This window comes from Leuciscus leuciscus, assembly GCF_965113295.1.
Source record: "Leuciscus leuciscus genome assembly, chromosome: 4".
NCBI lineage: Eukaryota > Metazoa > Chordata > Actinopteri > Cypriniformes > Leuciscidae > Leuciscus > Leuciscus leuciscus.
Genome location: NC_138728.1, coordinates 24,270,547 through 24,342,168, shown reverse-complemented (window position 1 = coordinate 24,342,168; position 71,622 = coordinate 24,270,547). Strand labels below are relative to the sequence as shown.

Sequence of the window (71,622 nt, the reverse complement as noted above, 5' to 3'; positions counted from 1 at the left end):
GCATCTAAAGTGAGAAAGAAATCAATAACCAAAATGTAAATGTAAAAAAACAATGGTTGTCCAAAATGTGAAGTATACACTTGAGTTTTCCCTCTACATACTTGTGGAAGATTTCAGTCATAGATAAATTGTAAATGTTTGCTTGATTAGACATTACCTGTCTAGAGATGTTATGTTTATGCTGAAATATAATATTGGTTTGTGTTTTAAAATCACCTATCACATGTCATTTTGTAGCGAACTGTCTCGTATGATTAAAGTTTTGTGCTTCAGAACTTCTGATAACATAGTGAGTTTTTAGGGAGCGAATGTTTCAGTGCACTGTAAGGATTTTGTGATAAAGACGGCCCTTAACCACTGACTACTGAGCTAGAGACCTAAGTGATATGCACCCAGAGTTTAGCACCTTGATTAGCTTGTTCAGGTGTGCTGGACTAGGTTGGAGTAAAGCTCTGTATGTAAGTGGACCTTGAGAGACAATGTTGAGATCTCCTGCAGTATATTCTGAACTTACAACACTGGGATACCTGAACACTGAGACCAAAGTTCTGCAGAGTTTCTGGTGATCCTTGATCAGCTGCTCAGGTCTGCTTAATTGGGTTTGGAGCTAAACTCTGTGATCAGGACTAGATGGCAAACAATACTGTAAAGGGGAGAAGACAAACAATATTATTTTGTTGTAAATAATTTGTTCTGTCTTCATCTGCTTACCTGTACAAAGTATGCATCATGAATAAGCGGTATATATTGGATTTGATCTTTTAATAACACCGTTTTACTACATTAATTCTAAGTACAAACCTGATAAAAATGACTGGGCAGTGGAGGAAAGCCTTATTTTGCCCTCCAGGTGGGCGTAATGGTGTGACGTCACGTGATAACTATGAATTAACCATACAGTGCGTACTTTTGGTTAAATAAATTAGCTTATTTCCATTCATCCATTGACCAATTGTCAGCAAAACCTTTACAAAACTATCAAAATATCTCATCTACACAATAGATGTGATTAAAAGCCAAAACTTACAGCTCAAGTCTATAACGGTTAGTCAACCTAACGTTACTGCTAACTTACCTCTAGATAGACTACTTTTTCGAAGACACTAAACCATTTCTATTAAGTAAATATTCAACGGAAGCAAGTGATTTACATGAAAGAAAGTCTCAGAAACATTTGTATGTACTATTTGTGTAATTTTATGGACTAAACTTACCTTAAAGTTGTTAAAACAACAGTGAGAGACGGAGTTTCGCTGATTGTCAGTTGAGTTGCCGCCTCGTTTCCATGGTAACGCCCTCCGCTCCAGTTCAAATGCGGCTTGAATGTTCAGCGCGCGCGCCCATTAAAATACGTAAAAGTCACGCAGCATTTACATTTAGATTGATGGAATGAATTATTTGATAATCAGCTAAAATATCATGAAACTTGATATATTATTAAGTGGATAGGAGGCCTGTGGCCATCGCAAACTGTAAATTGAATGAAAATATGAAAGCATTGAAAATGTAAAACAATGTTTTAAGTCATTTATATATATAATAGGCTACATTATAACATAATATATAGGTCTACCTTTAGAAATGGTAAACGAGGTGTAGAAATAAAATAGCAAAAACTACATGATATAATTATGAACTTATTTTCATATAAAGTAAAAAATTTCCAAAAGTGTGTATGACATGTTCAGTGATGATTAGCGTAAAAATGTTATCAGGAAATGTATAGGCTATTAAAGGGGTGGTATAATGCCCTTTTCACAAGATGTAAAATATATCTATGATGTCCCCAGAGTGTGTGTGTGAAGTTTTTGCGCAAAATACCCCACAGATATTTTTATATAGCAAGTTAAAGTTGTCACTTTTTGAGGGTTTGCAAAAACGCACCGTTTTGTGCCTGGCCCTTTAAATGCAAATGAGCTGCTGCAGAGGGCGGGGTTTCAAGAGACCTCTCTACCTCTCACAGACACACTAAAATTACAGAAACTGTTCTGCCTTTAATGTTAAACGGAGTCAGATAAGGATGGAGAGACTCAAGAAGAAGTGACAACATGTAGAATGCAACAGGACGTCTCTGAATGGTTAGTTGATGAATTTATGTTGCTGATGTGGAGTTAACTATCTTCAATTAGGATATTCTGTCATGATAAATCTATAAATTGCTCATATATGAACTGTTGTGAGATGCACACAGAGTGACTTTCTATTGCATGTGAAAAGATGGATGCTAAAGTTTGAGCTGACTCACAAATGTACTCTTATACAACAACTTTTCCTCTTCTCAACATGGACTGCGTGTTCCCGGGGGCGGGGTTTATGTAAATTCTAGGGTTAGTGATGTCACTAACCCGAGAGGAATGTCGTGTAGTCCCAACCAGCCGTTTGTTGTAGTCCTTTTCTTTAAAAGCAAATATCTCCCTTTGCTTTGAACTTTGAGCGTTGTAACTTTGCAGATGTTGTTTATGCTCAAACAGCAACATTACACACTAACTAAAGTTAGAAAAGTGAAATCACACTCAACCACCCCTTTAAATGAGAAGAGACAACTGAGAGTAAGCATTCACATATCACCTAAGTCCTTTTAATACTTGATAATCAGGCTGCCTACAGCGGTCTCTGTTTCTGTATGTAATAAGCAGACAGGAACGGAGTCCATGTGCGTCTTTATTTAGCGTACGCCATTACACAACTGCCCGCAAACCGGGACCAACAACGTCACAACAGGATACAAACCCATATAAGGTATTTCCCTGTAACATCTCCCTTCCTTTACAGTGTTGCCACACTTCCCTTAGAACCCCTCCATTTATTAACAAACTCAACCCCGAATATGAACTCAAAGTTTACTAGAACAACTTATGCTGTGTATTTCCAAACTGAACTGCATTAGTGATGCGTTAGGAAAATTCACAAGTCCAGTCTCTGTGGTGGACGTGACTGACGGCCGCTGCGCGTAAAGATCTGGGTTTCACGCTGGGTAGGTCTGTTAGGCACTGACAGCCTCCGTTCTTGAACTTGCTCTGGCACACATTCTGTGCTGTCCGATGTGTCGCCCTCTCTGATTGCTGTTTCATCGTCGCTGGCCACCGAGCCCCGACTGCTCTCCTTCATCCCTGGCTCTTGGTGGTTAAACTGGGCGGAGCGCTCAGCCCTACGCAAATCCACACGGTTGCGCCTGTATAATGTGCCATCCACATCCACTACGTAAGACCGCGGATTCACTTTCCCCAGACACTGGCCTCTCCGCCACCGTCCCGTGCGATCTCCCGGCAGTGGTTTCATTCTGATGTGTTCGCCGACATTAAGCTCGGGGAGGTCTCTCGCTCTCGCATCGTAATGGAATTTTGCCATCCGCCGTTTCCACCTGAGTTTCTCCGGAACTCCTTCAACCACCTTGGGGTAAAGCAAGCTGTTTGTCATGGGAAGTCCCGTCCTAAGTCTGCGGGACATGAGTCGCTGTGCCGGACTGCTGTCCAATCCCTCCGTGGGCGTGTTTCGCCAGTGTAGCACTGCTAACCATGGATCTGTTCCGTCGAGTTTGGCCCTCTTACAGAGTGATTTAACAATCTTCACTGCAGATTCGGCCTTTCCGTTAGATTTTGGGTGCTGGGGTGAAGATGTAACATGTATGAACCCCCACTGGGCAGCAAATATTCTGAACTGTTCACAAGCAAATTGCGGCCCGTTGTCGGTAATCACTTGATCTGGCTGGCCGTAACGCGCAAACTGCACTTTGCAGCGTGTAATGACTGTGTCCGCCGTCAGATCTGGCAACTGATCAATTTCCCAGTAATCTGAGTAGTGGTCCACTATGATCAGAAATTCTCTGCCACCGTACGCATACAAGTCCATACTAACCATTTGCCAGGGACGCACAGGGATTTCGTGGGACATCATCATTTCCTTTTGCTGATTGTGCGCATACTCGTTACACGCAGGACAGTTAGCCACGTAATCATTTATCTCTCCTCTCATGTTGGGCCAGAACAGCGTTTCCCTCGCCTGTCTGTAACAGGCTTCTCCTCCAATATGCGTGGCGTGAATGCGATTGAGCATTGCTGCTCTCAGTGCCTTTGGTATGATGGCACACTGACCTCTATAAAGCACACCATTCTGAATGTTCAGTTCATCTTTGAATGGCCAATACTCGCGCACCGAGAGTGATACGTTTTCTTTACGCTCAGGCCAGCCCGCTAACACGATCTTTGCCAGCTCCTGCAATGCGTTGTCAGCTCTGGTCTCAGTTACGATTTGGCGGAGACTAACGTCTGTCACGTTGAGGTGTAGGGCTTGGTCTATGAATGAGAGCACGCCCTCGGCGCTGTCCATGGTACTCACAGTATGTTGTTGTGGTCCGGGGTCGTTGGACGCATGTTTGTCGAGCGCTGCCCTGCTCAGCGTATCACTTATAAACATCTCTGGACCAGGTTTGTACACGACATTGAGGTTGTAGTTTTGAAGCTGTAACAACATACTTTGGAGGCGTTTGGGAGCACTCAAAAGTGGCTTCTTGAAGATTGTCACGAGGGGTTTATGGTCGGTTTCAGCAGTTATTGTCTCTCTGCCGTACAGGTAGTGATGGAACCTCTGACATGCGAACACGATACTCAAGCATTCCTTCTCAATTTGGGCGTAGTTTTGTTCAGTTCTCGTAAGCGCCCGCGAGGCGAAAGCCACAGGTTGTCCTTGCTGCAGCAGACAGCAGCCCAAACCGTTCTTGCTGGCGTCGCTTTGTATCGTCACCGGCTTGTTTATATCGTAATATTTCAAAACGGGCGTGTTCGTAACCATACGTTTTATTTCTTGAACCGCCTCGTCGTGTTTAGGGAGCCAATGCCACGCTACCTCTTTGTCCAGAAGCCTGCGAAGCGGCTCGCATACCTCTGAGAGCCGTGGGAGAAACCTGGCCAGATATGTTACGAATCCAATGAAACGCTGAACTGCTTTTACGTCCTGTGGTGTCCTCATTGCCAGGACTGCTTTCGTCTTTTCTGGGTCAATTCGTAATCCTTCCGCTGATAGTATGTGCCCATGGAAATGTACCGCTTTGAGTTTGAATTGCACCTTTTTTTCGCTCAGCCGGAGTTTCACTGCTCTGCATCGCTCCATCAGAGCGCGGAGATTTCTGTCGTGATCTAACTCGGCCTCTGCGTCCGAGTCACCGCAGCCGACAACCAGTATGTCATCCGCTATGGGCTCTATGCCTCGGAGTCCCATCAACAGCTCGTGTTGTTTATGCTGATAGATTTCTGGTGCTATGGAGACGCCGAAGGGCAGTTTACACCATCTCATCCGCCCCCACGGTGTCCAGAAAGTTGTCATTAAGCTGCTTTCATTATCCAGTTTGCAGTGTAGGAATGCATCTCGAACGTCCACCAGCGTGAACAGACGTGCTTTGGGTAGCTTGTACAGAACGTCTTCCAGTGTTGGCATATGGTAGTGCGATCTTTGCAGTGCTTGATTAAGGTGTTTTGGGTCTATGCATATTCTTACTTTGTCTGGCTTGGCTATGACTACCATGTTGCTGATCCATGGTGTGGGTTCCGTGACATTTGTGATGTGTCCGTCTCTCATGTATTTATCCAGCTGTTCTTTAACTCTGGCTTTCAAGGCCACTGGCACGTTCCGTGGTGCGCATTGCACAGGCGACACGCTGCTGTTGAGCACAAAGCGGACCTCTCCTGGGACTGACTCGACTGGGCCGTTAAACACGTCTTTGAAAATGTTAGTTAACTGTTGCTTTGTGAGAGGCATGTCGGAGTATGCAATCAGTCTATGAAGCTCTTCTGGGATGGTAAATTTCATGAGACCCAGCCGCTCACATGTATTACCCGAGAGTAACGGCTCTTGATCGGCTTCAACCACTTCAAAAACTAGCTTGTGTTTGGTGCTCTTTATAGCGCATTCTGTGTGAAATCGCCCCAGGGAAAACATTGTGGCACCAGAATACAATTTGAGTCTTGTTGTGCTCGGATGCAGGGGGCTTTCTGGATCCAGTTTCTCTTTGGTTATCCGGCTCATGACGTTACAAGTTGCTCCCGTATCTAGCTGACAGGCCTGCTTTCTTTTATTAAGTGTCAGGTTAACGAACCATCTTGGACCTGGGGACTTTACTGTGTCAATGCATTCCTCAGCCGCAAACAGTCGACTCTCGCTGTAGGGCCCTTGCTCATCCTGACCATCATCCATCAATACATTCACTCTGTCTGACCTGTCGGCTCTCTGACGGGCTCTACAAACCTTAGCGAAATGATTCAATACACCACATGCTCGACAAGTCTTTCCATATGCGGGACACTGATCTCTGCCTTTCTTGTGACCACCCCCACAATACTTGCAGTTCCCGGTTCTGAGCATTTGCTCCTTACTTACTTCACCGTCCCTACGTTTCAGCCTTTGTGCTTGTGCAATATTCACAGTGTCATTGACTGTGTTGTCCATAGCTTTTACGCGTTGTTCCGTCGCTTCTGCCAGTCGGCATATTTCGACAGACTGTGACAAAGTCAGCTGACGTTCACGCAACAAGCGCCGCCTGGTGTTTTCATTGTCAATGCCCAGGACAAGTCTATCACGAATCATTTCGTCTTTGAGCTCCCTGTATTCACAGGTTGATGCTCGTTCTTGCAGCCTCGTGAGAAAACTGTCTATAGGCTCGTCCACCCCCTGCTTGCAACAACCGAACATGTACCTTTCGTAGATCACATTTTTCGCAGGCTTGAAGTAGTCCCCAAACGCATCCAGTATGGCTTTCGGGTCCTTCGTTTGTTCCTCGCTCAACACAATGTTATGACTGTAGATATGCCGACATTCATTACCCATTAATCGCCGCAGTGTGGCCGCTCTCACCTCTTTGGGCTTCTCGATAAGCCCAGTAGCTAGTTCATAGTCCTCGAATTCCGCCCTGAAATTGTCCCAATTTTTGGATATGTCCCCTGACATCCGCATGCCCTCAGGGGCAGGAATACTGTTTAAGGCCATGTTCAGGATCGAGTGTGTACTTCTGACACCATGTTTCTGCATGTAATAAGCAGACAGGAACGGAGTCCATGTGCGTCTTTATTTAGCGTACGCCATTACACAACTGCCCGCAAACCGGGACCAACAACGTCACAACAGGATACAGACCCATATAAGGTATTTCCCTGTAACAGTCTCGTCTGTTAGGCTACTCGGTCAATGAAGAATTGCTTTAATGTTAAAATGTTATACTGTTATATTTTATACACAAACAGAACGTACATTGGAGATTTGGCATGGTTGTATTAATACTGCCGTGACGTTTCTTTTAAAACCTATTTCAACGTGCAGACTACGTTATTTTTAACACCTAAATAAAACGTCTCGCCAAAGTTGCATTTTGGTCTGGTTTTGTTTTCGTAGTAGACACACGTGATATTTACGTTTTTTTGACTACCTAAAGAAAACATACCTGGTTGGTATTTTCACAACGTTTCTAAAACGTTTTATTTTGGTTACATTATTTTTTTTTTATTTTAGGTGTGGTTTCTTAAACGTTTTTAAAACGTTGCACTGCAACATTACCTAATTGCAACCAAAAAACAACGTTGTGAAACGTTGTAAAAACGTTTTGTGTTTGCTGGGAAAGTCTTGTTCTGTATTGAACTGATACGGAACGCACTTTGTTCCGTATTTTTGAGAATCAATTCAGTGCAAATCCATGACAGACACATAGCTTCTAATATATGTCAGAACGAAGACAAGAAGAAAAAAAAAACGACGGTGCGGTAGATACTAATTTCTCCCTCTGTCTATGATCAGCGTAGCGTTTTTAACATCTTGGAACATCATCAGAGAATCCCCTTTTAATTGGTCGTTTCAGTCATTGTGAGTCACGTATCGTAGCAACGATGACGACAAGTGACAACAGCGGGAAATGTAAAAATAGGTGTGTTCGACATCGGCTGCGGCTGGATGTAACCGATCGGCGAGAGTAGCCGCGTGCAGGTGGGGAGGAGCTGCAAACGGAGACGTGAAGTCGGACACTTTCTGGTTCCCGTAGTGACCGCTCACGTGGTGTTTGCATACTTTACCACAGCTGAAGTGAAATAAATGTAATATTGGCCAAATAATACACAGATGTTTCAGAGACATTTTCATTCAATAGGCCTACTTTATGTACTGCTTCATACAGCGTCTGTTTGAACAAGAATAAAGTTCAACATAATTGTTACTATTAATGAAGTGGAGTCTATACGTTTTTTAATCAGTTTTAATTTGATAAACATGACACAATATAACATACGACATGAAAAGAGTGTTTACTGTTATAAAAAACTGATTTGAGAGCTTTAGAGGAACTAAAGGTGATCGAATAAACACGGAAAACACGTGATCGTTGTCATGCGGTGAATCCGGCCAATCGTGGGACAGCTGTGTCGTCATCAGCCCTCCTGCAGCCCAGTGCAGCCGCTCTTGAGAAGCTGCGCTGGCTGAGTTCTCCGGCTACTCTCGAAATGCTCTCGCGGTACTTTGATGGCATATGTCACAGTCACGTGGCGTCGGCGCTGTATCAAGTCGGACAAAATTTCTAACCGGCATGCACTGCTTCAAGTCAGCCGCCGATCGGTCTGCGCAGAGCTGTATGAAGTCGAACAAGCCTAATGACTACCTCATAGCAGCCGGCGAAAAAGAAAAGAGCACAAAAATATAGAATAGGGGTTATGCGGAACGCCCAACGTTCGAACCGGAAAACAGGTATAAGCAGGGGCGGATCTACGGGGTGGCAAGTCTGGGATACAGTCTTGCCACCCCATTTATAAATCAGATAATATTTTAAAGTATATTTTATGTTCATAGCCTACACGTTGAAGGCCAAGGAGACCCGCACCAAACTCCTCTCAAACAGAAATCGCCGATTTAGAATCCCCTCCCCCTCACAATGGTTTCACCCATCACCAGCACGGCACTGCAGTGACCCCCGCGAAATTTCACCAGTGGCAGCAGGTAGCATCTGTCTGCAGTAACGTTACGCAATGTCTTGCAACCCGACTGGAGAGACTGAGCTGCCCCAGAGCCTCTGAAGGTGAAGTGTGAGTTTGCCAGGTGTAGTTTAAATACACGTTTAACTTAAAATTACATTTGTAATGAATGTATTGTATGCTAAAGACGATTCAGCATCAGCAAAAACAGCGAGTCTATAACGTTAGCCAAAATCAGCGGTCAAATCGCTCCCTCGTGATTTGTAAGAGCACTCTTCCCTTTGATTAGCCTAATTTTGATTTTAGTAAAGACAAGAACAGCTTAATAAAAAATAAAAAATATTGTTTGTATCCATAACGTTTACTGATGGTCGCCGTTACGCCGACGTTCGTTACGTTACAACACACAATACAGAGCCAGTTAGGAGATCGATCATTTGATTAGCTAAGCAGTCCTATTAAATCCAATTCCTCTCAGATATCACAGCAATGAAACCAGGTTACAACTGGGGAAATAACAAATACAATAGGATTAAGTATGGGCGTTAATAGTTGGGAGAAAATATGATGCGTAATGATTAGATCTGCATTTGGTCTTAAAGAGGCAGCAGTCTAATAAACCTGCTGACGATTGCTCCATTAATGTGAATCAAATAACAAAAGGCAAAGAGAAAATCAGTCGCAGCTCTTGAATGATATAAGCTTTAATCTATCTATGATAAACTATGCAGTGTTATTTTAAATCTGACTTTATTAGATGTCTTTTTAGCCCATATTACTCCTGAACAGTAATGTCAGTGGACATTACTGAAATTAAAGCACTGGGTATATAATTTGTATATTTGTTTAATTGTATACTTTTTTTTGTTCGACCATGTGTTTGTACTTTGTTTTTGGTCTCCTATGTCTTCTGAATATAAAACACAAAAGCCTGCACCCTTCTGCATAACGTAGCCTATGTTTTATTTATTTTTTGTTAAAGCATTGCTTTTTCTTTTGCTATAGATATTTATTTTACATTTCAAAATATAAAGCAATATTAATTGTGTTCTAAATTAATTTTTTCCCCCTTTTTTAATATAACAAAAAGAACCGATAAGAATACCGTACCGGATCGATAAGGAGTATTGGTAAGAGTAGTAATACCGAATGATATTGGCAGCAACGAATTAAAAGTTATGGCCATCATATTCTTTATTCAGGACATACATAAAAAATGGTCCATAGCACTATACAAACATACACATAATAATAATAAAAAATAAAAACCACAAACACAAAGTGAGTGTTCAAATATTAGCATATAGACTAAAACGCCAATGGTTCCACAATCTCGAAGTGAACCTAACTGCACTCAATGCAGGATTCACTAGTGTTGCAATGATGCTGTTATATGACTCTGCTAATCTACACATACATCTGTACATGAGATTCCTGAGTACAGCAGGACACGTAAATACATTAGCACTTACACACATTTGGCTCGCACTGCCCCATCGTGGCAATTTAAGCAGCAGCCTCAAACCATCATTGTATGCCACATTGAGTTTCTGCATACTGCTTTTTTTATAGCGCCGCCACAAGTGGGCAGTGTACATCGGAGTGCAAAAAGCTTTAAAAAGTGTAGTCTTCACAGATAGTGAACACATACTAAATTTGCGATTCAGCATATTAGCTTGTGCATACAACATACAATACTGTCTATGAATGTCCCTATCATCAGACAGGTCATCAGTTATATAATGTCCCAAATATTTGACCTCATCACACACTTTAAGTAAAATACCCGACAGAAAAAAAGCAGGAAATGAGAGTTTATTGTCCTCCCTGCTTCTAGCAATCATTATATTACTCTTCTTAGAATTGAAAGTAATATCAAAGTCTGAGCCATATTGAGAACATACCCTTAGTAGCTGTTGAAGGCCAGCACTATATGGACAAAAAATGACCAGGTCATCCGCGTACATGAGGTGGTTAATAATGGTGTCCCCAACCATACAGCCTGTTCCACATTTGTTTAACAACTTTGATAGATCATCCATATAAATATTAAAGAGAAAAGGAGATAAGATGCTTCCCTGCCTAACGCCATTACTTACATTGAATGAGGCAGACATAAAGTTACCCCATTTCACATACATTGACTGATGGGCATACCAAAAGGCCAAGATTCTCACTAAATATTTGGGAACCCCTCTATTATGCAATTTGTAAAATAGTTTCTCATGATTTACCCGATCAAAGGCTTTAGAAGCATCAATAAAACACATAAAGATTGTTGAATTATGCCTGTTATATAAATCTAAAACCTCCTTTAGGGCAAAAATACACATATCAGTGCCATGTTTAGGTTTGAAGCCAAACTGATTGTCAGAGGTCAAGACAAAATGTTCTAGCCTATTCAATATAATCCTCTCCAAGACCTTGGATAAAATACTGGCTAAAGCTATAGGCCTGTAATTATCCAAGCTGTTTATCTTACCAGCTTTTTCTTTAATGACAGGCACTAGTGTGACAGATAAAATAGAATCAGGTAAAATACCATGGACTAACAACCCAGTAAAACAAATAGCAATTAGAAGACAGAGTTTTCTACTTGCAAATTTTAAATGCTCCGCAGATATCTCATCCATACCGCATGCCTTATTATCCTTTAGCATCATAATTGCATCATATATTTCTTGAGGTAGAACAATTGCATCTTCAATACTGTCAATGTCACCCATTGTAAAAGACTTACTTTTAACACAATTAAACAGCTCATAATAATGTTTCTGCCACAATTGAGTAATTTCTTCCGAGCCGTTGACACCATCAATATTCTTTGATAACGATGTTTTACAGTTATTCATTCTTTTGATTTCTTTCCAGAACTCAATAGGACTATTATATTGCAGCTTCCTTGCCAAAGAGTCCGACCTCATTGTATTTTCCTTCCTCTTAATGAAACGTAGAGCATATTTAAACTTTGCATTTGCCCGTTTCTTGTATTCGAATGAGGGACCCTGTTTATGTCTACCTGACTCATCCCATGCTTTAAAGGCCCTTCTTGCCTCGGCATGCATCTCTTCCACATAGCCATTCCAACCTGGCCTGACTTTATACAATGTGTGTGTCTTATACAGGGGTCTGCTCGAAACAAGTAGGGACTTCACTTCACAATATTCTCATACAGGGTGCACAGCTCAATACCATGTTGATGGTTCTTGCAATTAATATCATAACATGCCATAGAATCTTTAGGCAATTCAATGTTGTTCAACAAGATGTCACACTGAATATAATATTCTTTAAGGTCCTCCTCATTCAGATTAGACCAATCTATTTTCCCCACACACATGTTATCTACAGACACAAAAGCAGGTATATTGCCTAGACTTACAGAAAAAGAAAAAGGCACATGATCAGTAGTGGCAAATTCATAATTAATTTTTATGGCCTCTATAGAATCATGTGCATCAGCCGTGCAAATGCAGTGATCTAGCCATGATGTTGTGTGCCATGCCTCACTGATATAGGTATAGCTACTATCAGGCAAGAGCACTTTGCTAGAAAGAATTAGACCATTATCAAAACAGAACTGCATTAAATGTTTGGCAAATAAAGCTCTGCCATCAGAAACATCAGCATTCATGTCACCCACAATAAAGAAGCACGTGGAAGCATTATCTTGAATGAAGGATATAACACAAGCCAACCTATTAAGATATTCCTCTTCATTTTGAGAACACTCATAGGGTGTGTAAATGTTTAAGATAATGAAGTTTTTATCACCACAATTAAACTCAATTCCTATGGCCCAATCAACATCCAGTCTAACCACCTTGACCAGCTGATCATATTTTTTATGCCATAACAGGGCAACACCACCAGGTATTCTACCATGAACAATTCTGGTACTCAGGTCAGTAGTAGATTCACCCGCCCCATAAAAGTCTTTATGCAGGGAATTTAGACCCTCTAAATCCTGCTTTGGTAAAAAGGTTTCTTGAACACATAGTACATCACAGGCCTCCAAAAGTTTATCCACTACTAGGCGGCGCGATTTGTCTGCTTCACTGTGCCCAACGCGCAGTCCTCGTGCGTTATATGACACGATATTGATATTCATCTATATGTATTAATCCCGGGCCGCAGCCTGACTGCTGCTCCCCTGTGGAGCTACAGGTATAAGAACAGACACAGAGCGCTGCTGCTGTGGGCCAGCCTCTCCTCCTGATCTTTGGGCCGCGCTGCCACTATTAACTTTGGGTCTGCGAGCCTCAAAATAGCGACGTACATAGACCCCCGCCGGCCAAAGTTGTGGCTCGTACATTTCATCAACTACATTACATTCAGCAGTAACATGAAACGAACTGAATCTGTTGCGGGTAGAATCAATCTTCCGACACGTCACAGAATTACCTAGTTTTTCAGTCAGATGATCACGCAGAGTGACCGCATCAAGATCCGGGGAAAATCTAGTCGCAAAGACACTCACCAGCTTAGTTTTAATTACTGGAATGTTACTCACTGTGCCGGTACCAACTATTCCCATTCTGCGCTCTCGCTTTAGACGGGTCTGCATGCCGCCAGGTATCGGTTGCATGGCCACTTTTGGGGGCTTCTGAGGCTTACGCCTCCCTTCCTTCACGACAATATTCCATGCTGGGGACGGGGGTTGGATTCTCATAGCCTCTCCCAGAGACTGGCGGACAAGACCCGCCGACCCCTGCGTTTCTCTCTCCTGAGATCCTGACGCATCACCAGCCCGGTCAGAAACACCGCGGATTTCCTCAATATCCGTCATCCGGCGATCTAGAGCCGCAGTAGCTGCCCCAAGATTTTCACTCACGCTTGCCTGCGTTTCCAGAACTCCCCTTAAAGTAGACACTTCCCGACACAATCGTTCCATCCTGCCGAGTAACGCCGAGGCATCCATGTTGCCAAACCCAACAGGTGGAAGATCATCCAGGAAGTGTGAGACAAACCTAGGAATGTCTTCACCGCGCTCATTGAGCAATTTCAAACAGTCCTTAATATTGTTAACGTCCTTCTGAGCGCCTTTGTGCTTGACATTGCGTTGCGTTGTCGGGCACAGTTCAAACAGAAGTCTCTTGGAATGCTCAATCCAGTCAGAGGAGAAGTTGTTTGAGGCTAGCAAAACAATTTCATCCTGTGATAGTGTCTTGATTTTAATAGAAATAAAGTTTAAAAACTCATCTTCCACTATCACTTTCCCATTAGAGGTTTCATAAACCTCAGGTTTTGTACGGGAACATACAGCACTAGCAGCACGCAACACCGCCGCAGCCGCCATATTGGATCCGGTTGTTCCCATCAATTTAACTGTGATTAAATTCAGTATACGTCTGACAGATGTTGCTAGCCTGACTACGTCAGACTTCGTACTTCCGCTCAATTTCATTTCGCTTCTGTACTCAGTCTGAGACTGCGTCATAGCTTTCCGTTTTCCTCCGGCCTGAAAACAGCCGGCCAATCAACGAACAGAGGGCGGGCTGAGAGCCGTGACGTAGACGCTGATTGTACCGTGGATGCGTAGATTTACTTCACATAATCTGCAGAAGTCGTTCACAGCCATGTTCACTCCGGTATTTCGCTCAATGGTTTTGTTTTCGCATCATACATGTGTTTACAGTGGAAGTTAGATGCGGCTGAGCACGCACATAACACACGCCATAACCAAACGTTATGTGATTGGCTTACGGGTAACCAATGATTTTAAACTTCAGACAAGCGCCTCCCCGCGAGAAAGAAAACGCTTTTCAATTATGATATGCCAGACTCTGTCTACGAAGCAAAGCGAAGTAGCAGAGTTTGGTATTACCAGGCTAATATGTTTAGGGTGACCATACGTCCTGTTTAACCAGGACATGTCTGGCCAGGATTTCGAGATCGCCCAAAATGCCTGGGATTCGGCTTTTGCTTTCTACAGTCACCATTCATTATGTTTACATTATTACATTATTTGACACTGACAGGTACGTGCCAGCTTTGCTGGTCATGCATTCTGCTTCACACGGATCCCGATCGAGACGAAAACACAGGAATTTTCTTAGCAATGCTAAAACGCACATCAACCGATCACTTGTTTAGCGTTCATGTAAACACTACATTCAGATTCACCAATCGGAATTAATTCAGTCCTACTGAATCAAAAGGTGTGCATGTAAACAAAATGAATGGCGATGAGAAAGCAAAAGCTGTATCCCGGATATTTTGGCCGATCTCGAAATCCCGGCCGGACATGTCCTGGAATATGGTCACCCTAAATATGTTGCCACCCCTCAAAAATTCCTGCCCCCCTCTCGCCACCCCATAAATATTTTTCTAGATCCGCCCCTGGGTATAAGCATTTCCGGTTTGCACTACCGTACGCATCTGCAGCAGTAGGTGATCTCTGAGGTAACTTATTTTTCACTTTTTTAGAAAACAAATCTTATTTCTGTTTTAATTAAAATGTCACGAATGCTTAAGTATCAGAAAACCATTTTTTATAAAAAAAATAAAAAAATGCAGTCTTCATTTGATTGTTTTAATCGTCTGCAAGCAAATATAAAAGGTTAAACTACTATGATAGCATACAAGTCTAAACTAACTTACTGATAGTTAGCTAACTCTACATCGGGTGCCATTAGCAAAAGCTACATACTAACTTGCATACCTTCATAATCATGAATAAATGAGGAGGCGTAAAACTTAAATCCTTTATCTAACGGAGTAACGTTACTCAGGGCTCTGGAAGTCCGTTTGGCAATACGATGTACATCTGAAATGGATAGAATGGGCAGCTCCTGTAAACACCGGCTATAAAAGGTCGCCATTCCTACGCTGTGTTTACCTCAGTAGCTGACGACCGGAAGTAGTTATATCTGTTTTGTAGAACCCGGAAGTATGTTGCGCATAAGCGCATAACCCCTATTCATGGGTTTCATCAGGTCCCTTTCCACAGGTGTATAAAATCAAGCACCTAGATTATGAATGCAGACTGCATTGTGCTTGATTAATACACCTGTGGAAAGGGACCTGATGAAATCCATGAATTGAATGGGAAAATGACTACCCGTGGCTGGAATGCGTGAGGGACAATGAATACTGTTGTGTTTATTTTTCTTCAAATGCAGTCTAAGCCGATGAGTTTTGAATGTTATATGTTGTATTTGTTTAAGTAAAAAATAAAACGTATTATAAAGTAAACAAATCCATGGTTCATTGTTGGCGAAATGATCATGATAGCCTTTATATTTCACATCTATGTGGTTCAGTCTTTTATATTGATTAGGCCTACTTTGCTATTCTATAAATATATAGGCCTAATAAGTTTTATTATAATATGCTATAATGTATGAAATATATTTATCTAAATGTATCAATTAGTTTCCACAATATTCACCAGAAGTCATAATTTATTTCAGGGGTTATTTTTCAAAAATTTCTTCCGTGGGGGCATGTCAATCCCCCATCCCCCATCCCCCCCAGTTTGCATTTGACTGTTTTTATTCATTTTGAGAAATACCGAGTCTATTTTTGTGCAAGTGAGTTGAGCATTATGTTTACACAGTGCATACAATTATATTTATTAATTTAGCAGACGCTTTTATCCAAAGCGACTTACAGCTGAGAAATACAACAACCGATTTTATCTTAAAGGCCCCCTGAAATCAAAATGTAAGTTTTTTAGCTTTTAGTATGAATATTTAGTCTTAAGATTATGAATAAGCAGGTGTGTTCCAAAACAAAGACAAAATTCGAATTTAGGAGATATAAGCATTCAAAACTTAGCATTCATAACATCACCTCAGACTTCAGCTTCTCATCACATCTTCTGTCTAAATCTAAAGCGTCCCGCCCCCATGCTATTATACCACCTGGCCAAAGTGACCGTTGACACGTCACAGAGCAATATGGGTTGGAGATAAGTGTGTGGTTGCTATTACAACAGCAAAATCTTTAAGTCTAACTGGATGGAGAAAAAAATCTCTAAAAGTCATTGTTTAAAAGCTGACTAACTAATATAATATTATTTTCTTTGAAGTTTTAATTCAAATAGTATCTTTGAATTAAACAGTGTGATATCATCTACATCGACTTTATATTGTCATCGGCCATCAAAAAATCCTTATCAGTCGTGCACTAGCATATCCTGCTAGTCTGCATCAAGCAGTTTTTGTTTGCTTTTTGAAAAGTGAGTGTAATAAAAAGTGAGTATGTGATGATAATGTCAAATCGCATATAAAACAATAATTGTGATATTGTCGTAGAGGATCGCACACATCCCTATGTGACAGTGATTTGTTTGCTTTTCTTTCAGGGTTTGTATATCAGCGGGGTGATGGGCGATCGGTTCAACCTCCGCTATGTTCTGTCATTTGGTTTATGTGGATCAGCTAGAGTCTTTAACCCTCTGGCAAGTTTACCCAGAAATGCATTAGTGTTGACCAAGCACTGCGTTTCAGTTCACGCTAGAATGAACCAAACATTACGGTAACACTGACCTGCATTACATGGGCTTTAAAGTAACACTTTAGTGCAATGTATGGGATTCGATGGCATTTTCGTGCAATTTTCTTGGAATGTCAAGTCGTGACATTTCATGAAATTGGAGATGTTTATAGAATGGAGTTCAACGGAATCCCATGGACTGCCGTTGTTGTGATGTTTACCGGAAGAAGAACTTGTTCATGAAAGGCTATTCGTGTTTTTGTTTTTTGGGGTGGGGGATGCAACGTGATTCGTGGAGTTTGACTGAAGTGATGTCATGGACTGAAGTTTTGGGGAGGCAGTAGAATTTCATGGCAAGGATTCTTGGAAATTTCTTGGAATGAAATGTCATGGGTATTGGGGCATGGGGTGGAGTGTCATGGCATAAGATTCAAGGAATGTCATGTAAAACATTACATTAGCATTGACAAGACATGTCATTAGAATGAAAGAATTGTATTAGCCTTAACAAAACATTGTAACAACACTGACGCATATTGCATGAATAGGAGAGTAATACTATTAATGCCTTTGTTCAACATTAGTCCCACTGAAACACTGGATTTCAATTACATTGCATATGAAGAAATGAACAAACGCACAAAAGGGAATACAGAAAGCAGCTCTTTTATTTACACGCTCCCCTGTATCAAAAAAGCACCAGCCTGCCCCGTGTGAGGCTCGAACTCACGACCTTCAGATTATGAGACTGACGCGCTGCCTAACTGCACCAACGAGGCATGTGCTGTGACGAGTTGTGAGCGGTGAAGCACTAGCTTCTAGATCATCTGCCATTCGGTGCAGCTCCAACAGCACTGCTCACCCTTAGCCGTCACGTCAGGATGGCCGAGCGGTCTAAGGCGGTATAAGGTTCAGGTAAGCTGGGGAACAATAGTCCAACAAAGGTGGGGAAGAAGGGAAGAAAAGGGGGAAGGAAGAAAAAGAGAAGGGGAAGAAGAGAAAGAAAAAATTAAGAAAAGAAAGGGTGAAATGTGACGTTCAGAGATATGTCTTCCTTAGCAGAGGTCTTATGATACATCTTCCGGTTTCTTCGTGTGGGAAAATCACGCATTTATATTACACTGTTTTCTATTGCAGGTGCTCACCGAGACCGGGGTTCGAATCCAACTAAAGCCAACTTTTTGTAATATTTATTTTTTAATTAAATAAGCATTTTTTTGAATGCATACTGTTCCAGTGTTAATAACATATGCATATGTAATTTGTTTGTTGTGTTTTATTGATATTCTTTCATGAAAAAATAATGTTATTTGCATTATTATGCAATAAACAAAGATGCAACCCATTAAATAGTAACTAATAGGCTGAAAAATGTCTGTCACAAGAATAACAAAATGTACAAATTATATTTTTATATACAAATGTTATAGTGTTGCAGTGTACTGATAAAATATTGTTGTAATAAAGTTAAAGTAAATAAGCAATTTTTTTTGAATGCATACTGTTCCAGTGTTAATAAAACATACATATATAATTTGTTTGTTGTGTTTTTTGATATTCTTTCATAAAAAATATAATTACCAATGGAACAGTGTTATTATTTAGTAGTTGTTGTATTACTATTGATCTGATTAAGTATTTTTTTTTAGGTTACATTCAAATAAGAAACTTGGAAATCTGTTATTTGTAATGAACAAAGATGCAACCCATTAAATGGTAACTAATATGCTGAAAATGTATATCACAAGAATAACAAAATGTACAAATTATCTGTTTATATACAAATGTTATATTGTTGCGGTGTACTTATGAAATAGTGTTATATGAAGGTAAAAGTCAAAAAGCAATCACTTGCCAATTTGTTTTTATTTTACAATCATGCCAACAGAACAGTAATGAATATTAAAATGTTAAATAACATGTTTTAAAAATAAATAAATAAAATGAAATGAAATAAAATAAAAAACAAGGAATAAAATGTTAAATAAAATGTTAAATAACATTTAAAAAACATATAAAAACATAAATAAAAATGTTAAATAATATTCAACACAAGTATTATCAATTGTGAACTATTTAAACAACTGTTAAAACACACGATATACACGTTGCTATATACACAAAAATATCTACATTATTTGGAAAAGGTTCTCCGCATTTCCTCTAGCCACACCTCTTTTGAAAGCGTCTCAGTCTGTGGGCAGTACACCCTGCCCCTGTACTGGCTATGTCCTGTTGCACTTGTTTTGAATTGCCCACATTTTTTACAAGTGTTGGCCTCAACAGTTCTCCTGTAGGGTCTCTTGGGCATGGCGTCTGGATTGGCAGCTGGTGCAGCGGGTAAGCGGGTGCCCTGTACAGCTGTTGGCTGTAACAGTGGCTGTATCAGTTGTATTCCCTGGACCATGGGGATTCCCTGGACCATTTGCTAATTATTCTAGCTAATCTGAAAGACAGCAGTGGTATTTACCGTCTCTTCATCATCATCCTGACCAGCATCCTCCGGCTCTGAGGGGAGAGTTGAAACAGATGTTTCAGAGGGAACAGGTGTGACAGCAGTCCCTGAGGGTCCAGGTGATGAAGGAGACAGTGTGAGGCCTTGTGTGGGGTCAGGGACCAGTGAAGGAGATGTGGAGACCGGTACAGATGTGGCACTGCTGGTGACCAGGGTGGAAGAACCCGGTGTCAGTGTGGAAGAGTGTGGTGACAGAACAGCCTCCGGATCTGTTATTGTGTGATCCTCGCTGATGTCACAGAAGCCCTCATCTTCCTCTCGCTCCTCCACACTGAGGTCCTCAATGAGCTCTGCTGTCTGCTCAGAGTCTGGGTTCATGTCCTGCAGTGCCTGACCAGTCTGCTGGAACAGATACTGCACTCCAATGAGCTCACCTGAAATAAAAACAACAAACAAACAGAAATTAAATACAATGTTGTGTTTCATATTTGATACATTAGGTTTTTGTAGTAGCTCATATAGTGTGAGAATATAGAGCTCATCATCGAGGAGAAAAAAAAAAATATTCAGAGTCCCAAAACCTTTAATTATGGGGGCAAAACATTAAATGAAATGCAATACAATAATGATTGAGAGAAAAGTCTGATGATCATTTTGATATTTACATGTAACATGATTTTCTAATCAAGTGAACCTAAGCTGCTTCAGTCTAGTGACTAGTCATTAAATATTACTAACAATATAAAAGTTATTCTTACAATTACTTTATAAAAATCAGTAAAGGTTTCACAGTGAAAGGAAACGTGAAGCACATGCTGAAGGTGGACACTTTTACAATTATACTAAAAGACTTTTACTAGCTAAAATATGGACTATAAATCAGACAACAGAGGGCATGTTTCCAGAAAAGTTTTGATCATGTTGATAATTTAGAGGCCTTTAGAAACTTGCATATCAATTATGATACAGTCGACTATAGGTTTAAATCTGACATATAGACGAAGGTTACACAGAAATTGCAAGTTGATAAACAAACAAAAAAAAACATTTCTCACCGGTTTGTCCTTGCAGGGGGACAAAACGTGGGGACCACTTTCCTGCCAAACAGCTTTTCATAATTACTGTTTACACAGTGAACAAGTTCTCCAGTGTAGCTGCGCAAAGCTGATGGCTCCGCTGACAGGGAAGCCGCCTCCCGGTCCTGGTTCCACCGGTGTAGACCCTCCAGCAGATAAATCTGAAAGTTCAGACTGTTCGCACTGGTCCCTGTAAATAGACAACAGTGTTTAGGGGGTGTTAAAGAAACACACAAAGACACTTAATGCTCTTTCTTTACACATGCACAGTGTGTGTGTGTGTGTGTGTGTGTGTGTGTGTGTGTGTGTGTGTGTGTGTGTGTGTGTGACAAAGACATACCTGGGATGAAACGGTTAAGGTGTAAATGAAAGGACTCAAGAGAAGTGGAGCCTCTGGCACATCTGTATGTCTTCAGAAGCACGCCTCCCTTGGATAAGCTCCCCGTCTCTGTATAGAGCACAACACCAGGGGGGTCTTGAATGCATTTCACATGCTTCTTCTGGACATTCCAGATGTGCTCCATCCTTTCTCGGTCCAGGAGAGGAACACCCAGGGAGTCTTTGCCCTTGCTGCTCAGGAGCTCTGTAAGCAGCCGCTCAAGGAGAAGGATGGTAGTCTCCTCTCCATAGGTCCTCCTCCGGCAATGGAGTGCCAGCTCCTCCCTGGTAAGATGCTTGATGACATCTTCATCTGACAGCACAGGCCAACCCTGGGATACTAACAGCTCTCTCTTTGCTTTGCGAAGCAAAGAAACATCAGCCGCATCCCACTCAAAAATGCACGCTGACAGCCGTGACATGAAGATGGGATACAGCTGATGGGCGTCAGTTGTACACCCCATGGCAATCCTGCGCATAAAATGCCAGATGTCCAAGCGAATCATCAGATCAGGCCAACCTCTGAATCTGGTTTTGAGCTTGGTCTCACCCACATCAGTGCAGCAGCCACAGTCCACGTACAAAACAGCAGGTGGATCCACACTAGCCTGCTGGTACCTTTTCACCAGACCATCTACCATCATGTCCAGTCCCGCTCCTTCCTGCGCTGTCAGCACACTTATGAGTACCTGACCAAACTCATTGCCAACAGAGGTAAGCCAGAGTCCTGTTCCCCTTGCCGTCCCAGCCAGCTTCTTAGTGATCTGCAGGAGATGACAGGAAGCATGCAATGTAATGAAACATCACACCATGTAGAATATGATACGCATGCTCTGATAATGATATAACAGTAAACAGCATAAATTAACAAAAATTCCCTGCTAACCTTTTTAGTGGAATCCATCTTCAAGACTGAACCATACGTGGATGTTATCCTTGCATGGATTTCATCCAGCCTTGTCAGGATGTCTTGGCTGTAGACGGTGAGCAGCCACTTGCAGCTCGGCACCACTGTAGGCTCTGGGGGTTCCTGGAACTTTATTTGCGACACCCCGGGTCCTTTGAGGAAGTCCACACATTGGGTGGTGTACCGGGCCAGACGCTGGAGCCACTCCTCGCTGTGGTTCTCACGCAGCTGTTTAATGACCCGTGTGGGACTGTTGCCTAGACCACGCTCACGCAGGAGCCGAATGACTCTCATATCACAGGCATACCTTAGGAAAAGCAAAATTCACACATTCATATATTTTACATATTTGATTTGTAAAGTATTTGCAAACATATGTGATATTGGGCTATCAACTGGATGTGGAATGAAAGTGTACTTACTTCCGCGTGAGGATGACCCGAAACTCAGAGCGATGGCCCAGATCCAGCTGTTGCAGGACAGTCTGACTCCAGGACACATGCGAGGCTTTACACTTGGTACAGATGAGGGTTTCTGTGACCATGTTGTACATCCTATCGATGTCCAAAACCTGCCGTGCCCTTTTGTGCAGACCGCCTCCTGTCAGCTGATGCTGCCCACAGGCAGAATTGGGACAGAGAACCTTGACCTTCCACAGCTTGTACGGCATCCACAGCAACAGAGCATGGCAAAAAAATCTGTCTGGAGCTGGAGCCTGATTGTATATAAGTGCTGGCTGTGGTGGGTAATACCAGAGCTGTAGGTTGTCTTGAAGCTCTGGTTTTCCCTTGGGCCCCGTTTTAAAAAGCCTGCTGGCAATCCACCTGTGATCCTCTAGTGGCAAGGTCTCCGACCACAAACGATGCAGTCGAACTGCAGATGCAGCTTGCAATATTGCCCCCGAAGGAGCAGTCTGTGAAGGAAAAAGACAAAACATTTAGTCTAGCAGGTCATTTATTTAATTAGCGCTTTATCTATCCAGGACTACCCTCATATAAAATAGAAAATATTGGATGTCAAATACATACTTAAGGTAATAGAATAAAATGTATACATTTGTTCCAAAAGGTTTCAGAATTGTGTCAGCTGCTAGCACTATTTTGTGTGACTCTATGGAGTTGTGACAGTTAATATGCAAATTCAATTATTTTAGACCAATACAAATTTTAATTACTTACCGAGACAATAGTGCAGGAGTCTGCAGGACTGGTCACATCTGCAGTGGTTCTGGAGACAGAGGCTGGAACTCCAGGGTCTTGTGCCTGTACAATCAAGCAATGAAATATAATACATGTTGCATCTATAACAAGAGAAATTTTAACTAATCCTAGATGGAATTATACAACACTGTTCAAATGTCTAGGTTCAGTAATATTGTTTTTGAAATATAATTAAAATACAGTCTAAAACAGTAATAGTGGGAAATAATTGCAATTTAAGATCGCTGCTTATTTGAATCTGTTTTCAAATGAATTTAATGCATCATTGCTTCATTACAGTATCAATTTCTTTATAAACAAATACTGACCCCACCAACTTTTGACAGTAGTGTATATAAAATCTATATCTAAATCATTATGCCAGTACTAACAGTTCTTACAGAGACAGAGGTGCTTGGTGTAGGGGCGCTGGACACTGCTGTGCTGGGCTGGTCAACAACCTGAGATGGTCTCCTAGCCACACTCAGATTTGGCTTTGCAGCAGATATGTGGGACCCACCAAATCGTGGCTTGGCAAACTAAAAAAGGGCAAAACAAATTCAACGAAAAGACAAATTTAACGTAACAGCACATTGGCAAAAAATATATAAAAATGTAAAATTAGTAAATGAGAAAATATCTATTCTTCCTATATTTCATTGTATAACTAAAGGAACTGCTTTCATTCTTTGTCTTAATTTGTTTCTGTGTATTACCACCCTCTGCTATTTATACAGACTGAAATAAGCACAGTTAGAATAGAAAAATGTGTGGTAAGGTATTGCTAGAATGTGAGTATATTGTAATTCAACAGGAACCTTTAAAAATGACTTAAAATCAAAACTAGTTTGCACATAGTTTGTAAGAGAAAGCGTTTATTAACAGTAATGAAGGTTACACTTGAAATGGCTACAAAACAGATGCATGATGACTTAATTAATAATATGTGTATAATTAAATGTGCATAAGTGGAATATTACCTGAGAGATACAGAATGAAAGACGTAGCTTCAATAGCCAGTTGAAAAAGATCAAGAGAGATGCCATGACGGACGTGAGTGTCCTTTAACCAATAATGGCAGAGCCCAATTAGAGAGGAAGAGGAGAATACGAGAGCAGAGCCCAGAGAAGAAAGAGAGATCACATAGGTTACATTGTTCTTTCACCATTTTACTTGATCATGTGACTAAACCCACCTGAGACGGTCGCCCCTGTACAAGGTGTGACAGCTGGCAGGTAGGTGTAAAAACATACGAGCCATTTCCACTGAACTTAAACCTTTATACTTTAAAACGTATATTGAAATTACAGTTCTTTTTAACCCTTTCACGCATAGTGGTCACTACAGTGGACAGCTATTAAAAAAGCATTTTCTTGAATTTGCACGGGTTTTTATGGCAAAGTTGCACATCAATCTCTTCATTGGACCCTGGTGCATCATCCTATAAATTGCAATCAAGTGGCAAGCCTTTGTGTTTCGATTTTTTCCCCCTCCAAACCAAGATGGCCAAGGGTCAGTCAGACATGCCAAGTTGCTCCAGAATATCCACCCATTCCTTCTATCCTAGGAGACTCTTGTAGGTAAAAAAAATATTGCAGCATAAAGCAATATCTAATGAGTCATATCACAGTAAAATTTTCCAAGTTTTGATTTTAGATTGAGAGAAAACTCTGATTAATCACATGTCCACTGTAGTGGACGTCATGCATGCAATGGCTATATTTCAGATACAATTCATAATTATAATGTGAATATTGTTTTTGAAATTTAAAACTTAAAAACTTAATATGCATTGACTTTTTCTACTGTAAATAAATGTATTTGTATTATTAGAATGTAATTTTCATTGACATCGAAAAAAGTCATGTGATTACATAATGTATGACACTTGTAATGCATTACTTTACTTGTTAGATCAAAAAGTAATCTGATTTTATAATGCATGTTATTGTAATGCATTTTTTACTCATAACATCAAAAAGTAATCTGATTACATAATGCATGTTACTTGTAATGCGTTTCCTTTCTCATAACATCAAAAAGTAATCTGATTATGTAATGTGCGTTATTGTAATGTGTTTTTTTACTCATAACATCAAAAAGTAATCTGATTACGTAATGCATGTTACTTGTAATGCGTTTCTTTACTCGTTACATCAAAAAGTAATCTGATTAGGTAATGCATGTTACTTGTAATGCGTTTCTTTACTCGTTACATCAAAAAGTAATCTGATTAGGTAATGCATATTACTTGTAGTTAATTACTTGTTAGATCAAAAAGTAATCTGATTAGGTAATGCATGTTACTTGTAACACATTACTTTACTTGTAACATCAAAAAAGTAATCTGAATGCGTTATGCATGTTACTTGTAATGCGTTACCCCCAACACTGATCATTTCAGATGAGATTGAAAAAACGTATCGCTAGGTTTTCTCAGAGGAGGGCTATGATAGAAATGTGCATGTCCATCTTGAACATAATCAGAATTATCAGCTAATAAGGGTAAATCTCCATACTCTGGTGCACTGGAGGGAGCATCTGAGTGGTTTCCACAGTTGTACCTTGACAGGCTGTAGAAAATTCTGATGGAATCACGTCCTCATGTTCTGATAACAAAGATACGCAAAGTGCAACTTGTATGAAGTTGTATGAAGCCATTGCAATATTTTGCATTTATATTTTTTGTATATATTTTATAGTTTTCACATTATTTGATATAATTGCATTGATTAGATTGTTAAATTCACATACTTTATCTGTTTGATTATTGTCTTATATTTAATACAGTATATCTTCAGTTTAAACCAACCGCATGCTGTCCACTCAAGTGGACATCTGAAGATCTCTTTGAAAAATTTGTAAAAAAATAAAATAAAAATCAATTCTTGTTTTTCATGCCCTAAGAACAATAAAAACACATAGGAAAAAAATCCTGACTGAGGGTATCATAATTCATGCATGAAAAAATGTTATTACCTTTGACAAACTTGGTATTATTTTCGATGCAGATGAAGTGGGCTGGGGTGGGAGCTGATGCTGACTCTGCTCCATGACCTCTAGTACTGGTCCAGTAGCGGCAGACTGTTGTTCCACAACCCTTGGTGCTTGTCCACTAGAGGCTGTGGCCTGCTTAAGACAACCACAAAAATACATAGGATACAATCATTTTTGAAAGAGAAGAATTTGTTCAGTAAATTATTTTAAAAAAAATACAAGTTACATCTTCACATTATTACCTTTTGAGTGTGAAAACCACACATGCACTTGGGGACCACTCCGAGCAAGGTCGTCTGGCCGCGAGACTGCATCGGACATCTTTCAATCTGTAAACATTATGATACATTTAATATAGAATACATGCATTTCTAACTTATCAGAATGAATGGCAAATTTATTTATTGTCATTTTCCAGGACGTGTGTCATATTTATTTTTATTCATGTTCTTTGAAGGGGAGATACAAACTGTGAAATTAGAGAGAAAGAGAGAGTAAAGTTTGTATCCTCCTTTAAAAAGAGAAACGAGGGGAACATCTCACACCTTCAAACCATCCATTCACTCAACATCCCCACCCCCACTCTCTCAAATCTCTGAATCTCCCAGTGCAAAAAAAAATGTCTTTAATGTAGTTTTTTTTTTTTTTTTTATAGACTAACATAAATCTCAAATGCCTGCAACATTATCTACATAAATATCTATAAATAATAATCACATTGACTTGAATGATTAGAATTAGAATTTTTACATGAATCATTGAATTATTTAAAATGAAGGAATAAATAAATGAATAAAATTCATTAAATAACCTCGGGTGAGCATTATTTTTCTAATAATTCAAAGGCCCGTCATCAATTAGGCTATTCCTTACTTATTATGTCATGCAAAGGTGACAAAAGCACACTCACCTTTTGATACACGTCATGCCACTTTTTCTGTCGAGGAGCTGGCCTGTTACCTTCATTTGACGGCCAAACTCCTGTGCTGGCAAACTTTTTTAGCCTTGAAATCCAGTCAGCATCCGACATGGCTTTATGGGATTTTTTGCCAGACATTTTTGGCATTTTTTGACATTTGCCAGACACGGGGGCTAGGTTAAATCATTTTGGACAAAACTTGTATTAATAAAAATGATTTCTTAAAAAGAAAGCACACACGACATATTACATTATGCGTTCTTACCTGTTGTCCGAAAATACAGTAAAGGTTACAGCAAAATATTTTTCGCGGTCCGCCGTTAAAATGACGCTGCCTGACCTCCGTGACAGTGATGCTCGACGTCTTTTTGACCTCTGACACACCCCTGAGGATTATGTCATTACTTCGTACACCTTCGGCTCAGTTCGGCAACTTGATTGACACTTGGCTATTCACCTAGTGGTGATAAGCGTAAACGTGCCGTCGACATTTCCTTGTACTCTGATTGGTCAAATGTTGAAAATGATAAGAAAATATTGTACTCTGATTGGTCAAATGTTGAAAATGATAAGAAAATGTTAAGAATTTGGCTCTCTGATTGGCTGCAAATGTTATAGTGCTTCGACGTGATTGGCTGTGGCGTTCAACATTGTTCAACATTAGCCCCATATTGTCGGACTATCCTTCGGCAGCTGGCGTTCAGGTCGCAGTCTCCCCTGGAGGCGTGGGTTCGAATCCCACTTCTGACAAACCCAACCTTTGGCTGCGGGCTCAAGCTAGAGTCTTTAACCCTCTGGCAAGTTTATGAACCAAACATTACGGTAACACTGACCTGCATTACATGGACTTTAAAGTAACACTTTAGTCCAATGTATGGGATTCGGTGGCATTTTCGTGCAATTTTCTTGGAATGTCAAGTCGTGACATTTCATGAAATTGGACATGTTTATAGAATGGAGTTCAACGGAATCCCATGGACTGCCGTTGTTGTGATGTTTGCCGGAAGAAGAACTTGTTTATGAAAGGCTATTCGTGTTTTTGTTTCTTGGGGTGGGGGATGCAATGTGATTCGTGGAGTTTGACTGAAGTGATGTCATGGACTGAAGTTTTGGGGAGGCAGTAGAATTTCATGGCAAGGATTCTTGGAAATTTCTTGGAATGAAATGTCATGGGTATTGGGGCATGGGGTGGAGTGTCGTGGCATAAGATTCAAGGAATGTCATGTAAAACATTACATTAGCATTGACAAGACATGTCATTAGAATGAAAGAATTGTATTAGCCTTAACAAAACATTGCAACAACACTGACACATATTGCATGAATAGGAGAGTAATACTATTACTGCCTTTGTTCAACATTAGTCCCACAGAAATGCTGGATTTCAATTACATTGCATATGAAGAAATGAACAAACGCACAAAAGGAAATACAGAAAGCAGCTCTTTTATTTACACGCTCTCCCGTGTATCAAAAAAGCACCAGCCTGCCCCGTGTGAGGCTCGAACTCACGACCTTCAGAATATGAGACTGACGCGCTGCCTAACTGCGCCAACGAGGCATGTGCTGTGACGAGTTGTGAGCGGTGAAGCACTAGCTTCTAGATCATCTGCCATTCGGTGCAGCTCCAACAGCACTGCTCACCCTCAACCGTCACGTCAGGATGGCCGAGCGGTTCAGGTCGCAGTCTCCCCTGGAGGCGTGGGTTCGAATCCCACTTCTGACAAACCCAACCTTTGGCTGCGGGCTCAAGCTAGAGTCTTTAACCCTCTGGCAAGTTTACCCAGAAATGCATTAGTGTTGACCAAGCACTGCGTTTCAGTTCACGCTAGAATGAACCAAACATTACGGTAACACTGACCTGCATTACATGGACTTTAAAGTAACACTTTAGTGCAATGTATGGGATTTGATGGCATTTTCGTGCAATTTTCTTGGAATGTCAAGTCGTGACATTTCATGAAATTGGACATGTTTATAGAATGGAGTTCAACGGAATCCCATGGACTGCCGTTGTTGTGATGTTTGCCGGAAGAAGAACTTGTTTATGAAAGGCTATTCGTGTTTTTGTTTCTTGGGGTGGGGGATGCAATGTGATTCGTGGAGTTTGACTGAAGTGATGTCATGGACTGAAGTTTTGGGGAGGCAGTAGAATTTCATGGCAAGGATTCTTGGAAATTTCTTGGAATGAAATGTCATGGGTATTGGGGCATGGGGTGGAGTGTCGTGGCATAAGATTCAAGGAATGTCATGTAAAACATTACATTAGCATTGACAAGACATGTCATTAGAATGAAAGAATTGTATTAGCCTTAACAAAACATTGCAACAACACTGACACATATTGCATGAATAGGAGAGTAATACTATTACTGCCTTTGTTCAACATTAGTCCCACAGAAACGCTGGATTTCAATTACATTGCATATGAAGAAATGAACAAACGCACAAAAGGGAATACAGAAAGCAGCTCTTTTATTTACACGCTCTCCCGTGTATCAAAAAAGCACCAGCCTGCCCCGTGTGAGGCTCGAACTCACGACCTTCAGATTATGAGACTGACGCGCTGCCTAACTGCGCCAACGAGGCATGTGCTGTGACGAGTTGTGAGCGGTGAAGCACTAGCTTCTAGATCATCTGCCATTCGGTGCAGCTCCAACAGCACTGCTCACCCTCAGCCGTCACGTCAGGATGGCCGAGCGGTCTAAGGCGCTGCGTTCAGGTCGCAGTCTCCCCTGGAGGCGTGGGTTCGAATCCCACTTCTGACAAACCCAACCTTTGGCTGCGGGCTCAAGCTAGAGTCTTTAACCCTCTGGCAAGTTTACCCAGAAATGCATTAGTGTTGACCAAGCACTGCGTTTCAGTTCACGCTAGAATGAACCAAACATTACGGTAACACTGACCTGCATTACATGGACTTTAAAGTAACACTTTAGTGCAATGTATGGGATTCCATGGCATTTTCGTGCAATTTTCTTGGAATGTCAAGTCGTGACATTTCATGAAATTGGACATGTTTATAGAATGGAGTTCAACGGAATCCCATGGACTGCCGTTGTTGTGATGTTTGCCGGAAGAAGAACTTGTTTATGAAAGGCTATTCGTGTTTTTGTTTCTTGGGGTGGGGGATGCAATGTGATTCGTGGAGTTTGACTGAAGTGATGTCATGGACTGAAGTTTTGGGGAGGCAGTAGAATTTCATGGCAAGGATTCTTGGAAATTTCTTGGAATGAAATGTCATGGGTATTGGGGCATGGGGTGGAGTGTCATGGCATAAGATTCAAGGAATGTCATGTAAAACATTACATTAGCATTGACAAGACATGTCATTAGAATGAAAGAATTGTATTAGCCTTAACAAAACATTGCAACAACACTGACACATATTGCATGAATAGGAGAGTAATACTATTACTGCCTTTGTTCAACATTAGTCCCACAGAAACACTGGATTTCAATTACATTGCATATGAAGAAATGAACAAACGCACAAAAGGGAATACAGAAAGCAGCTCTTTTATTTACACGCTCTCCCGTGTATCAAAAAAGCACCAGCCTGCCCCGTGTGAGGCTCGAACTCACGACCTTCAGATTATGAGACTGACGCGCTGCCTAACTGCGCCAACGAGGCATGTGCTGTGACGAGTTGTGAGCGGTGAAGCACTAGCTTCTAGATCATCTGCCATTCGGTGCAGCTCCAAAAGCACTGCTCACCCTCAGCCGTCACGTCAGGATGGCCGAGCGGTCTAAGGCGCTGCGTTCAGGTCGCAGTCTCCCCTGGAGGTCTGGGTTTGAATCCCACTTCTGACAAACCCAACCTTTGGCTGCGGGCTCAAGCTAGAGTCTTTAACCCTCTGGCAAGTTTACCCAGAAATGCATTAGTGTTGACCAAGCACTGCGTTTCAGTTCACGCTAGAATGAACCAAACATTACGGTAACACTGACCTGCATTATATGGACTTTCAAGTAACACTTTAGTGCAATGTATGGGATTCGATGGCATTTTCGTGCAATTTTCTTGGAATGTCAAGTCGTGACATTTCATGAAATTGGACATGTTTATAGAATGGAGTTCAACGGAATCCCATGGACTGCCGTTGTTGTGATGTTTGCCGGAAGAAGAACTTGTTTATGAAAGGCTATTCGTGTTTTTGTTTCTTGGGGTGGGGGATGCAATGTGATTCGTGGAGTTTGACTGAAGTGATGTCATGGACTGAAGTTTTGGGGAGGCAGTAGAATTTCATGGCAAGGATTCTTGGAAATTTCTTGGAATGAAATGTCATGGGTATTGGGGCATGGGGTGGAGTGTCATGGCATAAGATTCAAGGAATGTCATGTAAAACATTACATTAGCATTGACAAGACATGTCATTAGAATGAAAGAATTGTATTAGCCTTAACAAAACATTGCAACAACACTGACACATATTGCATGAATAGGAGAGTAATACTATTACTGCCTTTGTTCAACATTAGTCCCACAGAAACACTGGATTTCAATTACATTGCATATGAAGAAATGAACAAACGCACAAAAGGGAATACAGAAAGCAGCTCTTTTATTTACACGCTCTCCCGTGTATCAAAAAAGCACCAGCCTGCCCCGTGTGAGGCTCGAACTCACGACCTTCAGATTATGAGACTGACGCGCTTCCTAACTGCGCCAACGAGGCATGTGCTGTGACGAGTTGTGAGCGGTGAAGCACTAGCTTCTAGATCATCTGCCATTCGGTGCAGCTCCAAAAGCACTGCTCACCCTCAGCCGTCACGTCAGGATGGCCGAGCGGTCTAAGGCGCTGCGTTCAGTTCGCAGTCTCCCCTGGAGGCGTGGGTTCGAATCCCACTTCTGACAAACCCAACCTTTGGCTGCGGGCTCAAGCTAGAGTCTTTAACCCTCTGGCAAGTTTACCCAGAAATGCATTAGTGTTGACCAAGCACTGCGTTTCAGTTCACGCTAGAATGAACCAAACATTACGGTAACACTGACCTGCATTACATGGACTTTAAAGTAACACTTTAGTGCAATGTATGGGATTCCATGGCATTTTCGTGCAATTTTCTTGGAATGTCAAGTCGTGACATTTCATGAAATTGGACATGTTTATAGAATGGAGTTCAACGGAATCCCATGGACTGCCGTTGTTGTGATGTTTGCCGGAAGAAGAACTTGTTTATGAAAGGCTATTCGTGTTTTTGTTTCTTGGGGTGGGGGATGCAATGTGATTCGTGGAGTTTGACTGAAGTGATGTCATGGACTGAAGTTTTGGGGAGGCAGTAGAATTTCATGGCAAGGATTCTTGGAAATTTCTTGGAATGAAATGTCATGGGTATTGGGGCATGGGGTGGAGTGTCATGGCATAAGATTCAAGGAATGTCATGTAAAACATTACATTAGCATTGACAAGACATGTCATTAGAATGAAAGAATTGTATTAGCCTTAACAAAACATTGCAACAACACTGACACATATTGCATGAATAGGAGAGTAATACTATTACTGCCTTTGTTCAACATTAGTCCCACAGAAACACTGGATTTCAATTACATTGCATATGAAGAAATGAACAAACGCACAAAAGGGAATACAGAAAGCAGCTCTTTTATTTACACGCTCTCCCGTGTATCAAAAAAGCACCAGCCTGCCCCGTGTGAGGCTCGAAATCACGACCTTCAGATTATGAGACTGACGCGCTGCCTAACTGCGCCAACGAGGCATGTGCTGTGACGAGTTGTGAGCGGTGAAGCACTAGCTTCTAGATCATCTGCCATTCGGTGCAGCTCCAACAGCACTGCTCACCCTCAGCCGTCACGTCAGGATGGCCGAGCGGTCTAAGGCGCTGCGTTCAAGCTGGGGAACAATAGTCCAACAAAGGTGGGGAAGAAGGGAAGAAAAGGGGGAAGGAAGAAAAAGAGAAGGGGAAGAAGAGAAAGAAAAAATGAAGAAAAGAAAGGGTGAAATGTGACGTTCAGAGATATGTCTTCCTTAGCAGAGGTCTTATGATACATCTTCCGGTTTCTTCGTGTGGGAAAATCACGCATTTATATTACACTGTTTTCTATTGCAGGTGCTCACCGAGACCGGGGTTCGAATCCAGCTAAAGCCAACTTTTTGTAATATTTATTTTTTAATTAAATAAGCATTTTTTTGAATGCATACTGTTCCAGTGTTAATAACATATGCATATGTAATTTGTTTGTTGTGTTTTATTGATATTCTTTCATGAAAAAATAATGTTATTTGCATTATTATGCAATAAACAAAGATGCAACCCATTAAATAGTAACTAATAGGCTGAAAAATGTCTGTCACAAGATGTACAAATTATATTTTTATATACAAATGTTATAGTGTTGCAGTGTACTGATAAAATATTGTTGTAATAAAGTTAAAGTAAATAAGCTATTTTTTTTGAATGCATACTGTTCCAGTGTTAATAAAACATACATATATAATTTGTTTGTTGTGTTTTTTGATATTCTTTCATAAAAAATATAATTACCAATGGAACAGTGTTATTATTTAGTAGTTGTTGTATTACTATTGATCCGATTAAGTGTTTTTTTTAGGTTACATTCAAATAAGAAACTTGCAAATCTGTTATTTGTAATGAACAAAGATGCAACCCATTAAATGGTAACTAATATGCTGAAAATGTCTATCACAAGAATAACAAAATGTACAAATTATCTGTTTATATACAAATGTTATATTGTTGCGGTGTACTTATGAAATAGTGTTATATGAAGGTAAAAGTCAAAAAGCAATCACTTGCCAATTTGTTTTTATTTTACAATCATGCCAACAGAACAGTAATGAATATTAAAATGTTAAATAACATGTTTTAAAAATAAATAAATAAAATGAAATGAAATAAAATAAAAAACAAGGAATAAAATGTTAAATAAAATGTTAAATAACATTTAAAAAACATAAAAACATAAATTAAAATGTTAAATAATATTCAACACAAGTATTATCAATTGTGAACTATTTAAACAACTGTTAAAACACACGATATACACGATACTATATACACAAAAATATATACATTATTTGGAAAAGGTTCTCCGCATTTCCTCTAGCCACACCTCTTTTGAAATCGTCTCAGTCTGTGGGCAGTACACCCTGCCCCTGTACTGGCTATGTCCTGTTGCACTTGTTTTGAATTGCCCACATTTTTTACAAGTGTTGGCCTCAACAGTTCTCCTGTAGGGTCTCTTGGGCATGGCGTCTGGATTGGCAGCTGGTGCAGCGGGTAAGCGGGTGCCCTGTACAGCTGTTGGTTGTAACAGTGGCTGTATCAGTTGCATTCCCTGGACCATGGGGATTCCCTGGATCATTTGCACTCCCTGGAACATTGGTGCACCCTGGAACATTGGCGCACTCTGAAACAATGGCACACCCTGGAAACCTGGTGCTGCTGGCATAAGTACGTTTGGCACCATCTGCAGTGATGCTCCAGGTGCTGATGGTGTCAGCAACATCTGACTCTGCGCTGGTGCCTTGGGTCTGAGAGGAGGTCGCCCAACAGAAGTCTGCCTCTGCTTTGCCTGACCAGCTGTGCTCTCTGGTAGCTTGTACTGGTGCTGCTCCCCTGGTTGTTCTAGCCCAGTCCGTAGACGTTTGGCATCCTGGAGAGGTTCATGAGCTTCAGGGAGGGGCTGAGGCAACTGAATGCCCTGAAGCAGCACATACAGCTCCTGCTTCTTCTGTCTGTTGTTGTACCACTGAATTAGGGTGTTCTGGTTAACCTCCACCAGCTGCATGGATGTTCCTCCCATCACCAAGCTGTTGCCCAGTACAAGCTGCCTTATCCTGCGATAGTCTTGCAGGATCAGAGACCATCTCGACAGGGATCCCTTGCCTTTTCTTTTGGGGCTTGGGTGGACAGTGCAAAGTCTGATGAAGATGGTCTCCACCAGACGGCAACAGTCAGGCCACTGAGCAGGAGTGCTGCTTGCACCCAGCACACATCTGATGGTGCTCTCTACACCAGGGTGAGTGGACTTCTTTGGTACTTTGAAGCGTCCACTCAGCAGTCTCTTTCGGCATCGACTGTCATACACCACCCGCTCCTTGTCCCGGTCGTCCAGATTCTGCCAAAGAGTGATTATGGTGTTGGCTTCCTGGTTGGTCAGGCTGAGGGCTGTGTGGGCCCGGAGATCCACCAGATATTCTGCCAGCTGGTCCACATGTTGATAACCCGGGACATTTTGGTAGTCAACAGCCTATTAAAAAACACAAATACGCAATACAATTATTACATCACATCTGTCTAATGCATCAGTCCATAACTGATTGTGTTATTTTCCTGTTTATCACAGTAAAGCTTCTTTGACACAATCTGTATAGTACAAAGCAGAGAGCGCTATTCTTGACATTTTCTTAACATGTTCTTTACAAAGCACCAAAGAAATAAAGATGACTTGACTTGATGTGTATTTGCAGCTTACAAATGAATTTAGGTTGTAGTCTGGATTTAAAGCACTGGATGTTAATTCATCATAATTATTCTAGCTAATCTGAAAGACAGCAGTGGTATTTACCGTCTCTTCTTCATCATCATCCTGACCAGCATCCTCCGGCTCTGAGGGGAGAGTTGAAACAGATGTTTCAGAGGGAACAGGTGTGACAGCAGTCCCTGAGGGTCCAGGTGATGAAGGAGACAGTGTGAGGCCTTGTGTGGGGTCAGGGACCAGTGAAGGAGATGTGGAGACCAGTGCAGATGTGGCACTGCTGGTGACCAGGGTGGAAGAACCCGGTGTCAGTGTGGAAGAGGGTGGTGACAGAACAGCCTCCGGATCTGTTATTGTGTGATCCTCGCTGATGTCACAGAAGCCCTCATCTTCCTCTCGCTCCTCCACACTGAGGTCCTCAATGAGCTCTGCTGTCTGCTCAGAGTCTGGGTTCATGTCCTGCAGCGCCTGACCAGTCTGCTGGAACAGATACTGCACTCCAATGAGCTCACCTGAAATAAAAACAACAAACAAACAGAAATTAAATACAGTGTTGTGTATCATATTTGATACATTAGGCTTCTGTAGTAGCTCATATAGTGTGAGAATATAGAGCTCATCGTCGAGGAGAAAAAAATAATTAGCCCAAAACCTTTAATTATGGGGCAAAACATTAAATGAAATGCAATACAATAATGATTGAGAGAAAAGTCTGATGATCATTTTGATATTTACATGTAACATGATTTTCTAATCAAGTGAACCTAAGCTGCTTCAGTCTAGTGACTAGTCATTAAATATTACTAACAATATAAAAGTTATTCTTACAATTACTTTATAAAAATCAGTAAAGGTTTCACAGTGAAAAGAAACGTGAAGCACGTGCTGAAGGTGGACACTTTTACAATTATACTAAAAGACTTTTACTAGCTAAAATATGGACTATAAATCAGACGACAGAGGGCATGTTTCCAGAAAAGTTTTGATCATGTTGATAATTTAGAGGCCTTTAGAAACTTGCATATCAATTATGATACACTCGACTATAGGTTTAAATCTGACATATAGACGAAGGTTACACAGAAATTGCAAGTTGATAAACAAAAAAAAAAAATATTTCTCACCGGTGTAACTTGCAGGGGGACAAAACGTGGGGACCACTTTCCTGCCAAACAGCTTTTCATAATTGCTGTTTACACAGTGAACAAGTTCTCCAGTGTAGCTGCGCAAAGCTGATGGTTCCGATGACAGGGAAGCCGCCTCCCGGTCCTGGTTCCACCGGTGTAGACCCTCCAGCAGATAAATCTGAAAGTTCAGACTGTTCGCACTGGTCCCTGTAAATAGACAACAGTGTTTAGGGGCTGTTAAAGAAACACACAAAGACACTTAATGCTCTTTCTTTACACATGCACAGTGTGTATGTGTGTGTGACAAAGACATACCTGGGATGAAACGGTTAAGGTGTAAATGAAAGGACTCAAGAGAAGTGGAGCCTCTGGCACATCTGTATGTCTTCAGAAGCACGCCTCCCTTGGATAAGCTCCCCGTCTCTGTATAGAGCACAACACCAGGGGGGTCTTGAATGCATTTCACATGCTTCTTCTGGACATTCCAGATGTGCTCCATCCTTTCTCGGTCCAGGAGAGGAACACCCAGGGAGTCTTTGCCCTTGCTGCTCAGGAGCTCTGTAAGCAGCCGCTCAAGGAGAAGGATGGTAGTCTCCTCTCCACAGGTCCTCCTCCGGCAATGGAGTGCCAGCTCCTCCCTGGTAAGATGCTTGATGACATCTTCATCTGACAGCACAGGCCAACCCTGGGATATCAACAGCTCTCTCTTTGCTTTGCGAAGCAAAGAAACATCAGCCGCATCCCACTCAAAAATGCACGCTGACAGCCGTGACATGAAGATGGGATACAGCTGATGGGCGTCAGTTGTACACCCCATGGCAATCCTGCGCATAAAATGCCAGATGTCCAAGCGAATCATCAGATCAGGCCAACCTCTGAATCTGGTTTTGAGCTTGGTCTCACCCACATCAGTGCAGCAGCCACAGTCCACGTACAAAACAGCAGGTGGATCCACACTAGCCTGCTGGTACCTTTTCACCAGACCATCAACCATCATGTCCAGTCCCGCTCCTTCCTGCGCTGTCAGCACACTTATGAGTACTTGACCAAACTCATTGCCAACAGAGGTAAGCCAGAGTCCTGTTCCCCTTGCCGTCCCAGCCAGCTTCTTAGTGATCTGCAGTAGATGACAGGAAGCATGCAATGTAATGAAACATCACACCATGTAGAATATGATACTCATGCTCTGATAATGATATAACAGTAAACAGCATAAATTAACAAAAATTCCCTGCTAACCTTTTTAGTGGAATCCATCTTCAAGACTGAACCATACGTGGATGTTATCCTTGCATGGATTTCATCCAGCCTTGTCAGGATGTCTTGGCTGTAGACGGTGAGCAGCCACTTGCAGCTCGGCACCACTGTAGGCTCTGGGGGTTCCTGGAACTTTATTTGCGACACCCCGGGTCCTTTGAGGAAGTCCACACATTGGGTGGTGTACCGGGCCAGACGCTGGAGCCACTCCTCGCTGTGGTTCTCACGCAGCTGTTTAATGACCCGCGTGGGACTGTTGCCTAGACCACGCTCACGCAGGAGCCGAATGACTCTCATATCACAGGCATACCTTAGGAAAAGCAAAATTCACACATTCATATATTTTACATATTTGATTTGTAAAGTATTTGCAAACATATGTGATATTGGGCTATCAACTGGATGTGGAATGAAAGTGTACTTACTTCCGCGTGAGGATGACCCGAAACTCAGAGCGATGGCCCAGATCCAGCTGTTGCAGGACAGCCTGACTCCAGGACACATGCGAGGCTTTACACTTGGTACAGATGAGGGTTTCTGTGACCATGTTGTACATCCTATCGATGTCCAAAACCTGCCGTGCCCTTTTGTGCAGACCGCCTCCTGTCAGCTGATGCTGCCCACAGGCAGAATTGGGACAGATAACCTTGACCTTCCACAACTTGTACGGCATCCACAGCAACAGAGCATGGCAAAAAAATCTGTCTGGAGCTGGAGCCTGATTGTAGATAAGTGCTGGCTGTGGTGGGTAATACCAGAGCTGTAGGTTGTCTTGAAGCTCTGGTTTTCCCTTGGGCCCCGTTTTAAAAAGCCTGCTGGCAATCCACCTGTGATCCTCTGGTGGCAAGGTCTCCGACCACAAACGATGCAGTCGAACTGCAGATGCAGCTTGCAATATTGCCCCCGAAGGAGCAGTCTGTGAAGGAAAAAGACAAAACATTTAGTCTAGCAGGTCATTTATTATATAATTAGCGCTTTATCTATCCAAGACTACCCTCATATAAAATAGAAAATATTGGATGTCAAATACATACTTAAGGTAATAGAATAAAATGTATACATTTGTTCCAAAAGGTTTCAGAATTGTCTCAGCTGCTAGCACTATTTTGTGTGACTCTATGGAGTTGTGACAGTTAATATGCAAATTCAATTATTTTAGACCAATAAAAATTTAAATTACTTACCGAGACAATAGTGCAGGAGTCTGCAGGACTGGTCACATCTGCAGTGGTTCTGGAGACAGAGGCTGGAACTCCAGGGTCTTGTACCTGTACAATCAAGCAATGAAATATAATACATGTTGCATCTATAACAAGAGAAATTTTAACTAATCCTAGATGGAATTATACAACACTGTTCAAATGTCTAGGTTCAGTAATATTGTTTTTGAAATATAATTAAAATACAGTCTAAAACAGTAATAGTGGGAAATAATTGCAATTTAAGATCGCTGCTTATTTGAATCTGTTTTCAAATGAATTTAATGCATCATTGCTTCATTACAGTATCAATTTCTTTATAAACAAATACTGACCCCACCAACTTTTGACAGTAGTGTATATAAAATCTATATCTAAATCATTATGCCAGTACTAACAGTACTTACAGAGACAGAGGTGCTTGGTGTAGGGGCGCTGGACACTGCTGTGCTGGGCTGGTCAACAACCTGAGACGGTCTCCTAACCACACTCAGATTTGGCTTTGCAGCAGATATGTGGGACCCACCAAATCGTGGCTTGGCAAACTAAAAAAGGGCAAAACAAATTCAACGAAAAGACAAATTTAACGTAACAGCACATTGGAAAAAAATATATAAAAATGTAAAATGAGTAAATGAGAAAATATCTATTCTTCCTATATTTCATTGTATAACTAAAGGAACTGCTTTCATTCTTTGTCTTAATTTGTTTCTGTGTATGACCACCCTCTGCTATTTATACAGACTGAAATAAGCACAGTTAGAATAGAAAAATGTGTGGTAAGGTATTGCTAGAATGTGAGTATATTGTAATTCAACAGGAACCTTTAAAAATGACTTAAAATCAAAACTAGTTTGCACATAGTTTGTAAGAGAAAGCGTTTATTTGTTAATGAAGTAATGAAGGTTACACTTGAAATGGCTACAAAGCAGATGCATGATGACTTAATTAATAATACATGTATAATTAAATGTGCATAAGTGGAATATTACCTGAGAGATACAGAATGAAAGACGTAGCTTCAATAGCCAGTTGAAAAAGATCAAGAGAGATGCCATGACGGACGTGAGTGTCCTTTAACCAATAATGGCAGAGCCCAATTAGAGAGGAAGAGGAGAATACGAGAGCAGAGCCCAGAGAAGAAAGAGAGATCACATAGGTTACATTGTTCTTTCACCATTTTACTTGATCATGTGACTAAACCCACCTGAGACGGTCACCCCTGTACAAGGTGTGACAGCTGGCAGGTACAGTAGGTGTAAAAACATACCAGCCATTTCCACTGAACTTAAACCTTTATACTTTAAAACGTATATTGAAATTACAGTTCTTTTTAAAAAATGTTATTACCTTTGACAAACTTGGTATTATTTTCGAAGCAGATGAAGTGGGCTAGGGTGGGAGCTGATGCTGACTCTGCTCCATGACCTCCAGTGGTGGTCCAGTAGCGGCAGACTGTTGTTCCACAACCCTTGGTGCTTGTCCACTAGAGGCTGTGGCCTGCTTAAGACAACCACAAAAATACATAGGATTCAATCATTTTTGAACGAAAAGAATTTGTTCAGTAAATTATTTAAAAAAAATATACAAGTTACATCTTCACATTATTACCTTTTGAGTGTGAAAACCACACATGCACTTGGGGACCGCTCCGAGCAAGGTCGTCTGGCCGCGAGACTGCATCGGACATCTTTCAATCTGTAAACATTATGACACATTTAATATAGAATACATGCATTTCTAACTTATCAGAATGAATGCCAAATTAATTTATTGTCATTTTCCAGGACGTGTGTCATATTTATTTTTATTCATGTTCTTTGAAGGGGAGATACAAACTGTGAAATTAGAGAGAAAGAGAGAGTAAAGTTTGTATCCTCCTTTAAAAAGAGAAACGAGGGGAACATCTCACACCTTCAAACCATCCATTCACTCAACATCCCCACCCCCACTCTCTCAAATCTCTGAATCTCCCAGTGCAAAAAAAATGTCTTTAATGTATTTTTTTTTATTTTTTTTTATAGACTAACATAAATCTCAAATGCCTGCAACATTATCTACATAAATATCTATAAATAATAATCACATTGACTTGAATGATTGGAATTAGAATTTTTACATGAATCATTGAATTATTTAAAATGAAGGAATAAATAAATGAATAAAATTCATTAAATAACCTCGGGTGAGCATTATTTTTCTAATAATTCAAAGGCCCGTCATCAATTAGGCTATTCCTTACTTATTCTGTCATGCAAAGGTGACAAAAGCACACTCACCTTTTGATACACGTCATGCCACTTTTTCTGTCGAGGAGCTGGCCTGTTACCCTCATTTGACGGCCAAACTCCTGTGCTGGCAAACTTTTTTAGCCTTGAAATCCAGTCAGCATCCGACATGGCTTTATGGGATTTTTTGCCAGACATTTTCTTCTTTTTTTTCGTTTTATTTTTTTTGGGGGGGAGGGGGGAGGGGGGGGGGGGGTACGGGGGCTAGGTTAAATCGTTTTGGACAAAAGTTGTATTAATAAAAATGATTTCTTAAAAAGAAAGCACACACGACATATTACAATATGCGTTCTTACCTGTTGTCCGAAAATACAGTAAAGGTTACAGCAAAATATTTTTCGCGGTCCGCCGTTAAAATGACGCTGCCTGACCTCCGTGACAGTGATGCTCGACGTCTTTTTGACCTCTGACACGCCCCTGAGGATTATGTCATTACTTCGTACACCTTCGGCTTAGTTCGGCAACTTGATTGACACTTGGCTATTCACCTAGTGGTGATAAGCGTAAACGTGCCGTCGACATTTCCTTGTACTCTGATTGGTCAAATGTTGAAAATGATAAGAAAATATTGTACTCTGATTGGTCAAATGTTGAAAATTATAAGAAAATGTTAAGAATGGGGCTCTCTGATTGGCTGCAAATGTTATAGTGCTTCGACGTGATTGGCTGTGGCGTTCAACATTGTTCAACATTAGCCCCATATTGTCGGACTATCCTTCGGCAGCTGGCGTTCAGGTCGCAGTCTCCCCTGGAGGTGTGGGTTCGAATCCCACTTCTGACAAACCCAACCTTTGGCTGCGGCCTCAAGCTAGAGTCTTTAACCCTCTGGCAAGTTTACCCAGAAATGCATTAGTGTTGACCAAGCACTGCGTTTCAGTTCACGCTAGAATGAGCCAAACATTACGGTAACACTGACCTGCATTACATGGACTTTAAAGTAACACTTTAGTGCAATGTATGGGATTCCATGGCATTTTCGTGCAATTTTCTTGGAATGTCAAGTCGTGACATTTCATGAAATTGGACATGTTTATAGAATGGAGTTCAACGGAATCCCATGGACTGCCGTTTTTGTGATGTTTACCGGAAGAAGAACTTGTTCATGAAAGGCTATTCGTGTTTTTGTTTTTTGGGGTGGGGGATGCAACGTGATTCGTGGAGTTTGACTGAAGTGATGTCATGGACTGAAGTTTTGGGGAGGCAGTAGAATTTCATGGCAAGGATTCTTGGAAATTTCTTGGAATGAAATGTCATGGGTATTGGGGCATGGGGTGGAGTGTCATGGCAAAAGATTCAAGGAATGTCATGTAAAACATTACATTAGCATTGACAAGACATGTCATTAGAATGAAAGAATTGTATTAGCCTTAACAAAACATTGTAACAACACTGACACATATTGCATGAATAGGAGAGTAATACTATTACTGCCTTTGTTCAACATTAGTCCCACAGAAACACTGGATTTCAATTTACATTGCATATGAAGAAATGAACAAACGCACAAAAGGGAATACAGAAAGCAGCTCTTTTATTTACACGCTCCCCTGTATCAAAAGAGCACCAGCCTGCCCCGTGTGAGGCTCAAACTCACGACCTTCAGATTATGAGACTGACGCGCTGCGCCAACGAGGCATGTGCTGTGACGAGTTGTGAGCGGTGAAGCACTAGCTTCTAGATCATCTGCCATTCGGTGCAGCTCCAACAGCACTGCTCACCCTTAGCCGTCATGTCAGGATGGACGAGCGGTCTAAGGCGCTGCGTTCAGGTCGCAGTCTCCCCTGGAGGCATGGGTTCAAATCCCACTTCTGACAAACCCAACCTTTGGCTGCGGGCTCAAGCTAGAGTCTTTAACCCTCTGGCAAGTTTACCCAGAAATGCATTAGTGTTGACCAAGCACTGCGTTTCAGTTCACGCTAGAATGAACCAAACATTACGGTAACACTGACCTGCATTACATGGACTTTAAAGTAACACTTTAGTGCAATGTATGGGATTCCATGGCATTTTCGTGCAATTTTCTTGGAATGTCAAGTCGTGACATTTCATGAAATTGGACATGTTTATAGAATGGAGTTCAACGGAATCCCATGGACTGCCGTTGTTGTGATGTTTACCGGAAGAAGAACTTGTTTATGAAAGGCTATTCGTGTTTTTGTTTTTTGGGGTGGGGGATGCAACGTGATTCGTGGAGTTTGACTGAAGTGATGTCATGGACTGAAGTTTTGGGGAGGCAGTAGAATTTCATGGCAAGGATTCTTGGAAATTTCTTGGAATGAAATGTCATGGGTATTGGGGCATGGGGTGGAGTGTCATGGCATAAGATTCAAGGAATGTCATGTAAAACATTACATTAGCATTGACAAGACATGTCATTAGAATGAAACAATTGTATTAGCCTTAACAAAACATTGTAACAACACTGACACATATTGCATGAATAGGAGAGTAATACTATTACTGCCTTTGTTCAACATTAGTCCCACAGAAACACTGGATTTTAATTTACATTGCATATGAAGAAATGAACAAACGCACAAAAGGGAATACAGAAAGCAGCTCTTTTATTTACACGCTCCCCTGTATCAAAAGAGCACCAGCCTGCCCCGCGTGAGGCTCGAACTCACGACCTTCAGATTTTGAGACTGACGCGCTGCCTAACTGCGCCAACGAGGCATGTGCTGTGACGAGTTGTGAGCGGTGAAACACTAGCTTCTAAATCATCTGCCATTCGGTGCAGGTCCAACAGCACTGCTCACCCTTAGCCGTCACGTCAGGATGGCCGAGCGGTCTAAGGCGCTGCGTTCAGGTCGCAGTCTCCCCTGGAGGCGTGGGTTCGAATCCCAGTTCTGACAAACCCAACCTTTGGCTTCGGGCTCAAGCTAGAGTCTTTAACCCTCTGGCAAGTTTACCCAGAAATGCATTAGTGTTGACCAAGCACTGCGTTTCAGTTCACGCTAGAATGAACCAAACATTACGGTAACACTGACTGCATTACATGGACTTTAAAGTAACACTTTAGTGCAATGTATGGGATTCCATGGCATTTTCGTGCAATTTTCTTGGAATGTCAAGTCGTGACATTTCATGAAATTGGACATGTTTATAGAATGGAGTTCAACGGAATCCCATGGACTGCCGTTGTTGTGATGTTTACCGGAAGAAGAACTTGTTCATGAAAGGCTATTCGTGTTTTTGTTTTTTGGGGTGGGGGATGCAACGTGATTCGTGGAGTTTGACTGAAGTGATGTCATGGACTGAAGTTTTGGGGAGGCAGTAGAATTTCATGGCAAGGATTCTTGGAAATTTCTTGGAATGAAATGTCATGGGTATTGGGGCATGGGGTGGAGTGTCATGGCATAAGATTCAAGGAATGTCATGTAAAACATTACATTAGCATTGACAAGACATGTCATTAGAATGAAAGAATTGTATTAGCCTTAACAAAACATTGTAACAACACTGACACATATTGCATGAATAGGAGAGTAATACTATTACTGCCTTTGTTCAACATTAGTCCCACAGAAACACTGGATTTCAATTTACATTGCATTTTACATTGCATGTTTGTTGTGTTTCATGGTACGGGTGAGCCCAGTTTGTTTTTGTTGCCGTTTGTGGAGCCTGTGGTGTCTAGAGAGACCGCGTTTTTTTACAGTGTGTTCAGGGGACAGGCAGCTAGCGGATAGTGAGGAGATGTTTGCTGTATGTGACAAAAAATGTTTTGGCCTAAAAAACGCGTGACATCACTTAGAGCACCTTTAACAATCAGCAATCTTTCTCCAACAGTCTTTTCTTGCTTTGGCAGCACAGACCGTATTGTTTCGAGCTTGAAATACATATTTAAATTCATCGTAATTCTGAATGATTATCTCTTGCTCCTCCGCGGAAAAATATATCGCTCTCGCTCTACCCGCGATTGGTTGTTCAGCGTCGACGTCACTCTTTTATGTGCACGCGCGCGTGGAGTAATCATAGCTTAAGGATCAAAGCCTGAGTTGACAGAGAAAGTTGATGAGCTGCATCATGGTACCAATAAAGCCTGATTGCATCGGTTTGGTTTTGTCAACTCAAAACCAATCCTGTAACCCCGAGTTTGTTCAGCTACCTTCATGGTACAGGCCCCAGGACTTTGATTTATGGTCTTGTGTGTGTGTGTGTGCGCTACTGCCATCTTCTGTTTAATTAGTTTAATACACCACAGCCTTTATATACTCCTGATAAACTTTTGCTGCGTTCCAAACCGCATACTCAATGAGTAGGTACTTAATTTCAATAAGTACTTACTTAACGAGCGCTAAAAGAGTAGGTACTTTATAGCCAGATCTCGTTGAGTATGAATGCGAACCGGACATCTGCCATGTTGACGTTGTCATGTGACCTACGACGCGTTATCACAAGAGCCACAACTTAAAATATTTGAACGACACGTTTAACGTTAATTCATCTATCTGTAAATATCTTGATATTGATTAAACTTGCTCATTTTGTGGTCTTTTTGAAGAAACTGCTGCCCATTTATTTTGTGAATACATTTAGGGTTGATTTAAGTTCTTATATTTAACCCTACTAATGTGACCCACCGTTTTATCCTTAACGATATAATTAATTTTTATTACAAAATCCCCAAATTGTCATCTCTTGAATATGTTGTTAATTTCTTTATTTTATATCCAAACATTTTCAGCCACAAGCAAAAGTGGCAAACTGCTTTATGTTTTCCTCTTTTTCTTGATGAATTTAACTCTCGTTTCATCCCTCAGGCCTGGGCCTATAACTAACAAAAAAAATATTTTTTTAAGTGTATTATAACTAATTATTTAAGAAAATATATATTACGATATTCAACCTTGTAGGTTCTTTTTTCCTGTGTATAAAATCTCATATTATGTATGCAAACCCATGATTGATATATATGTGTGTGTATATATATATATATATACACACACACACACCTCATAACACCAGTAACTCGACAGCCCTACCTAGGACGGTTTTCTTCAGCGTTTGTAATGTCTGCACAAAGGGCAGCTGTGCAAAGATTCGCCTTTAGAGAAAACTGTTGATTTTATACTCGAAAAATTTAAGTATCATTAATATTAAAAATGAATATTACCCCAGAATGAATTGCATTGCTATCCCACCCCAAAACATACAATAATAACAACGATAAATGCTGACCAATACTTAATTATATTACTTTTTACTGAAAATAATTCAATAAAACAAACAAAATGTAATGTGTCATATGACATAGCTATGCAAGAATACATGAATACACTCTAGATGTGTATATAGTGAACATTTTCATTCAAACAATAAATAAAGCATTAATAAAATAATTATATTTTATTTACTGACAACAATGAGAAATATTAATAAATTAGTAAAAGAATGAATCAAAGTCACCATCACACAATAATCAAATGCATATACAAGTCAACACATGAAACAAAGCTTTATTCAAACTACAATCATGTATGTAGGCTACAGGCACTGAACCCCACATCCTTCTGCCATCTCAACACAGCGGTTCCCATTCTGCGGTTTTGTGCTCCACAATCTGAGGCAATAAGGGCAGGTGGAGTGATGGAGGGTCTCAGAAGGGCAGGTGGAGTGTTCGTCCATGGCACCATCTCCAGGATTCAGCTCTGGGCTCCTCATCCTCAGTGCTCACACCAGCCTGCTGACATTGCAGATCCTACAAAAATGCACAAACATAACACAAAAGCAGTCATTTCAACCGCACAATGTCATTTGATTTCAGTATTATTTAGAGGACAAAAACGCTTTTTTTCACAAATGCCGCCATCATCTTTCCTTGCAGGTCCTGCTCCACCACAAAAGATCTGCAGCAAATGCACAGAAATCAAGAATCAGAAAAGTGCTGTAATAGCTCTGTTTGAAATGACAATAATTAAAATAAACTACAACTTAATATTTAAATAGTTGTTGTTATTCATTTCTGTAGTATACTCACTCAAAGCCTTTGATGGCAGCATTCAGCTTCATGAGCCACTCTCCACTGGATAAACACATGTTCATCCGACCCTGTAACATCCAGAGAAGATTCACATTACCTCTGTGATTTATGAGCTCAACACTACATTTACATGTTGAGGTTGTTTTAAATTTTTATCCAACATAAATGTCCCTCAATTTATCAACAGTAATGGACAAATAAAATAGATAACTTATGTTTAGTTACTTTATAGATTTGTTCTACATAATAGCACACATTCATCACTCAGATGTCTATTTCATGTTGTGATGTGCTCTTCTGCAACTTACTGAAGATTTTCCTGTCAGGTGTAAATAGACATTTAAAATAAGCGTCTTTAAGATGTATATGGTTTATGTAAATCCACGTTAGAGAAGTAACTTACGTGTCCTTACTGGAGCTCCCCTGTTAGCTAACGTTATACATAATAAAACGTGTTTTTACAGCAAAATCACAACTATACTATACTGTGTAATGTCTTTACACCTTCAGCAATTCAACAGTTTACTCCACAGAAGTTCAACACATGCAATTTTAACACAAGGAACCGTGTTTACTCACATTTGAAAGCACCCGCGTCGCCGATCTCTGCTATGTTTGATAATGACGTGTCCTCTCGCGTGGCCTCCTGGGATAGAAGAGTATCCATCGGATCAGCACTCAAAAATCTGTGTGGAAGCAGTAAGCCATCCGGGAACTTCTCGCCTACTCTTTTATGAATACTGATGTTTCGAACGTACTGCTTCCTTCACGTACTGTTTTCGCCTACAATATAGTAGGAAAGTAGGCATATTCGTACGCACTTAAGCCCGAATCTCGCGATAATTAATACGTCACCCAGGTAATTCTCGCCTACTCTTTTGGATTCGTACATACTTTTTCGCTCGCCTACTCTTTTTCCCATACTAAATAGTAGGGAAGTATGCGGTTTGGAACGCAGCCACAGTTTTTCCCTTGGTGGGAGTCATGGGACACATTGAGCAGCCTTTTAATGTGCTTTAATGTAATTATGCCCTTTAGTGCAAAATAAGTGATCCATTACTCCATTTTCCAGGAAGACTTTTTAAAATTTAAATGCAGAATTTTTTTTACAGAAAATTACTATTTTAAAAAAAGTTTTATATAGATTGCCTGACAGCAAACAGACAGACTAAAGGCTCATAGGGTTGTTAAAAAGAAACTGTGACATTGAAGGAGGAAATGTACAGTATTTATTTTCAAAGCATGGGATAATTTCTTTTAAAGAATATTTTAAGTATTGCTGTGTGACTAGGCAGACCTTTATGAATGATTTTGTTGTTGTTTTCTTAAGAGTATGACATTAATAAATGTAGTTTTTTAATCATTATTAGCCTAGTTTTTCAGAAAAAAACTTTATATTGGAGAATTTATATCAAACATCTCAATTTGTGATTTTAAAGGTACATTCAGAATTTTTATGAAACAAATAAAACTAATCTAAACATTGAGAGTTGAATACTGTGGTTGATTCAAAGCTTTCTCACACAGTCAACCATCATCTGAGTGTTGCATTATGTTCTGTTTAGTGTTGTTTTCATGGACTTTCAGGGGGAGTGGGAAGGGGAGGCAACACCTTTTATTGCAATGTAAATGATTGATGATCGAAGCAAAAAGTTATGTTATTGACACAAAGAACTAACAAATGTATTTATTATTATTATTTCAAAGAGCTTCTACCTGCTCCAGGCATTGCAGGGCTGGATTTGATGATATGACAGCAGGTTGTTCATGATGTGAATCTGCCTCTGGAGCTATTGCAGAGATGGGCGTGAAGCCTTCGTCCTCCTCCTCCTCCTCTGTTGGAGAAGAGCTCAGCCCCTCTGCATGACTCATGAGCTACACACACACACACACACACACGCACACACACACACACAGTGCCGCTGCTAGCCATTTTGGTGCCCTAAGCATAATTCTTTTATGATGCCCCCCACCCCGACCCCGAGAAAAAAAACGTTTGTTTTTGTCAGTTTAACTTACCAAACATATAACTCAATACCAATAACACAATAGCAGCATCACAGAATAAAACTTAAGAACACTAAAAAGAGAAAGTAAAATCTTCACAGCTTTGCTGACTTTGTAAACATAGCCTATGTAGAATAGCCAACACACACTACACATTTGAAAGTGCAAACTTTTCTTCAGTAAACAGAATAGCAAGATAAAAAAAAATTATCAAATTAATCCAGACATGTTTTTCCCAAATTCAATGTCACTTTGAATAAATTACATTTATTAGACAAAATATTCAAACAAAGAATCTCATACCGGAAACAATTATAAACATTTAAAACTGAAAGCATGGCAGCCAAGGAGTTCTCCCCCTTTATTCCTTATTTATCAACTATTTGATAAATATAATATAATATAAAAGCATAATAGAATGAGGTGCAATAATGCACACAATTAAACAGTATTGTTTGCTTTATATCATTCATAATGACATTTTATATTTTTTATATATTTAACAGGAATTGTTAGCCTACCATGTGCACTGCACTGACTGAGAAAGTATTAACCACCGTCACGTCAAAATAAACCATAAACTACTGCTCAATATCTAAAGAAAAATTGTAAAGAAAGTAACAGCTAGCTGGCGTCAGTTATTTGTAAAATATGTAATGTTTAACAGTAAAATCTCAATTTAGCTTGCACCGAAGTTATAAGTTATAATAACATAGTTTGCTAACATTAACGTCGGCAAGTTCGAGGCGCGTTACGATTAGCAGCAGCACATTTCCCGTATTTAAGAATTATTAAACATGGACTTACCTGCAAGTGATGCACGGGCATCATCTCGCAGTTTCTTGTTATTTCTTTTCTCAGATCCTGACTCCTGCTGTCTTTTAGGGGCCATTTCCAAAAAAGTTGTCTACTGTCTGTCTGTCAAACTTCGTCCGCGCGAACGCGTCCTTCACAAAGGCGCCCGCGCGAACAACCGGCACGGACCATCCAACGCGGGGGGGCGGTACTTTCTAGACTAGAGCAATTAAATGATCTTGTTCCCCCTTTTTTGTTACATATACATGGCTAAAATGTGCCTAATAATATTTCTATAGGCTAATGAAATAATATCGGCATTATATATATTTTTTCATTAGGCTATTTTTGGTGCCCCCTCAGCACTTGGTGCCCTACGCACAGCGCGTGATGCGCGTGGTGGGAGCGGCGGCGCTGCACACACACACACACACACGCGCGCATTTACTTTTAAAATGATATTTTTATCAGCTAAAACAATTCATGAATTATTTGGCACTGCTTTACAAACAATTAATTTTGACTCTTAAATCTTAAACTATGCCTCTGCGTGATTTGGAGCACGTTTGTAGAATTGCACATATTTTTTGTAGCAATTTTTTTTTTCTGACATGCTTTTAAATATGCAAATGAGGCATTGTCTAATCAATTTCCAGAATAGGAATCTGAAGAAAGGATAAAGCCAGGTTCGGAAAATCGGTTTTACAGAGGAGATTTTGCATTTTTCCTTTTTCCATAAATAAGAAAATATTGTCAACAGCCAGAAATAAGAACGTCACCATGTTTTTAGGAAAACAATGTTGTATACAGGTGTAGACAATTAATAATCAACCTCTCCTCTAATTCGACTCAAGCGTTTTGGCTAATCAGTGTATCATGAGTAAGTTAATCAGTTGGCTGAAAAAAGAGCTTTTTAATCGATTTTATGTCTTACATGTCACAATAACAGACTGACAGTCACAATGGCTCCACATAACGCAGCACCAACGGACGTCACACAAAGTCATTCAAGTAACGTTAAATTATTAATAGTTTTAATTGTAAAACAGTATTAATGGTATTTTAGTCATATTAAGCCGGTTTCTATCTAACGTTGTGCGCCACTGCTGTGTGTTCATTTTCAACTTAGTCACAAAAACGACTTTTAATACAAGTATTTAATGTAAGACTTGTTTATTTTGATTCCAACCTTACCATGTTGTTGTAGTTAATCGTGTTATCTCTTGAGACTCTATTTTTAAAACTTGCCTTAAATGTCTATGTTCTTTTGCCGTGAAGTCTTTAACTCTCTGCAGTTTCAGTCACTGTTTAGGTGCGCGCGACACGGTCTCCATAGCAACTGCTCCAGCCTACGAGCGTGGTTGCTCCTCCTTGACAGTTTCTTTCTTTCTATTTATCTTTAATTTTGTGCAGATACGAAGTCGGTTAAGAGGCGCATGGATGTATTTAAACGTAGAAAGCCGTTAACGTTCTCGCCGACGCGCCGACGCGGTTTGGCCGTCATATCCCCTCTGCAAAAACAGGACAGCCGTGAAACTAGTAAGGAATAAGGATGCTTTCCCATGCTGTATAAAATAAAGCTGTAACTAAAATCTATCCAAGTTTAATATAAAGAGGTTGATGCCCTTGAAAAAAGGGCACTCTTTGGATCAGAATTGTATATTTGCATATTTCTGCAGTGTAGTATGCATACTATGCACACAAAAAAGGTGCATTACCTAAATAACCTACACTTTCCAAAATGTGCAGCAGCATAGACTACACAGAACACAATTTCCCTCAATGCAGTACACTTGTTAAGAATGGAAAAGTTGCATTTGTTTTTCATTTGATTGGACTGCCAGGACAAGGTTAGGTGAACCTGTTTGAAATGTTTAACTGCATAATATCAGCTAAATAAAGTTGGTAGTATGCAGTGCAGTATTCACCTCAGTTTGAGCCATAGACTGTAAAAGGTTTGAGCATCCTGACTGCACTGGCCTGGTGCTTTCACAAGAGTGCAAATGCACATCAAGCGCACCATTTGTGACAGAGCCTATACCTTATTCACTTGTGACTTGACCAGGCTCTGCAGGTGATGGCTCTTCAGGTGATGGCTCTTCAGGTGATGGCTCTTCAGGTGATGGCTCTTCAGGTGATGGCTCCTCAGGTGACGGCCCTTCAGGTGACGGCCCTTCAGGTGACGGCCCTTCAGGTGACGGCCCTTCAGGTGACGGCCCTTCAGGTGACGGCCCTTCAGGTGACGGCCCTTCAGGTGACGGCTCTTCAGATGACGGCTCTTCAGATGACGGCTCTTCAGATGACGGCTCTTCTAGAACATCTTCACCTGCTCATTCAAATGACCCATTAGAAGAAATCACCTTTGAAAGGCCCAGGTACAAAGGTGAAATTCACTTTCAACAATGTTTCAGTTATGCTTTTAAGAATAATATAATTCTTTACCTCATCAGCAGGCGTAGACGTCAAAGATCCTTGACCTTTACCTGTCCTCAGCCTTTCTCTTTTGATGAGCGTGATTCCATACAGAGAGTCGAGCGTGAGAGGAGGTTGCGAGAGATGCGCCAGAGGCAAGAACAGCAATGGGTGAGTGTTGTACTCTGAAAAATCTGTTACTCTGAAAACACTAACTTATCTAATTTGTGTAAATCAATAATTTTGACTTATTTTCCAGAGTTCAACATTTAAAGCCCATCCGGTGAGGAGATACAAACCTCTTCAGCCCATGAACCATTCGAGACCCGTTCACAACCGTCTGAATAACGTTTAACAGATTTAAGTTTTGTCTTTTAAAAAAAAAAAAAAATTGTAATAAATAAACCCTTTTTGTACTGACACGTGCTGTGCTCTTGAATTTGGTAGTCAAATAGGTGAAGTGATTGTCTAAGTTTTAAAAACAAATCCCATCTTAATTATTTTCTCTATCTAATCTAATTGATTATGGGTTGTCTTTGTTTTAAAGGAATAATTCTTGTTAGCTATTCCTTATCCTTATAACATGGGCTTGTTTCTTAATGATATCCTCCCAAAGTGTTCCCTTTTTTATGCTATTCATTAAGTTTCATAAAAGTGCCTGAGCTTGAACAGTAACTTGTTACAAAAGGTACTGCATAACGGGAATGACCCACAACAATGCTTGTTCATTTGATTTGTATTAGTGACAAGGTTTAATCTTAACTTAATGCTACAGCAATACAATTACAAATACCTGCTTGGAAGACTTAGTAGTGGTCCTGGCTAAGATTTGTATGCACTTCATCTAGCAGAGATATCTCAACTGTTAAAGACTAATATGACCCTATTGAACAACGTGGGATGTGTGCCAAAATCTCTACCGGGACAAAAGTCCTAAAAATGACCACAACCGGTGACACTATTATCACACTACAGGTGAATGGGTGACACACTACAGGTGAATGGGGGACCCCCCCCCCCCCCCCCCCCCCCCCCCCCCCCCCCCACCCATAGATATCCTCATACATTTCTACCAGTTTAATCTTCATATTAAGAGAAATACTTTTTGTATTATACTTTGTCTTGAAAATAAAATACAATATGCAAATTAGGCTATATTTTATTATGCAATGTGATTCGTGGAGTTTGACTGAAGTGATGTCATGGACTGAAGTTTTGGGGAGGCAGTAGAATTTCATGGCAAGGATTCTTGGAAATTTCTTGGAATGAAATGTCATGGGTTTTGGGGCATGGGGTGGAGTGTCATGGCATAAGATTCAAGGAATGTCATGTAAAACATTACATTAGCATTGACAAGACATGTCATTAGAATGAAAGAATTGTATTAGCCTTAACAAAACATTGTAACAACACTGACACATATTGCATGAATAGGAGAGTAATACTATTACTGCCTTTGTTCAACATTAGTCCCACAGAAACACTGGATTTCAATTACATTGCATATGAAGAAATGAACAAACGCACAAAAGGGAATACAGAAAGCAGCTCTTTTATTTACACGCTCCCTTGTATCAAAAAGCACCAGCCTGCCCAGTGTGAGGCTCGAACTCACGACCTTCAGATTATGAGACTGACGCGCTGCCTAACTGCGCCAATGAGGCATGTGCTGTGACGAGTTGTGAGCGGTGAAGCACTAGCTTCTAGATCATCTGCCATTCGGTGCAGGTCCAACAGCACTGCTCACCCATAGCCATCACGTCAGGATGGCCGAGCGGTCTAAGGCGCTGCGTTCAGGTCGCAGTCTCCCCTGGAGGCGTGGGTTCGAATCCCACTTCTGACAAACCCAACCTTTGGCTTCGGGCTCAAGCTAGAGTCTTTAACCCTCTGGCAAGTTTACCCAGAAATGCATTAGTGTTGACCAAGCACTGCGTTTCAGTTCACGCTAGAATGAGCCAAACATTACGGTAACACTGACCTGCATTACATGGACTTTAAAGTAACACTTTAGTGCAATGTATGGGATTTGATGGCATTTTCGTGCAATTTTCTTGGAATGTCAAGTCGTGACATTTCATGAAATTGGACATGTTTATAGAATGGAGTTCAACGGAATCCCATGGACTGCCGTTGTTGTGATGTTTACCGGAAGAAGAACTTGTTCATGAAAGGCTATTCGTGTTTTTGTTTTTTGGGGTGGGGGATGCAACGTGATTCGTGGAGTTTGACTGAAGTGATGTCATGGACTGAAGTTTTGGGGAGGCAGTAGAATTTCATGGCAAGGATTCTTGGAAATTTCTTGGAATGAAATGTCATGGGTATTGGGGCATGGGGTGGAGTGTCATGGCATAAGATTCAAGGAATGTCATGTAAAACATTACATTAGCATTGACAAGACATGTCATTAGAATGAAAGAATTGTATTAGCCTTAACAAAACATTGTAACAACACTGACGCATATTGCATGAATAGGAGAGTAATACTATTACTGCCTTTGTTCAACATTAGTCCCACAGAAACACTGGATTTCAATTACATTGCATATGAAGAAATGAACAAACGCACAAAAGGGAATACAGAAAGCAGCTCTTTTATTTACACGCTCCCCTGTATCAAAAAAGCACCAGCCTGCCCCGTGTGAGGCTCGAACTCACGATCTTCAGATTATGAGACTGACGCGCTGCCTGACTGCGCCAACGAGGCATGTGCTGTGACAAATTGTGAGCGGTGAAGCACTAGCTTCTAGATCATCTGCCATTCGGTGCAGCTCCAACAGCACTGCTCACCCTTAGCCGTCACGTCAGGATGGCCGAGCGGTCTAAGGCGCTGCGTTCAGGTCGCAGTCTCCCCTGGAGGCGTGGGTTCGAATCCCACTTCTGACAAACCCAACCTTTGGCTGCGGGCTCAATCTAGAGTTTTTAACCCTCTGGCAAGTTTACCCAGAAATGCATTAGTGTTGACCAAGCACTGCGTTTCAGTTCACGCTAGAATGAGCCAAACATTACGGTAACCCTGACCTGCATTACATGGACTTTAAAGTAACACTTTAGTGCAATGTATGGGATTCAATGGCATTTTCGTGCAATTTTCTTGGAATGTCAAGTCGTGACATTTCATGAAATTGGACATGTTTATAGAATGGAGTTCAACGGAATCCCATGGACTGCCGTTGTTGTGATGTTTACCGGAAGAAGAACTTGTTCATGAAAGGCTATTCGTGTTTTTGTTTTTTGGGGTGGGGGATGCAACGTGATTCGTGGAGTTTGACTGAAGTGATGTCATGGACTGAAGTTTTGGGGAGGCAGTAGAATTTCATGGCAAGGATTCTTGGAAATTTCTTGGAATGAAATGTCATGGGTATTGGGGCATGGGGTGGAGTGTCATGGCATAAGATTCAAGGAATGTCATGTAAAACATTACATTAGCATTGACAAGACATGTCATTAGAATGAAAGAATTGTATTAGCCTTAACAAAACATTGTAACAACACTGACGCATATTGCATGAATAGGAGAGTAATACTATTAATGCCTTTGTTCAACATTAGTCCCACAGAAACACTGGATTTCAATTACATTGCATATGAAGAAATGAACAAACGCACAAAAGGGAATAGAGAAAGCAGCTCTTTTATTTACATGCTCCCCTGTATCAAAAAAGCACCAGCCTGCCCCGTGTGAGGCTCGAACTCACGACCTTCAGATTATGAGACTGACGCGCTGCCTAACTGCGCCAACGAGGCATGTGCTGTGACGAGTTGTGAGCGGTGAAGCACTAGCTTCTAGATCATCTGCCATTCGGTGCAGCTCCAACAGCACTGCTCACCCTTAGCCGTCACGTCAGGATGGCCGAGCGGTCAAAGGTGGTATAAGGTTCAGGTCGCAGTCTCCCCTGGAGGCGTGGGTTCGAATCCCACTTCTGACAAACCCAACCTTTGGCTGCGGGCTGTAAATGAGCTGTGAAACAATTCAAATATTTAATTGTGATTAATCTAATATTTTATTAAGTTGAGCTGAATGCATTAAGTATAAAGCAAAGAAAACCTCTCGGTTACGTTTGAAGCCCTTGTTCCCTGAATATTAGAGGGTGCTATGGAAACACCCACCAGGTGGTACAATTGCTTGAATTGATATAGAATCAATGTGCCAATAGTGCAACAGTTGGATTCCGGAGGTAAAATTTCCATACATTATCTCCATGCTGGAATTGATTTGTAACAACAACTTATAAATGGTAAATGCTTTTGTTGAAGTCGTTAGTCCACATTTTAAACTTTTTTTATAATCATGTTTTACAATGAAATTCTTGATAAAAAAAACAACATTACCCAAGATTCTGCAAAGAATCTCCACCAATCAGAGAATCGAAATAAGCAAGTTGCTGCAGAAGAACTCCTTAGTGTTTGATCAAATTGTTGATCAAAAAAGCACAGTTGAACTGTTGTCATCCAAAACGTGGAACGCACAGAACTGACTAAGCGCAATCAGCTAATTAGCTACCGATCGTCAGGACAAGCGAGGGTCAAAAATCCCAAAAGCTGTCATGAAGCCTGGACAGATAAACCTTCATTAAGAAGAACAATCTGTGGAGTGATGGCACGCACATGTCCTTTTAAAGCACTGATGATGCGGCGCTTTAGAGTGCAACTCTATCACCATCAGCCAATGAGAAAATTGTCACTCACACCTGGTTGGTGTTCCCATAACGTCAGCTACTGACACGGTGTCGAGCGAACCTATGAAAGGTAACAAAAATTCATGTCTTTATTTAATTACATTCACCCTCTCTTCTCTTTAGGAATTTATTTTTGGCACTTTGACAGAATGGCTTCACTTTTATAATGTGTACTTTTATTGCGTTTTTGTTACGGTGGGACAGATGCAAGAGGCGTGCGGATCCATGTGCAAAGCTTTTAATCAGCAAGATGCGTTCAAAACAGGCAGTGACTTAATCATGAACAAACAGGCAAAGGTCAGAACCAGCAGAAACAGCCGTGAAGACTGGGCCAAAACGTAGTACAAAACCAGGCAGATGATCAGGACAGGTATCAAACATTCAAGAGTCAGAGGACAAAGCAGAGGTATCAGAGGCAGGCAGCAGACAGGGAGATATCCAAAACAGAAGGGTCACAAAAGGAGCAGGCAGACACAGAAATGAACACTCAGTAAAGTTCACAATAGTTAACCAATACTCCACAATCAGTGAGCTCATGTATCAGTGATTTATAGTCCCTGATATTGACTACAGGTGTGGAAATAATCAAAACAATGGAGTATGGGAAATGTAATCCAAAGTAACCTGTAACTGTGTGTGCAGTGAAAAGTCTTAATAGTGAACGGGTGACCTCTAGTGGTGATAGAATGGAAACAGCAGGCGTAGAATGTGTCACAGAGCCCCCCTCCTAGGAGCGGCTTCCAGACGCTCCTAAAACAATATAATCCAGGTGGGAGGTGGAACGGAGGCGGATCCGGGGGTGGGATGAAGGGCCAGGGCGGAGCAGGCTGCGGAGGCGACCAGGGCGGAGCAGGCTGCGGAGGCGACCAGGGCGGAGCAGGCGACCCCTCGGGCAGATCAGGCGGCTTTAGTTCGACAGACGCAGCGCGAGCAGCCTCTGCAGACATGACGTGAAGAAGCTCAGGCTGTACTTGGTCCACCAGAGCTCGTCAGCAGACCACCACGGAGGCCCAGATGGATCAGGGACCCATGGCAAAGACTGAAACCGAAGGAAAACTGGGAAATAAAACAGACAGTGTATTCACAGCACGTCGGGTCGAGGCCGGAAATACAACGGGTTCAATCAGAATCTCTGTGGAAGTGTCTGAATCAGCATAAAGCTCAAAATCAGGTTCATGAATGGAAACTAGGCAAATAGGCAGTTCAGAAAACTCAGGGATAGAAACGGAATAGTCAGATAATTCATTTGTGGCCACTTTAGTCATGACAAGGCTACTAGAGCCGTCAGGAAATTCTTCCATAGTGTCTTGGGTCATGACAGGGCTAACAGGGAAAAGACAAGGTTCCTTTATGATCTCTGTGGTCGGATCAGGACTGAGCAAGAGTTCACAAATAGTCTCCTCGGTCGGTTTAGAACAGGACGAGAGTTCATTGACAGGAAGATGATCACATGAGTATTCAGGACTGGCTTCTACAATTGGGTCAGAACAGGACCAAAGTCCATAATTGTCCTCCCTGGCTAGTTCAGGACGGTACCATAATTCATTGTTGGTCTGCTTGGCTGGTTCTGAACAAGATGGTAGTTGAAAGATTGCCTCCGTAGCCAGGTCAACACAGGAGGAAAGTTCATAAACAGCCTCTGAGGCAGTTTCAGGGCAGGAAAACAAGGGTTCAGAGATGATCTTCATGGCTGGTTTAGGACAAGGCAAGAGTTCATAATCGGCCTCCCTGGCCAATTCAAAACTGGACCAAAGTTCATCCCTAAACGTCATCACCGCGCCAGGAGCTGAAACGAGTGCCACCACCTCTGGATATTCAGCGGTGGTGTACATGGCCCAGACACACCATAAAGCGAGCCCCATTACGGAGAGAGCGGCCGACGGGATAACTTCGGGAATAAAAGGGCTAGAATGAGTTGGTTTGGGAATCCCAGCTGTGCGTACTGACACCAGTGGTGGATCCTCCACGCTGGATGCAAACCTCTGACGCTGGATGACTGTTTCCCTCCCCAAAATTTTCTTGGGGAAATAGGTGAGGACTGGCTCAGGGTTGAAGGCAGTCAGCGGCGAAGACGGGTCCGGACTGGATAAGACCAGCGGTGAAGGCGGCTCAGGGCTGGACAGAACCAGTGGCGAAGGCAGCTCTGACTGGGCTGGACAGGACCAGCAGCGAAGAGGGCTTTGGGAACTCTGGCTCGAGGGAAACGATACTCACAGACTCTGGCTCAACTGGGCAGACGACTAGCTCTTGCTCAACTGGGTAGACGGCTGGCTCTTGCTCGACTGGGCAGACGGCTGGCTCTAGAAAATCTGTTGAGATGTAACAGGGCTCTGGTGCGGCTGCCATTATAGGCACGGAAGTACCGGTGCATTCCTCTGCGACCCCCACAGTGAAAGACAAGCCAGTTAAAAGTAGAGCATAATCTAAAAAAATGACAGAGCGATGTTCGAGGACCCTCATGGATTAATCGAGATCTTAGGGGTTGATTTATGCCGTCACAAAAAAAAGTCAATGAGAACACAATCAGGCAGATCAGAAAAATATGCTAAATCCAAAAACTCCTGAATATATTTCTCTAACAGTCTCATGCCCTGTTTTAGGGCTAGTAATTGTTTTGCAAGGTTCAAACCTGACCAGTGTTCTTCAGAAAAGCCGCTGGATCCTTTTTTGGCGGAGTATTCTGTTACGGTGGGACAGATGCAAGAGGCGTGCGGATCCATGTGCAAAGCTTTTAATCAGCAAGATGCGTTCAAAACAGGCAGAGACTTAATCATGAACAAACAGGCAAAGGTCAGAACCAGCAGAAACAGCCGTGAAGACTGGGCCAAAACGTAGTACAAAACCAGGCAGATGATCAGGACAGGTAGCAAACACTCAGAGTCGGAGGACAAAGCAGAGGTATCAGAGGCAGGCAGCAGACAGGGAGATATCCAAAACAGAAGGGTCACAAAACGAGCAGGCAGACACAGAAATGAACACTCAGTAAAGTTCACAATAGTTAAAGGTTGGGTAGGTAGGAATTGTCTAAAAAACTTCTTTTCCAAATTTGTTTAAACTTTATTTATATATCAATATATAATTAAAATGTAAGTACTCTGAAAAAGAAAGTATAAAAATCGAGTGTCTGTAGACCTCTCACGACTGTTGTAAACACAGCTCATTATTTCCATTCACTCCACCCCCTCCCTTCTGGGCTCCTTCCAAAGCCACGCCCCCAAAACACATGAACGCGCGACTCCGACCGCTGAGCTGGAAGACGCATTTACCTGAGACGAGCGGAGAGGAGCGCAGTGCATGCAGTGACATCATGTCAGAATCACATGTAATAAAAAAATCTATCTTTATCAACAAATAAGATGTATTTTAGCGCTACATCCCTCCCTCCACAGCGGAGCCTGCCATGAACACGCAGGCTAGTATTTAAACATGCAGGGACACTGATGACGGTGGATAAACAGTTATCGCACATTCACTGGTAGGGACGAAACATCAACAATATGCTTTGAAGCCAGAGGAGCTTGATTTTTTTACAGATTATCTGTCTCACATTCTACTGTCAGGACATAATGACAGTTTTAACAAATATGTAAAAATTACATTTTTACAGAAGTTACCAACTGCAGCTTTAACCAATACTCCGCAATCAGTGAGCTCATGTACAATGGAGTATGGGAAATGTAGTCCAAAGTAACCTGTAACTGTGTGCAGTGAAAAGTCTTAATAGTGAACGGGTGACCTCTAGTGGTGATAGGATGGAAACAGCAGGCGTAGAATGTGTCACAGTTTTGTGGGTGATAAATGGACTGCTGCAATCTAATGTTTGGCCCTGTGTGGTCGCCATCATGGGCAACTGGTTTGGGAAATCTGGGTAGGTGTCAGTATTTCTCCTCATCCTGTAATACACACACATGATTCCAGACATTCGTGATTATTAAAAAAACAAAACATTTATGCATGACTTCAGACTTTCATGCAAACATGCAGAATTTGTATGCAAAAATATCTGCAACTTATCATCCTTGATCTAGTTTAATTAGGTGCTAAATGCGTTGAAATGACACTGTGCTGTGTGTTTTTACGCCAGTGCAAACTTGCCTCCTTTCTTAGGCAATTTATTTATTATTACAATTTATGTAGTAAATTGAGTGCTAAAACAATGAAGATAGCATGTGCCAACCTTGGTGTAGTTGCAAAATTCAATTATCTTTCAAATTATGAATATGAATATAGTCATGATAAAGGGTATTTATACTAACAGATGATACACATTACACATTAACAACTGATGCAGGTGCGCAAAAAAAATATACACCCAATATCAAAACAAAATTGGCATTGTGAAGGTGAACCCGTAATTACACCATGATATACTTGTCACATGACATGGCATTCTTGCACACGTGGTGGGACACATGATCAAAAATGTATTTCACCAACATACCTAATGTGCAAGTTTCCTTATGGCAGTAATTTTGCTTATACATTTTTCATATCTTCCATCTGCCAGCCGAGGCTTTGTGTTTGGACTGTGGAGTGCATGTGCATCCGTGGGGAATATTCTGGGTGCGTTTCTTGCCTCCAGTGTCCTGAAGTATGGCTATGAGGTAAGAGCACAGTACATTACTTCATTTGAGATCACGTCAATTAATGTTCGTTCCCATGAGGAAAACAGCTTAGTAAACATGCTAAATAACATCTTAATGTAAATGTCAAAATTCAAAAAGATTTCTGTGAAAGTTAATCTATATTATATTATATTATATTATATTATATTATATTATATTATATTATATTATATTATATTATATTAAAATTCATAAATGTTTGTGTGAGGGTTATGCTTAGAGGGGGGGATCATTTGCTGTGTATACAAACAATATAGTCTTGAAAAGTGTGTTTTTGAATGTGTGTATGTGTTTCAGTATGCTTTCCTCGTGACATCAGTGGTGCAGTTTGCGGGTGGTGTGGTGGTGTTTTTTGGCCTGCTTACATCCCCAAAAGAAATTGGTAAGTTCATTATGGACGCTGCCGATTCTTTGTTTCTCAGTGTTTCAGTTTATCAGTGTCTCTTTTATTTCTTACATCCATGTACAGTTATAGGATTAGTTCACTTCAGAATTAAAATTTTCAAAGCGAATGTGCAAAGACTTATTCGAAATACTCATTCGAGAATGAGATGAAGTTTTTCGGCCTACCCTACATTTTCCGCCTACGTTAGGTTACCGCCTGACCTTTCCAATGTGATTACGTAATGCGTGAAGTCGTGGAACGTGAAGGACGAGCATTTGTGGTTTTTTGGTTGTTGAAAATGACAGATGGTTTGGCTAAATAAGAGCCTTATTCCTCGGCTGGGATCGTGTAGAGCCCTTTGAAGCTGCATTTAAACTGCAGTTTGGACCCCGTTGAAGTCCAATATATGGAGACAAATCCTGGAATGTTTTCCTCAAAAACCTTGGATCTTGGATGACATGTGGGTGAGTAAATTATCAGGAAATTATAATTCTGAAGTAAACTACTCCTTTAAGGCCATTTCATACTTAATAAAATGATTTGCACAATAATTCATTCTGATTTCACATGTGCAAAAATGTTTAGACCGACTGAATGAAAGTGCAAATTCACTGGTTACCTCGGGTACTCGGGCACACAAAGCACAGAGATGAAAGGAAGTCACACAGTGTTTACAAGTTTTCAAATAGACTTTCAGATTTTTGTATTTACAGTGGTGAAAACCAGGGAGCATCGATGCTTGCTATGTTCTCTTAATGGAAATTCTGATGCGTGACACATAAATTGCGCAAGCCAACTCGGTACACATTATGACATACATTTTTCAGCATAAACAAACATTGAGATAGGTAGTTAATCTTGCTACCATTTACAATTAAATTACAGCTGAAACGTTGAAGGGATGTGTAACAATAAAAAGTATTTATCATAATGTACTTTTCGATCTTACACGATCTTGGGAGCTGATTGAGACGCACCCCATAGTTGTATGTAACAGCAGCAGCTCTGGGCATGTGAACAAAAGCACACATCTTATTGGTGTTTTTGCAGTGTGATGGAAAAGAGATTAGATCCATAAAAAAATCTTTCACATTAATGACATGTGTCTGTGTCGGTCTGATCAGGCACAGATAACGACACAAGTCGTTCATTCATATCCAAATGTTTATCATACTAAATCAACTCTCGGCTCCAATCAAACTCTCAAACACCATCAATGTCACTTAGAAGCTAGCCAAATTAGACAGATACACATTGTTTATTCATTAACTTTATTCAATTTATGTAGCATTTCATAACTGAATAATACCTACCTGAAAAACTTATAGCACTATTTATTTAATTTGTATCTTTGCTCTGTTGTATTTATTTGTGCTATTGACTTATTTGTTTATTTGGTCTTATTTTATTCCTGACTGTTTATTTGTCTTTAATATTTTTTAACTTTATATTAGTTAAGCTAATAGTTTTTGCTATGGTGTTGAAATTGGAATGGAGAATAATGAAATTTCACTGGTATCTAATATTTTGTTGTCGTTACAACCTTATTTATTCAAATACAAGGTTACATTGGTCAAAAACAATGTAAACAATGTTTTATTTTTGGTGGCGGGGCCTCTCTGTTTTTTCAGAATTAAGTAGTAGGAAGGAAATGACTAGTCATCCATCCAAACATTCCGTTAATTTAGTGAATCGGTAAGTTTCGTCAGGGCACAAAGAAATATAGAGCTGAGTATCATTGGCATAACAGTGAAAACAAATTCCATGCTTCCTAATGATATCTCCCAAGGGTAGCATGTACAGAGTGAAAAGCAACGGTCCTAGTACTGAGCCTTGTGGTACGCCATACTGAACTTGTGATCGATAAGACATCGATAAGACATTTTCATCTGATAGATCTTGTGTACTTCTATTTGTGAAGCAAAATGCAAGCTAGAAGATTTGGTTTCTAGCTTGGTGGTGTTTCTGTGATTGTGATCTTGGTGGAAGGCTATTATTGTGCTATTTGCGTATTTTAACTTCCTCCCTCCCGCTGCCTACCACTGAACCATTACAGTCAGGGTACCAGCACCTCTGTTAATTACCAGCTCCTATTCACACGGATGCTGCTGTGAAAGGGCTTTGTTGACACTCTCATTCCACCTTGACAGAGAGCGTTCTTCCAGCCTTCATGGTTCATTGGTTTTCCTCTTTGCTGGTTTTCTGTCTCCCACTGATTCCCGGTCAGTTGCGGTGGTTAAGAGTTTGCTGGTACATTAGCAAGAAAAGAACATGCATGCCACTTCCCAGTAGTTTAGCTAAAGCGTGAAGAATAAGCAGAGGTGAAGAGGGTATTGTTGTGGCTTGATGTGGTTTATACTTCCTCTGTTTCCTTTTCAAAGTAAAGAATACATTCCAGAACATATTATCCAGATGGGGCAGGCTTGTTCACATAGGGATTGGGTGTTAACTCTTTGCGTACTTATAGGGGGAAGAGATGGTGAATATGATTTATAATAATATTACATGCTTAAATGAAAGCAATATCAATCCTTAACCTTATTTAGCACATTGAAACAAATAAACAAGCTTTGTAGCATAATTTTCCTGTTATCACTGTAAAACTGCTTTGAAACAATCTGTATTGTAAAAAGCGCTAATAAAGGTGACTTGACAATGAGAAGGACTAATTTTTTTAGAGAACAGTGAAATTAACTTAAACTATAATTTACTCGCCCTCAAATTGCTCTGAACCTGTATGCATTTCTTTCTTCTGCTGAAAACAAAGAAAGATATTTTACAGAATGTTTGTAATCAAACTGTTGTGGGGCACCATTGACTTCCATAGTATTTATTTTTATTTTATATATATATATATATATATATATATATATATATATATATATATATATATATATATATATATATATATATATATATATATAGTATTTTTCCATACTATGTAAGTCGATGGAGCCCCACAACTGTTTGGTTACTGACATTCTTCAAAATATCTTCTTTTGTGTTCAGCAGTTTAAATATATTTATACAGGTTCAGAACAACTTGAGAGAGAGTGAATAAATTATGACAGAATTTGCATTTTTGGGTGAACTATCCCTTTAGATTTAAATTAGTAGCATTATAAAAACATTACAGCATACCCATACAGTATGTGCACAGTATTAAAATTGTATCAGTTTCTTCTAGAAGATATTAGAATAAAAGCTAGAAATAAACAACCACCTGCCAAAGCATCTCATAGGAGTGCTTCTTAAGTACTGGGGCACATGGCCATATTAGAATAAGTTTTATTTATTTATTATATTGTTATGGATATAAATTGTATTTGCCTGCAGTTCAGAGTCGTTCACAAGCTGCATGCGGAATAAATTCTGATAAAGTATCCTGTTACTATTTCGATGTGAATAAAAAACCCTGAAAATTATTCAGCATGTAATATTAAATGTTTGAATCAAACTAAGGATACATTTAGACAACAATGATGTACTAAAAACAGAAAAGATTTTCCTTTGCGTTTTTCTCGAAGAGAAGATAATGTCAAAAAATTCCCTGTTCAGACAGATCCTTGAAAATGACTACAAGCGCTGTATTATGCATGCCAGGCCAGTAGCAGGCCACTTGAAACATTTTTGTAGTTTACACGGAGATTTAAACGGTATCTTTTTCAAAAGCTTGCCCTTTTGGGGGCATTTTACACAACACAGTTTTCAACTAAAAACAGAATACTTTTTATGCATTTTGGTTTCAAAGTGCAAGTTTTTGAAAACGATAACGTTATCGTCTCCTTGTAAACTACAACACACGAATTTGTGAAGTTTTCCGCTTTTAGTTGAAAATGGTGTCATGTAAACAGTCCCTCCATCGTGAAAATTTCTTTTTGCCAACCCCTTTGACCAATTAGATCTAAAGATCAAAATTCCAAAACCTGACATCGCTAGTTTCAATTCTAAACACAACATTGTCAAGGATAATGACTTTCAGGTAATCTCCTTTGACTGATTTATCACTAATATTTTATATTATTATTACACAAAAAAATCTTGACAGCATCTTTGCATCCCCCAGGATTTTCAGCTCCTCATTGTGTACAGACTGATTCAATGTAAATCCCACTACCATATTTGTTAGAATGACTACATCACCCGAAGGCCTGAATCACAACATTAGCTGAAGATGTTATTAGGATATTGTGGCTATTTCTATCTAACTTCTCTTTTGTAGTACTGGGTCTTATTTATTGCTTATATGTGCACCGCAACAACTCAAGCTGCAATGGAAATTGATTTCATATTCATTTGCTGTAGATCCCATATTCACTATAGTGAACAATACTTCAGCTTCATTTAATAATTTACAAGACCATTAGATTAGGTTTCAGACTGTTCTAAACTGTGGTTTCAAAAAAGTATTTGTCAAAAAGTATATCGCTAGCAGTGTTAGATAGACAATTCATAGATGCCACCTACGTCACTACAAATAGAACGCCGCCATATTTGCGACCGACTCGCCCGGTATGGCCGCCCAAACTGCCCATTTGAATGAGAGAGAGAGACAGAGATACCTGGAGAAAAATTCTATTTTAGGCTCCGATCCTTATTTGTTACCCCCAGTTTTCTTTATTCCATTAATTATCTGCCCCAGACTTGCCCCAATTGGCCTTTCATGATATAGAAATACTTGTCATAGAGCTTCATGGCGCGCGTTCATGAGAGTCGAGGCGATGTCATGAATGAATCTATGAATCTGCAGCTGTTCGGCTGGCATGAATGAATCTATCTAATCCGTCCATCAGCACAGCCAGAGACATCAGCCGAATATCATAAAAGACTGCCATATCTGTCCGAAAGAACAGATGTTCAATTACAGAGAGAAGGTTTAATACACACAAATATCGAAATGAAAGAATCTTTCGAGTCGAATCTTTTTGAATGATTCACTCACGATTCGGCTGCGATTAAAAGCTATCAAGAGGTAAGCTCATCAGTGATTATAATATAACGACTTAAATTGCAGTTTGTTCATCACATAAAGCTATCATATGAATAAATAACAATATTAATATAACGGACGAGTCGTGTTAGATCACTTTTATGATACTTTTGTGATGTTTTGTTGTCTTTTATTATTTATTTATTTTGCGTCACAGCCCCCAGTAGGCTAATGTTACTCATTCACTTTCATTACATCGACAAGAAGAGTCTCCATTAGGCTACATAATTCAAAAATGTCCCTTTGTCTTCCACGGAAAGTAAACTTAAGGGTTTGCACATGAAGGGGAGTAAATGACGGCAGAATTATCATTTTTGGTCCTTTAATATGCATTTCAAGGATGAGATTATGCATCGTCTGCAGAGCTAATGTTAACGCTACTTACACAAAATAACATCTAAAGCACATGTGATGAAGACAATATCTTTATGAACTTCAGAAAAATATTTATTAGATTTAGGTAGGTATTAACTAACAGACAGACAAACAGTTATATTCAAAACAACCCCAAATCTTACTAACTTACCATGATAAAGTGCATTTAAACAGATCCAACAATAAAATGAAGACAAAACATTATCTGTCGATATCTGTCTGTATAATGTTGGCCACTGAGAGTATAATGGAAATATAATTAACCACAAACCAACATGAGACTTCAAGTCTTTTAAATAAATGATTCTCTCTTCTTTTGGTATAGAATAAAATACCAGTTCAGGGTTCCTCTTTCGGCTGTTGTTGCAGCCAACTGCACAACATATTGCAGACATTACTGAGACCGGCGGTCGCAAAGATGGCGGCGCAAAGCTACAGTGACGTCATGTGAATCGAATGAATAGACAAAGATATAGTTTCATCAGATGTGAAATTACAAGTATTCCATAAGGGCCCTTAATTTTTAATAACATTTTGGTAACACTTATAAGATCCATTTGTTAACATTAGTTAATGCATTAACTAACATGAATTAACAATGAACAGTATGTTTTCACTGCATTGATTAACCTTTTTTTTGTGTGTGCATATTAACAGATGCAACTTTTGATCTTAAAAATGTATTTGTAAATGTAAACTACGATTAATAAATACGATTAATAAATGCTGTATAAAAGTATTGTTCCTTTGTTTGTTCACGTTAACTAATGTAGTTACCTAAGTTTAACGAATGAACCCTTATTGTAAAGTGTTACCAACATTTTTATATATTATGTTTATAGTTGTAGCCTATCTGTCTATTGTGTTTAATGAAAATATAACACGGTCGTCACGTTTTGTGCTAGAACAAAGTATGGAAAGGAGAAAACAAAAGGAAAAATAATTGTATGATTAAATGAACACATTAAATATTTATAACAAAAATTTTATTTTATATTTTTTAAATATATTTAAAATAAAATAAAAACATTGCATATTTTAAACCAGTGTTTAACTTTTTTAATTAAACTGTTCAAATACCCTTTTTACCATTGACATTTTATAACATTTTAGTTAACTTTAGTTACATTTTAGTTTAGTAATAATTTTTTTTTTAGTTTTTGAGCAAAGGAATTCATAATTTCAAAAAGTTAAGATGCAGACTTAAAATGAGATTAGAGGCATAGTTTTATGAATGTCTTTTTTCATTTAAGGGCTCATTCAACCTTTTTTTATTGGTTTGTTCCTTGATTAATTGTTTAGTCAAAACAACATTCACATACATTTTAAGCATACCTGTACATGCTCCTGAAAGGAAACCATGAACATTTTCAGAATTATAACCAGTATGCAAAAAAACACCTCTAAGACATTGGTTAAAGAGTGTATCATCTGGAAAGCATTACATTTGTTCAAGCTTCATCACATCAGTGTTTTAAAAGTAACGAAACAATAAAGAATAGAATGGCAAGCATACAGTGTCCCAGATCAATGCTGCCGCTCACACTAGTCCTTGAGTTCCTCTGCCCTTCTCTGAAGACAGTCCTGACATTCCCTAAGGTAGACTGAGCTCCAGAAGCTCCTGCAGGTGTTTAATGTAGCTTATGGCCGCCCGCAGTGTCTCTACCTTGCTGAGTCTCTTATCCTCAAATTCCTGTGGCAAATGTTCACGGAGTCTGGCATATCCCTCATTGACACAGCGGACTCTCTGCCGCTCTCTCTCATTACGTCTGTGGATGAATGCAGGTTCCAAGGAGAGGTCATGCACACTGAAGTTCCCATGGTAGGACAGGTAGGAAAAGCATCCGATGTACCGTTGACCGTTGACTTGCTCTTGGTCATTCTGGGGATTTTTCAGTGTATCTCTGAAGGGGAAATACTGGTGGTTCAAAGACGATCCAAACATCAAGGGATGAGCATATGACACTTGGTCCATGACGCCATGATCAGATCCCATTTCTCTGAAAAAAACAAAAACAAAAAAAAAGCATGAAAACATCACATTTCCTCCAATTTATGAAAATATTTGAATTAGGACAAATAAACTGATCCACCTTTGCACTGATGTGATCTGCCTTTTCGCTTGAATGTCAATGCTGAAGATTATTCTTGGGTTCAGTCAGCATATTATCATCTTCATCTTCTTTCTGCGAGTAAAAACTTCTTCCTTCCTTTCTCTTATGAGGGCTGGTAAATGAAGTGATGTAACTTAAGGAGGACGTCCTCTGTTCCTACGAGCCAATCGTCTTCTGTAGAGGGTTTTGAAAGAATAGGGGCAGACCGTGCATTGTGCAGTTGGAACAGAGGGACAGTTGAAACATGTTAAATAATTTGCAAGTGCATCACACCTGACCCCATGATTTTTGCTCCAAACTTGCATAGTTGTGTCCTCTTCAATTGGGAAAAATTTAAAGGACGTACGGTTCTCTAATCTGTAGATTTTTGGGTGTAAGTTTTTCACTTAACCACCTTCCTTTAACCTTGAATAGCTTTTTGTCCTTTTATGATCGTAAAACTTTGATATTTGTGATCTTTAGTCAGTCCTCAAAAAATCGCACATATTTCATAACCAGTGTTGGGGTGTGACGCATTACAAGTAACGAGAGTTACGTAATCACATTATTTTACAAGAAACTAGTAAAGTATAACCCAATACTTTTTTCAAATAAGTTACTTTGCTTTACCAAAAACTGTATTGACCTACATGTCCCCATGTTGAGAGAAATCGGGAGAAATTCGTTCACTGTTCCTTGCTGGTGGAATAAACTTCCCAACCTCATCCTGGAAGCCAGATTTGTCCTATTTTCAAAAAACAGCTGAAAACTCATCTGTGAGAACTTAACTACATCCTGCTAAAAAATCTTCTATGCTTTCACTATTCCTTTGTCTATGCTCTCATTATTCCTTAATCCCTCCCTGTTCTAGCTTATACTATCGATGAACGAACACCTCTCATGTTTATTGCTTTCTTAAAGGCCCACTGAAGTGCCTTGGAACGTGCAGCTTTGTATGATGCGTAGACATAATTTCCACTGAAACAGGAAGCTATGGCGGTATATATAGAATGGCTCTTCCCCCTTTTCAAATAGCCAATAGCCTTTAGTTTACCTCATAGACTGCAAGTCGTACTTGACAGCACCATACCATGGAAGAGAATCCGAGTGCTGATGATACGTTGGATTCAATAGTAGAGGTGTGAATGAATTCTAGCCTTTTCATTCTTAACCAACTTACATTTAGAAAACGGAATCAAACTCAAGCTTTCTAATTATTGGACAAAAAACTTCCTCACGTAATAATCTAGAATACTGTCTAACACTTTATGGCTGCTCTGTCAAGTCTTCGTCGTCGGTTAGGAACCTGGGTGTGCTCTTTGATACCAATCTTTCATTTGAAAGTCACGTGTCTAGTATCTGTAAAAACACATTTTTCCATATCTAAATTACGTCATATGCTCTCTTTGACGAATGCAGAACAATTAGTCCATGCGTTCATGACATCAAGGCTAGATTATTGTAATGCTATTATGGGTGGTTGCCCTGCACGCTTAATAAACAAACTACAGCTGGTCCAAAACGCAGCAGCTCGAGTTCTTACTAGAACCAGGAAGTATGACCATATTAGCCCAGTTCTGTCAACACTGCACTGGCTCCCTATTAAACATCGTATACATTTAAAAATATTGCTGATTACT

The 71,622-nt window shown here is 40.4% G+C and overlaps 3 protein-coding genes and 1 long non-coding RNA gene across 9 annotated transcripts in view; 1 reads left to right on the top strand and 3 right to left on the bottom strand.

Annotated features, from left to right (window-relative positions):
- Positions 1-1,647, bottom strand: part of LOC309497943 — a 2,602-nt gene extending 955 nt beyond the window's left edge. Inside the window, exons 1-2 of the long non-coding RNA XR_014205773.1 lie at positions 1,215-1,647; positions 515-643 (exon numbers count right to left, since the gene is read on the bottom strand). This is a non-coding gene — a long non-coding RNA (uncharacterized lncRNA). The remainder of the gene's footprint in view (positions 1-514; positions 644-1,214) is intronic.
- An 18,500-nt stretch (positions 1,648-20,147) lies between these two features.
- On the bottom strand, positions 20,148-26,937 carry LOC309497169 (uncharacterized protein). 2 transcript variants are annotated; one of them, XM_082167393.1, is made up of 9 exons: positions 26,633-26,937; positions 26,373-26,525; positions 23,795-23,932; positions 23,373-23,456; positions 22,617-23,107; positions 22,174-22,501; positions 21,250-22,051; positions 20,889-21,099; positions 20,148-20,267 (listed from the first exon to the last, which is right to left on the bottom strand). In XM_082167393.1, the coding sequence occupies exons 1-9, from the start codon at positions 26,702-26,704 to the stop codon at positions 20,264-20,266; spliced, it is 2,283 nt and encodes a 760-aa protein (XP_082023519.1). In that variant the 5' UTR covers positions 26,705-26,937; the 3' UTR covers positions 20,148-20,263. The 2 variants fall into 2 exon arrangements, with proteins under 2 accessions (XP_082023519.1, XP_082023520.1); XM_082167394.1 differs by having other exon boundaries at positions 26,373-26,522.
- A 7,362-nt stretch (positions 26,938-34,299) lies between these two features.
- LOC309497161 (uncharacterized protein) lies at positions 34,300-51,821 on the bottom strand. Of its 3 annotated transcripts, XM_082167381.1 has the most exons (12): positions 51,621-51,821; positions 49,341-49,499; positions 40,962-41,048; positions 40,701-40,853; positions 39,758-39,895; positions 39,336-39,419; positions 38,577-39,067; positions 38,134-38,461; positions 37,210-38,011; positions 36,892-37,101; positions 35,858-36,279; positions 34,300-35,539 (listed from the first exon to the last, which is right to left on the bottom strand). In XM_082167381.1, exons 7-12 carry the CDS (start codon positions 38,822-38,824, stop codon positions 34,361-34,363), a joined length of 3,189 nt encoding a protein of 1,062 aa, XP_082023507.1. In that variant the 5' UTR covers positions 38,825-39,067; positions 39,336-39,419; positions 39,758-39,895; positions 40,701-40,853; positions 40,962-41,048; positions 49,341-49,499; positions 51,621-51,821; the 3' UTR covers positions 34,300-34,360. The 3 variants fall into 3 exon arrangements, 1 of the variants encoding a protein (XP_082023507.1); XR_014205432.1 differs by lacking the exons at positions 34,300-35,539; positions 35,858-36,279; positions 36,892-37,101; ... (5 more) ...; positions 40,701-40,853; positions 40,962-41,048 and adding exons at positions 47,194-47,490; positions 47,622-47,692; positions 48,204-48,270 and having other exon boundaries at positions 51,621-51,776; XR_014205433.1 differs by lacking the exons at positions 34,300-35,539; positions 35,858-36,279; positions 36,892-37,101; ... (7 more) ...; positions 49,341-49,499; positions 51,621-51,821 and adding exons at positions 47,194-47,490; positions 47,622-47,692; positions 48,200-49,314.
- On the top strand, positions 51,365-53,254 carry LOC309497208 (uncharacterized protein). 3 transcript variants are annotated; one of them, XM_082167456.1, is made up of 5 exons: positions 51,365-51,437; positions 51,840-51,965; positions 52,492-52,801; positions 52,880-53,009; positions 53,098-53,254. In XM_082167456.1, exons 1-5 carry the CDS (start codon positions 51,389-51,391, stop codon positions 53,191-53,193), a joined length of 711 nt encoding a protein of 236 aa, XP_082023582.1. In that variant the 5' UTR covers positions 51,365-51,388; the 3' UTR covers positions 53,194-53,254. The 3 variants fall into 3 exon arrangements, with proteins under 3 accessions (XP_082023582.1, XP_082023581.1, XP_082023583.1); XM_082167455.1 differs by having other exon boundaries at positions 52,877-53,009; XM_082167457.1 differs by lacking the exon at positions 51,840-51,965 and having other exon boundaries at positions 51,384-51,437; positions 52,877-53,009.
- Positions 53,255-71,622: the final 18,368 nt, after the last annotated feature.

What these genes read in the sequence shown, in the direction of transcription:
- LOC309497169 (XM_082167393.1), bottom strand. Translation starts at nt 26,704, where the DNA reads ATGCAGTCTCGCGGCCAGACGACCTTGCTCGGAGTGGTCCCCAAGTGC. An exon ending in CACCAAGCACCTCTGTCTCT is followed by an intron (nt 23,457 to 23,794) that starts GTAAGAACTGTT and finishes TTGATTGTACAG; the next exon opens with GCACAAGACCCTGGAGTTCC. An exon ending in ACTCCTGCACTATTGTCTCG is followed by an intron (nt 23,108 to 23,372) that starts GTAAGTAATTAA and finishes TTTCCTTCACAG; the next exon opens with ACTGCTCCTTCGGGGGCAAT.
- LOC309497161 (XM_082167381.1), bottom strand. Translation starts at nt 38,824, where the DNA reads ATGCCGTACAAGTTGTGGAAGGTCAAGGTTATCTGTCCCAATTCTGCC. An exon ending in AGATGGATTCCACTAAAAAG is followed by an intron (nt 38,012 to 38,133) that starts GTTAGCAGGGAA and finishes CATCTACTGCAG; the next exon opens with ATCACTAAGAAGCTGGCTGG. An exon ending in CCTTAACCGTTTCATCCCAG is followed by an intron (nt 37,102 to 37,209) that starts GTATGTCTTTGT and finishes GTCTATTTACAG; the next exon opens with GGACCAGTGCGAACAGTCTG.
- LOC309497208 (XM_082167455.1), top strand. Translation starts at nt 51,389, where the DNA reads ATGGCTCCACATAACGCAGCACCAACGGACGTCACACAAAGTCATTCA. An exon ending in ATCACCTTTGAAAGGCCCAG is followed by an intron (nt 52,802 to 52,876) that starts GTACAAAGGTGA and finishes TTACCTCATCAG; the next exon opens with CAGGCGTAGACGTCAAAGAT. An exon ending in AGAGGCAAGAACAGCAATGG is followed by an intron (nt 53,010 to 53,097) that starts GTGAGTGTTGTA and finishes CTTATTTTCCAG; the next exon opens with AGTTCAACATTTAAAGCCCA.